Here is a 60,948-nt window from a genome sequence, read left to right on the forward strand (position 1 = left end):
AGTCTCACAAGCCAGCTCACACTTCCTTCTGCTGCCTGTGGTAGAGATGGTTACCAGACAGGGATGACATGGCTGCTTGGATGGGGGGATGGCTTACAAAGCATGGCAGCAGCAGCCAGCAGATCCCATCTGTCCCAGTTCTACCGTAAACGATGCTGATGCTGGATATAGCTTATTTGTCTTAACCTGTGGTTTGCTTCGCTGTGCCTATACTAATTGCTTTTGTTGAGGGCTGGAAGCTTTCAAACCTCCATTGTAAACAAGATCTTAGCTCAGAAGACAAAAGCTTGAATAGAACTTAATGTTCTCCTAATTCATGCCCTGATTTGTGCAATACAAGGCAACACCACATTCATCACACAGAAACATGCTTGATATGGTCTTTTCCCTTAGTAACATAACCCTTGCTTGGAAACATTTGGTTTGAGTAGATAAGATTATGGCTTACAGCTGGGGGATGGAGGAAGGCAGCCGGGCAGGTTATCACAGGCAGTCTAGCCACTGTAACCTCGATGTGGAGCGGGGTGAATTATTCCACAGGCAGCTTTATGTGACAGGGAGTGCGGTGCCGGCTCTGCAGTGCCCTGCTGGGCAGAGACAGGAGGGTTGCCCACCCCCGCCAGGGCTTCGGCTGGCCTGTGCCATATCCCTCACAGAAGGGCTCTCTCAGCTTCTGGTATTTAAAATGTAGGCACGTTGCAGCCGCCAAGTCCTCATCCGCCTGCTTATCCGGGTGCGTGCGTTGAGACAATGGCAACTCAACCACTGTCTCCTGTCACTCGGTGCTGTTCAATCGCGGCCGCCCCTGCAAGGCTGCGGGGGCCGAGCCGCAGCCCCGGCGCTCGGAGAGCCCCCGGCAGCGCTGCTGCGGTTCCCGTTGTCGTTTTGCAGGCCGATCCTGGAAGCCCGGCTCCGCCTGGGCCACCTTCGGCGCGACCTCGCATCCAGGCCGCGGCTCGCGATCCCCGCCCGGCGCTTCCCCGCCGAGCTCCATCTCCCGGCAAAGAAGCGGCCGCGGACCCGGCTCCCGCAGCCGCCCCTCGCCGAGGATGATGCCCCGCGCCCGGCCGCCGCCCTCCCGCCATTGCCGCGGCGGGGGCGGGGGCGGGCCGCGGCGGGCCCGGGCGCTGTGGGCGGGCAGGGGCGGAGGGAAGCGCGGGCCGGGCGGGCTGAGAGGAGCCGCGAGGGCGGTTAAAGCGGCCGCTCGCCCGCAGCCGCCCGCTCGGCTCCCGCGCGTCGCCCATCGCGGCGGCTCGCACGCCAATGAGGGCCCGGACTCCGGCCCTCGCCGCCTCAGGAGCCGCCCGCAGCCTCCCGTCCCGACCCCCCGCCCGCCCCTCGGCCGGGGCGGGCGGCCCGGACCCATGCGGCGGCTCCAGGAGAGGTTTAGGAGGTGAGATCAATTTCCCCCCCCCCGCCAACCCCTTTCATTCGCGGCGGCGCCCCGCTTCTCCTGGCTTGCTCTGATGGATGGGACCCTCCGTCCGCCTCCACTTTCCCCTCCGCTCGGAGTCCGGGACGGTCGCGGCGGTGCTCAGGGTCGTGTTTGGGTTAGGGTGGGAGTATCTGAGATTTTCTTGTCCCCCCGCCCGATTTCGCTGCTGAGGCGCCGGCCGCCACCCGCACAGCTCCCGGGGGCCCGCGGTACCGCCGGTGCCGGGCGGGGAGAGGAGAGCCGTCCCGCCGGGGTGTGCGGGGAGAGGGAGCGTTCTGCATGTCTTTATTATTTTTCCCTTCTTCTGCGTTAAATGGGTGAAGGTTCGCGCATCCGGCCGTGTGTCCCAGCCGAGCCTCCAGCGGAGCCCGACCTGTGGCTGCGGAGCCGCGCCGCTGTGTGCTGCCCGCCGGGCCGGGAGGCACCGCCGCCCGCCTTGTCTCCCTCCACGCCCTCGGATGCTCCGGTGCCTTTCCGGGCGGCCTGAAGATGCTGCTCGTATTCACAGCAGCATCGGCTGGGTGACGGTGCGATCGAGATTCTTGGATAAACGTGTATGTGTGGGCTTTAGGGACTTTAATTCTCAAAGTCTAGATGCAGGGCCATGACTGTTGAGTGACAGTCTGTCTCCCAGATAAGACTAGGTTTTAGGATGATTTCCCTCAGCAGGTACACTGCTGTAAGGCTGCCTGCTCTCCTTTGAGCAACTTGCTCATCAAAGCCTAAGTATGAAAAGGGAAGCAAAAATGAGGGAAAAATACAAAAGTGCTCAGACCTAGTTGCTGTAGCAGCACACTTCTAGGCAGCCAGGCTGGCTGATACCTTGCCCCTGAGCTCAGGTATGCTGCAGCACCTGGATCTGACTTCTGTTCACTCTTCACTTGAAATTTTGCCTTTCATACCTACCAGAGGGCTGAGGAGTCTCTCTGGAGATCAGTGCGATGCACAGACACATTTTTCCCCATGACCTAATCTTTGTGTGATACCACAATTGTTAATGGATTCTCAGAGTATTGCAGATTTTATCTTTAGCATCATGCTGTAAGTATGTGAACCTTTAGGCAGCATATCCCTGATTTCATGGATCTTTCACTGCTACTGTACTGCTCTGAATTACTTCTGTAACTCAGTTATCCAGCAGTAGCGAAGATTATGTGAAGGTAAAAAGCACAACTAGTTATTTTCTAATCCTGGAAGGAAGATTGCTTGGTCCAGAGGAAGATGGCTCTTTTTTTAACCAAACGGAGTGAAATTTGTCAAGAGGAAATATCTGCCAGTTTGGTCAAAGAAACAAGCTTTTCTTAAACCTATTTGTCTTCAAAATCTTACCTAAATAGTCATCATGAAACTTCAGCCCCGATCTGTTTTGACTTGCTTGTAATTTGGTTGTGTTTTTCCTCTCCAAAACAAAGAGCCTAAGTAACATAAAAAGAATGCTTTAGTATCTAAATATTTAGGTACTGGATGTAGTCGCTTGCATGAAATGTGTCATTCAGTATCTAAATATTTATATAAAGATATAAATATTTATATACTGAATGATACATTTCATGTGTGCAACTGCTGGCCTTGTGCAGTTATCCCCACCTTGTTGCAGTTTCTCACATGCTGTTATTTGTGGCTTATTAGATCTAAATGGCCTCTCCTGCTGCTGGAAAGCATAAGGGAAGAAAAAGATTCATGAAGGGGTAATGTGCTTTTAAGCTGGTAAAAGGAAGTATGAGGCCTTTTAAGGTGAATAAAGGAAATGTACTTCCTGAATAGACTAAAAAAATCCTGGTCTTTGGGGCTACCATCAGTGTTTGCTGTTTTTACTGTCACTTTACTTCATGATTAAAGGAATAATTCATTCAGCAGATGGGAATCAAGAATAAGGCAAGATTTGAGGAGTGCTTTTCCCTTCTGCAGTTTGGGATATGAGCTTGCTGTGATACCAGACAAATGCCATCAGATACTACAGTAGATTTTGGATTTGATCATTTCTTTTTCTAAGCTGGGTATGCCTGCAAAGATTAAGCATTAAGAACCCTCAGATTTTCCTCCTGCTTCCTCTCCCAAGCACTGTGGTCTCTTAATTCTGGAATTGCTGTGATACATGTAGCATCTACTCCTTGGAAATGAACAGGAATCAGATCAGGGGTCTCTCACAAAGAATGGATCACTCCACATGTTTAACATTTAAAATGTTTGAAGCGTTTCAAGATCAAAGTTCAAGTAGTGTAAAAGGGTATGAGTTTTCTGGTTTAAGTTGTCATGTATCTTTCTCAGTACCCCTTTTCCACTTCTGGTGGGAATGTGCTCATCAAAGGAGGTTGTTCATGTGCTGTGAAATTATGAAGCTTGGACTTCCTTGCCCTCAAGTAGATCTTGAGCTTTAAGAATGTGTTTAAATGGTGGAAATGAACTCATAACTCAGTTCAGAGCAGAAGCATTCTGTTCTCGTGACTGGCTGCAATGAGTTATGAGTCTGTTAATTTCAGAAATGTCACTTTCTGATATTGAAGCAATTAATATTTTATGTTAGACATCTTGGATTGTCAGTGTCTGAAATGGAGAAGTATTTATGCATTCTTGTGAGGTAATGCTGCAGATTCCCTCATTAAATGACTCCTATTTCTCTAGAGCTCTTATCAGATAATACTTTTAGAGAGTCAAAAGGCTTCACTTAAAGATGTTTCCTGTGAATTTCAGTTCAGTTCAGGGGAACCTTGTCAGATTGTCTTGCATTTGATAATAACCTAAATGTTTATGTTATAGAGAGCCTTTATTTAGGACTCAACAGCATCTGAAAGCTGTGTATCAAGTTACCACTTTTAGGAAGGTGAGTTTATGTTCCTGACTAATATCTTTCTCAGAAGAGGCAAACTTGACCTGGAGATAGGAGGGAAAACAACGTCCCTGTGTCGCAGTACTCATGTGGCAGAAAACAAAAAGCATCCATTGTTGGAGGTGGTGTGGGGTTTATTTATTTATTTATCTATAACAAAGAACAGAACAGTTTTTGCCTCTTGACTCTGAATAAGGCTGCAACCAAAGTCTCTTGCCTTCATACAACCATGTCATATGTGTATACAGCTACAGGAGTGTATGGCTGGCCTATTCAACAGGATGTGTCAAAGCAGACTTACCTGATTGTGAGGAGTTTCTTAGGTGTAGGATCACAAAGCCTCTGTGCTCAAACTTCAGGTCTGTTTCTGGAGACATTAAGCACCAACTGTCAAACTGCAAATGAAGCTTCAAGAGAAGCATTATCTGGAATTATTGCCCCCTGCAACCACTTGTTAAATGATCCTTCCTCTACAGTTGTTCCCCATAAGGTTCATAAAGAGTGTTATAAAAAGGCATAGGGAAAGAATTCAAATTCAATGGAAGTGTTGCCTGTGAGCAGTGACCTGAGCAAATGTGCTCCAGCATTTGCTGCCTGATGCTTGCAGCATGTTGCAGTCGATGCCTTTCAGCAAGGAGAAGTGCAGGAATGGCACAGGTACGGCAGAGTTAGGTACTGGGGGGTTGTGAGAACCTTTTCTTTAAGGTAAAGGTAAAGTCTAACTGTCACTCCTGCCAAAACACACTAGTGGTGGTGGTGTTCAGATAAACATGTAGGTGAAGAGAATGGGGAAAGATTTGCTAATGGTGGTGTTCTGCTCGAACTCTCTGGTGGTAGAAAAGCGAGTTTCAGCTGTTGTGGGAGCCTTTTTACCATTTTGGTGATTGGTTTAAATTCCATAATCAGAACTGAAGGATTTAAAAAATAAGAAGTTTGAAGTGTTTGGTAGGTGTGAAGTTTTCTGAAACCTGATGCTTGTCTGTTTTGTCAGCCTGTAGTTACCACACAGATGAATAAATATTTGCACCATTCCCGTGCTGGCACAAAGAAAGGGGGAAAACCCCCAACCCTTTGTGTAGATAACAGAAAGGATTGCTTTGTTAATGTCTTTCTGTTTGTTTTACTGGTAACAACACTGCCTTTAAATGAGTGAGAATAAGAAATCCTAATAATAAATGGACTTTTCCAAAGGGTTTGTTCATAATTCTGTCTAAAATCATAACATTTCCCCAGGCTCTGTTATGACTGCTTTAGAAAGATCCAGTAGCTTTTCTACTAAAATACAAATTAAAAGGGGAAAAATAACCTTGAAAGAAATCTTGTAATGGATAATAGAAGGTCCCATTAGCAGGCTGCCTTCAATTATTTATAGATTTTTAGATTATAATAATATCTTACACAGAAATTTAGAGCAACAGAAATGCTGCAGCTAATACTGAGGATAAGCTCATTCCTTTTGGTTCTTTAGTTTGGGAACTGTTTTTTTTAACTACTTGTGAGACTCCCAAGGTACCCCCATGGCCTTTGGAGAAATGTAATAAAGTTTGAGATGTAACCAGTGAAGGGTTTCTCAGGACTTTTGGATTGATGAGGTTGGGCAAGGGCAGCTGAATCCTGGTCACTTGCTGAGCCAACAGATGCTTTTATTTTTAAATGTTTTCCTAACTTGGAAGCAGAACTGAGGAAACTGAATGTTCCATCTGTAGAGATGCTGAGATGGTCTTCAGCAGCTGTTGAAGACCTGACCTGGAAGCACTGGGCAACAAAATTGTTTTCCAAATGCTCTGCGAGCCAGTGGATGGAACTACAATGTCATTGTCCTCTTGGAGATAAAAGCAAGGTGTCCCTTGTCACTGACAGATGATTTGCCATTTTTTAACACTATATTAACTCCCATGGAATTATTCAGTTGCCATCAATCATTTATAACACAGCATTGGGGAGTGAAATTCACAGTTTTCTTATCCTTTGTGTTGGTGAGAGTTGAAACTGGGTTTCTGAAATTGCCACGATTCTGAGAGAGATCATGACACTGTGTTCTGTTAAATTTTCATATATCAATTTAGAAATCACTTAATAAATCAGTCAAAAAACACAAGTGTCCTACCCCAGAAATCTGGAGCTGCTTACTCAGATATGTAAGATTCTGGTTGAATTCTGGTTGTAAGATCCTGGGGGATTTTGGTTGATTGGTTGGTTGTTTTTCCCTGGTTTCAGATCAGCCAATATTTTATGGATGCCATAAAAATAGGGCTGGTTTTGACTTAAACCAGGAGGGACATGGAGGAGGACCAAAGTTCATCTAACAAGCTCTTTATATAAATCTAGCTAACAAAGCTGCTCTCAGTTGTGAACATACAACGATGTCTGGCTGTGTTGTGATGCTGTTTCTGGTTTGTTGGATACCTGTCTTAATTGTCAGTGCATAGTTTTATAATAGTCTGGAGTAAACTGGAATTTATTAGTGAAAGAGAATCACTTTTGCATGATCCCAGGCTGTGCTGGGATAACTGTAGCTGTAGCATAGCTTCGATGTGACCATCTGGCTGCACACACACGTGTTCTGGTTTTATGCACAGATTTAAGTTGCACATCACAGAAACAATTCAAGTGTGTGTTTGTTCTTAAATAGTTAAATGCAACATTTCAATTGGCAAGTTCTTCCCAAACTTCCTCAAGTTTCATGGTGTTTCCTTCTGCTTGCATAGGTTGTGTCTGGTGTGATTGTTTGGTGGGTAACGTTTGGACATTAAAGGGTGGAACATCTATGGGAAACCTCTTGACAATTTTCTTCTTTGGAGTTGTCAGAGTCTCCTTTGATCCCTCTGTAGCCTGAATCTTAGTTACAGACAAAAGAGAGGATTAACCTCAAAGGAAACTCCAGCCATCTAAGGCTGCAAACACTCACACTGCTTGCTACAGGAATTGAAAAGGCAAGGTCCAAATGGGTTTATTCAGAAGTGTTACAGAACTGGGATATTGCGGTAGTTTTAAGAGCTATGATGATGTCCATATATGTAAGTTAAATAGGAAATAGTTCATTCTTCATCTGACCACACTGTTGGAAAAGAGAGGGATCTGACTTCTGTATGCAAAGTCTTGATGAAAGGTAACCATCAGCTGTGGCAGGCGGCCACGGGAATGGATTTAACACGTGTTTCTGTTAAGAGAGAACTTACAACTCAAATAGCAGTTACTTTTACAATGTCTGTACTTAATTTTAACACTGTTAGGTTGGAGATATCCCTTCATGATACTCCAAAGAGGTGGTTTATTAACTCTCCTAAAAATACCTTCTAATTATTCAACAGGTTCATGAACCACCCAGCTCCAGCAAACAGCCGCTACAAACCCACTTGCTATGAACATGCTGCTAACTGCTACACACATGCAGTAAGTACATTTCTGTTTTGTTTGGAGTTTGCTTCCTCTTTTTTTTATATACACCAGATGTTTCAGTACACTTTTGTGGGGTTTGGATGACTAAATGCTCACCTTTGCCTGACTGGATTCACGTTTACAACCTTTTTGGCTTTGTTATATGTGCTTCAGCTATAACAGTCCTGAAAGTGCAATGTTAATTAGATGGCTGGTTATCACTGTTCCTTCTTCTGCATCTCTAGGAGCTCCAAATGCTTCATGACATTCCTTTTCACCAAAGTGAATGACATATCTCAAACTAGGTTCATTATCCTCTGTCCCAGTCAAAGGATGATTACAGTAAAGTGAATACAGGCCTGTACTGGTTATTCTTGCAAGGCAGATTTCTCAGTGCTGTGCTGACATAATGTTGTGCAAATTGTATATGACAAGTGTAAGAAAGATTTACTGATGTTAGAAGTGGAAGGCTTTGTGAGACTATCACATGGGTATTTGCTGCAAGAGCTGAAATGGCTCAATTCTGATGCTTAGTGTCTATGAACTGATTCTCCCAAGAAGTCTGCTGTTTTGCAAGAGGCACATTAATGCTGGCAGCTCTGCTAAAAGTGCTATTCTGCCCTTATTTTCATAGTGTGAGGACCCATACTAGATTTGAATATCTGATGTATACAAAATAAAGGAAGCAATCCCCTTGTTTATTTATTTAAGTAATTGGGAAGTTTAATTTGCTGTCTGCCACTTTAAAAAGGACTTAAAAATGTGTGTGTTTGTTTTTGAAGATAACATTTGCCCTTTTTTAAAAGCAGCTTGTGCTTCTCCTCAATCCCTTGTTTAACTCCAAACATCTGAAGTATGTTTGACTTTGTCCTCAGTCTCTTACCTCCAGTGTGTCTGAGGGAGCTACAGGTAGGAATTCTTGACGTAGTGCATGGGGCTGTGCAGTGCTAGAAAGACCTGTTCTTAAGGATCCTTTCAATATACTTTATAAATAGCCAACCTGCAGCTCTGTGTTGCTGGTAGAAACAGGATCACCTTGGTTTGCCTATAGAAAAGCCAACAGCATACATGTTCTTAAGCCAAGGATCTGAAGTACAGCATTATGTAAATATGTGCTCATTTGTCTAGAGAATGAAGCAACATTCTATCAGTTAACACAAATACATAGTTTATCTCATAATCCTTGTACAAATCTTGTTTACTCTGGCCAAAAAGTTAGATTTCAAAACATCTGGCAGAAGTTGCAGTGCTCCTTAGCAATTTTAGCCTACATCTAGTTGAAAAACAGGCATGTAGGTTACAGCCAAGATGTCCTATCAGTATTTTCTGGTATGCTGCAGTTTCTGGTGAAGCTGCCTAATTACTTTCTGAACAGTGCTAAAACCTACCATGACCTGGTAACAGCTCGGGGTTATGCAATACTGACATCCCTTTGAAGGAGAATAGAGTGGAGCATGAAAAAGGCATTTGTTACTCCTTAAACACAAGTGTATGGAAGAGGTAAATTTGGATTAAAATTCAAAACCTTGAAATAGGAATCTAATCTGGGAAAGCACAGTGGATAATCCAGGAAAGGCTGAGGCGGGGGATGCTCACTTCTGTGTGTTACAGACTTTTAGGAAACGTTAGACAGTCAAGTGAGTCTGTGCCAGGAGATCAGTCTGAGTTTTCAATTAGACATTGATGCAACTTCTACAAAACAGAATTTAGCAGTGGTTCTCCATGTATTTTAGCCAAAGCTTTATTAATAATTCAGAAAGTAGTCAACTTGTATTTTCTGAGCATGGCTGTACTGCTCAGTAGGTGTCCTGTCTGGTTTTTGACTTGAAAATCTGCAGCAGTGGGTTTAGGCAGCTGCTTCAAAAAACATAACAAAACCAAACCAACCCACCAATGTTGCATGGGGATACAGAGGCTCATGCATAGCTTTTTCTTGTAGCTTCAGATTTCTAACTAGCAAGGCTTTGTTTTAAAATGTCTTGATGCTTTTAGCTTTAAACGAGGCCCTGACTTGTCTTTAGACACTGAGAGGCAGGAAAGGCAGAGAAGCAGCTGAATAAAGTCAGCAAAGACTGCTCTCTGTGTTTAAAGAACAGGAAGGAAACAGTGTGAGAAAAACAGGAGTTGTAAGAATCTGAGGTGTAAAGTAAGCTGAATCTAATCTTTCACTTCCTAATGTGCATGAGCTTTGTCAGACAAAAGATACACCCTGTTGTACCAAAGCCTCAGAATTTAGGCATGGTTTGCTTTATACTGCTCTGACACTTCCTTCAGATGGCTTAAAAGGGGGAACTATTCTTACAGTAAGTTCCAGTGTCTATTCCAGCCTTGGTTTGTGCAGTGCATGGAAAAAAAGAAGAAAGAGGTATAAATATTTCAAAAATGAGGCTTGGAGCATTTAGCAGGCAATTTGAGCATGGGAGAAGGAGTCATGAAAATTTCAACAGGGCTCTTACAATGCAAATGTCTCCATTCTCCCAGACTGCTGTTAGCAGCTTCCCTGCTCCACACTGCTTCTCTCCAGCAAACTGATGAGCAGGCAGCTTGAAATAGGCACAGTCCTTTGTGGATCCCCCAAGTGTCACGTGAGATTGTGGCTGCTGTGTTGATTCTTCCACTCTCTTCCTTTCTGAAGAGGAAGTGTAAAGGCCATCCTTATGCTGTTGGTGTTTCCCTTTTGCTGAAAGGCACGTGCTTTGCTGCAATGGCTTGTGCCTCAAAGATTATTATTGCTGACTGCATGATGTGCACAGCCATTTGTGCAGAGAAAACAGCTTAATTGGGCATGAATGTTATATATAAAGGCAACATTTTAAACAGATTGTCTGTACAAATACAGATAGAATACAGATAAGATACAGAGCAGTGTACCAGTGTCCTAAGCAACTCCACAGAGATGGAAGATACCAGATATTTTGCTTTGAGTTAGTAACCAGAGTGTAATTTCCCTGCAGTACATGATGGGGTTTACAGCTTACTGTTTCAGCATCTTTCTTTGTGCTTTGAGGCTTTTTGCAGTGGCTGCTCTTTGTAACAGTAGGAGTTGTGGTAGTTGGTTTCCCAAAATACTTCACTCAGGGGTTGTGCTCAAGTCTCTTCTTAAAGATACCTGCCTATAGCTGTAAATAAATACATTTTAATCCTTTGTCTTCCTCCTTGTTGCAAAGGGATTTGTACCTTCCTGCTCACATTTAATTCTCTAGGAAACTTAGTGAAACTGTTGCCTGCTCCTTTGTTCTGTCTCTGTAGCATCCCCATTTCTTATTTAGCAAGTGTTAGTGAAGGTGCTAAAATTAGTAAATTGGAGTATGATGGTTCAGGGTTTGGTCACAGTACATTGCTGGGTTTGATGGCAGTCATTCAGAAGATAAGCACTTCATGATGAAATAAGCAAAGCTGTTTGGGACTTGGAAGTAGTTGGGTTTTTTTACTAGTGATCTGGCAACTTGGAAGTGCTACATCATTGCTGTAAAATTAGACATCACAATCACACTCATTCTATTATTAGCTCTGATTCCTTGATTGCTTTTTTGGTAAGTACCCCTGCTTTTAAAGGACTGATTGATTGCTTCTCCAGGCTGAAGGTGAGGATGCAGTTCTTGTGCTAGAGATGGACTTTTTCCTAAATGAGCATGGGAAAATCTGCCTTGTAGTGTTGAGTGAAGTGTTCTGTTTCTTTTGTAAGGTGGATGTTAGATGTGAAGAGGTCCATTGTATTGTGTGTTATCTGTTATGGCATTAGTATCCAAAGAACTTTTATCCAGTTGGCTGGAACAGCAGGGGATCATTTCTGGATTTTGTCTTGAATCTGACTATTTTTGGTCTGAACAAGAGTCATAAAACATCTCTTGTTTATTCTAACTGTTCCCATGATGCATATCAGGCACAGAGGGGAAAGTGTTTCCAAATAGAACACTTAGAAAAAACCAATAAATCCTTCTCCTGGGAGTACAGTGCTGTTCCCTGGGAGAAATGCAATTGTTCTTCAGCACCAGGACAAGGCAGAAAAGAGATTAAATCAGGTCTTCACCCATGTCATCATTTCTAGCTGTATTTTTCATTCTGAAGGTGCAAAGAAACAGGTAATAAGAAAACTCCTTGTTTTAACCCTACAACTTTATATACAGTAAGTACTGGGGGAAGTGATTGTCATCACAGTCTGGCCCCTTTGAGTGTTCACATCATAGCTTAACTTGTGAAATACTGGTCTTTGTAGACTGGTAAAAAGCTGAGATATCTGGCAAAGTTTTTTCTGTGCAATGCCTAATTCTAGCTCCCAAAGAGGTCTTCCTTCCTATCAAATGCTCTCAACTCAGACAGAATCCCTGAGCAGCTCATGGCCAGGTTTTCAATAGGGAATAGGTAGGGGGTTGTTATTTTCTCTCGTGTTTGTGTTCATGGTACTTGTGAGTGTGTATCTCTGAAACCTTTTAGTTCTCTGTCAAGTTTAGTCAAAAGTGAGATTTGCACTAGGCATCAGGAAGGAAACTGAGTGTGGTTATAGTGTGACTGCACAGCTTAAAAAAAGATGGCCAAAAAATATGTCTGGAGCTGAGCATCTACCCTCCTGTCTCCTGCAAAAGCTGAAATGAAACAACTGCCACATCTGTTCAGTTTCTTGCTGTCTCGGGCTTCAGCCACACTCTGAACTGCATGCCCTGTGTGGGGAACAGGAGCCACTAACCTCCTGAGGACTGGAACACTCTAACCTTTCTTCAGTCTGGGGTATGCATATGGAAATTTATGGTTTGAGATAAATGAGAAACCAGCCTGGCAGAGTATTTTTGGCTTTCAAGTGCATGAGATCAGCTTCCATAGCCTCATTACAAAACTCAGAGTGCTTTCACCTCTGGTCCAAATGCTGTGTTGTAAGAATGCCACACTTTACATTTCTTTGGCTGTTCTGGTGTAAATGCACTAAATTTTGCAAAAAGGAAGAAAAAAAATCACAATGAAGTAAAGAAGTAAAAGCCACATTTGTTTTGGGCTGGTTTTTACTTTTTAATTGTCTGGATTAGCCATCTACTTTTCAGATTCATCTTCTGCACTGGAGCTGTGATCAGAGCCTCAGTTGCTTCTACTCTTAAGCAGATGAAGGACAAAGACAGTGCAGGCTAGACCAGAACTTTGCACTCTGAGCCATCAAACCTGTAATGCAAAGCAGAGTTGCTGGATTTGTTTAAATATTACTTGTTCCTAAGCTTTATTGTTTAGCAGGTCAGACTTGGGTTGAAGCTTGTTTGTAATTCAAGTGAGTGAATTAACATTTTAAGACACATAGTAGGTCCTGGAAGGGAACTTTAGCAGTGTTTTATCTTTGAAGGCTGACAAAGATGTGCCTTTGTAGTGGAAAGTAATGGGTAGAAATGTCCAAGCCAGCAGCTTCTGTTCTTTGAATACTTGATGGAAATGCCTTTTACTTTTTCCTTCTTTTTCCCTAGTTTGTTTTTTTTTCTGAATGAGGCAAAGATATATGATGTAATTTGTTCTGGAAAGGAGTGTGGTTTTAAGTGTTATATGAAGCTTGAAGCCCACTTCTTGGATGCTCCATGTGAGCCATCACGCTGGTTCCACCACCAGGTCCCAACAGTGGTTCTGGAAGCTCTGAATGAAAGCTGCTTGAGAGGGAGGTGGCAAGGAAAACAGCCTTGGATATGCTGCATTGAAAGAGCATCATTTTTGTGCATTAAAGATCTATTCATAAAAGAAGTTTGCAGCTAATGAATTTACAATTTAATTAAGCCTTTGTTTAGTTTTCTTGACTGCATTATTTCTACATGCTTTGGGATTATGGTTTGCTTTGGTCTGTCCTGTGCTCTGCCTCTGTGGACAAAGGGTACATAGATCCAGGGCTAGAGACAGGCCAAAGTAAACTATAATCCCAAAGCATGTGGAAATAATGCAGTCAAGAAAATTAAGCAAAGGCTTAATTAAACAGAATTAATTGTGCTGCTTTAAAACATGAAGCAGGAGTGAAGATAAAAACACTACTCAGACTTAGCAAGTTCTTTTGTTTGTCTGCTTTGTGTCATGGCTAGGGGAGTTAGTCATGTAACTTCATACCACATGAGGGGAAGTTTCTCACAAATGGCTATAACCTGCAGCCCAGGTGCTGACACTTGTGTGGCAACATGCAAATAAATGAAAACCTCTCTGGCGAGGAGCAATGAGTGTCATGTGTAGGGTCTTTCAGGGCTGCTGCAGTGGATCTGCCCTGCTGTTGCTGTGTGCTGGTACTGTGCTGGCTGCCTGTAAAGACTTAACAACTGGCCTTTTGTTTCCTCAGTTCCTCATTGTTCCTGCCATTGTGGGCAGTGCCCTTCTCCACCGGCTCTCTGATGACCGCTGGGAGAAGATCACGGCGTGGATGTACGGCGTGGGGCTCTGCGCCCTCTTCATCGTCTCCACAGTCTTTCATATCATTTCTTGGAAGAAGAGTCACTTGAGGTATGGCTACAAGACATACAGGATGTTTTCTTTTCACGTCCTGTGGTGGTTTTCCACTGTGTTTCTTGGTCAAACCCATGATTTTGTGGAAGGCTGGAGTGGTACCTTGTACTGAATCACACAAAAGCCACCCTTGGCTCTGTCGGAAGGAATTGTCAACCAGGCTCATGTACAAGTGGCTGCTGCTCTTTCACAGAGAAAAGATGTTCTGGGCCTTTGTGGCTCTTAATGGGAAAAACATAATCTAAGTGCATGGTAGATATAATCCCATTGCAGAGATGAGAACACTGGGACTGTGACATGCAATACACAGAACTAACAGGGAGCCTCTTTGGGAGTAAGGCAGCAATAGCAAAATTAAGACTTGATTTGACTAATTCTGGACCATAATTGGATTTAACCAGTCGCCATTGACTAGTAACAGTTTGTGGGTTAGGCAGAGTTGATGTGACAGCTTTCTGCCTCCTTGCCAGAGAGTGGGATGCACGGTGGGGTGCAGAGGGGGAAAGGAATGGAGGAGTGCTCATCTCCTACGAGTCTCATTTCTGAAGTTGAAGTCAGCTGGACAGTCTGCCAAATGGTTTTTGAGAGGTTATGGAGCTGATGGTATTTCCCCAAAGTAATTCCAAAGTGTGTCAGGAAACTGAGATGATAGAAAAATCTTTCACAATCTCTCTTGTTCTCTCTCTTACTAGGACAATGGAGCATTGCTTTCACATGTGTGACAGAATGATGATCTATGTCTTTATTGCGGCATCTTACGCACCATGGTAAGAAATCTGAAGCACAGTGTCAGACTGACAGCTTTCCAAAATCTATAGGTATCTTTTTAGGTGCAATCAGACACATTGTGCATTGCAAAATGCAACATGATGTAATCTCCTGGGATTTACCAAGCAGAAAGTAGTTTATTTATATTCCACCTACCCTAGTTTATGCTCTTTGCATCTCGCATTGGTGCAAACACACCTCCTGCCTTTCTATGAGTAGAATGTCCAAGTGTCTTTTCACCCATTGGACCAACATTTTGCTTCTGAATACCTATTTATTTGTATCAAGCCCTACTGCTCTTTTGACTTTCATCACTTTTGTGTCGACATCTTTGTACCTGCAGGTTAAATCTGCGTGAGCTTGGGCCTCTGGCATCTCACATGCGTTGGTTTATCTGGCTGATGGCTGCTGGAGGAACCATTTATGTATTTCTCTACCATGAAAAGTAAGAATTATTTGCCTTTAACTTGGAAATCAAAAGGTGGGGGCTTTCTTGGTCTCTGAGTGATCCTATCCAGCCTCTCACACATTGAAATCAGAGCTTTGAAACAGTGGAAATATGAGAATGATGCAAATGCACAACTTGTCAGAAGATAGTTGTATCCCTCCTGCCATGGACGGTCTTTGATTGTTGCCTTCTGTTACAGGGGTGGGAGGGAAGTATCCACTGTGTAAACTTGATATTTTGCTACAAGAATGTAGAGGAGTTGTTTTTGTTTTGGAGGTGAGCTGCTGAGGTTCCTGTCATTATAAGAAAATAGAAGTTGTCTCTGTTTTATTCTCACTAGTACGTGATGCAAACGTGTGGCCTGCAACTGTGCAATGCAGAGAGAAATACTACCTTCAGTTTTGGCATAAGCATTGGTTATCTGTCTGCACAGAAAGCTTTTTGAATAGCTTAGTGAACCCAAAGTAACATCACATTTACAACATTTGCTTGCCTGTGAAGGAAATGTTCATCCGCTTGTACACCTGGAATGACTCAAATCATTCCTTTTTAGGTATAAAATCGTTGAACTCTTCTTCTATCTAGCAATGGGATTTTCTCCTGCTCTGGTGGTGACATCCATGGTAAGGAATGTGCCTATTGACATTCTGAACACAACCTTTCCTTTTATAACTAGCTGAAGTTCCAGTGCAGCTCTCTCTCTTCTGAGAGGATGTTAATTTTAGTCCAGCATAATTGTAAACGTTCCCTGTAGAACCAAAGGCAGTTGGTTATATTTTGGGTCAACAGTTTGCACTGCAATGAGATGCTCCCTTGTTTTGTCAAATCTGGGTCACAGGGTCTAGATTAAAAGAGTTTATGTTCCAAACTTTGCCTCTGAAGACCTTCAGTTCTGAAAGGATATGGGACATGATCCAATTACTTCCATTTGAGTAAAAACAATAAAGATGTGAAGTAGCTGAAGCCTGTTGAGGAATGTTTATAGATTTTACTGTTTATGAACTTACTTAGTGCCCACTTACCACTCAAATTGGGAAAAGAAGCCTGTTCTGTATAGAAGTGGAACTGACTTCCAAGAAGACATTGTCCTTTCCTTGGTGTATGTAAGAGCTCTCTGAAAAGTCAAATCAATGGGTGCTGTGGTCTGAACCCAGACGGGGGAAGTGGATTGACTCTTGCCTCTTTCAAAATGACTTAGGGGCAACAAAGCTGGAAGACTTTGCCTCTTACTAGAGGCTTCTTTTTTATCAGTGGGAAAAGTGAGAAGTTGAGCAGTGGCTGAACTGTCTGAAGCTGATGCACCTTATCTGGGGCATTTAATCTCCCTTTTTGTCTAATAAAAGTTTCTTGGTGCGTGTGTAAAGCATCTTGCTCTGCCCACCTCAGAACTGAATTCTTTATTTCTGGCTACACATTTTAAATAACTTTGAGTTCACTCTCTGTGCTGTTAACATAAATCTGAACAAGGCTCATGCCTTCACTGCCACAGCAGAACCTTGCTGGATGCTCCATCCAACTTGTGAGAGCCCTTAGGCACGGTGTTGAGGGTTTCCTTTGCTCCGTGGTCGTCCACTCTGTAATGAGCAAAGCATCAAACTTGTCTTCATTCCTGAGTTCTCCAGCTATTCACTTCTGTAGTGCTACTGAGACTTTATGTAAATATATCCTCTTTTTCACAAAGAGTAATATAAATAAACCAATTTTCTCACTTGTCCATCTGTCCCACCCAAGCTGCTCGGAGCTGACAGCCAGCTTGCTTTTCTTGGGCAGAGAAGGGGGGAAAACATTTAGTGCATAAACCACCCTTTTCCTCCTTTACACCCCATCCCTAATCTCTCTTTGTGACTTGACAGAACAACACCGAGGGGCTTCAGGAGGTGGCCTGGGGAGGTCTGATCTATTGTCTGGGGGTGGTGTTCTTCAAGAGCGACGGCGTCATTCCCTTCGCACATGCCATCTGGCACCTCTTTGTGGCCACAGCAGCTGCTGTGCATTACTATGCCATTTGGAAGTACCTTTACAGAAGTCCTGCAGACATCATCCGTCACTTGTGAGAGAGAGAGAGAAACGACAAGGAGACATGTAACCTGCACTTGGCCTCTGTAACAGTATTATTGGAATTCTGGGGGGCAATTGGACAATTGCACAGAAGAACCTGCACTGACTTTGGTAGTTCTCTGAACACAGTTACTGTGAACTGATGGGGGAGGTGCCCATGGCGTGGCAAGTGCTGTAAATACCCAGGATACTGCACTGCAGTACAAAGAGTCCATTCCATGTGAGTAGAACTGGCTACCTGATGTTTACAAATCACTTTTTGTATCTAGGTTTAATTTTACGGTTTTTAACGACGTGGATTTTTCTAAATTAGTGATTCAAGTGGTGGTCAGTGCAATAGTGACAGTGAAACTCTCTTGCTTTCAGATGGCTTTCTATCACCTTTCCACTACTCAGTTATTGAACATGAATCACAGACAAATAATCGACTTTTACCACCCATTATCTTGGTATAATGTGACTTTTATAGACTCTCTGTGGGTTTTGTACACTTTACAAGTACATTTGTTGAACTGAAAACACACAACTGTCATCTATGCAGTTCCTCATGTTGCAAGGACAGTTACATTCCATGTTCTGTACTGACATGCAAACCTTGTACCTCTTCCAAAGGCTGTTACAGGTGTCATTGTAATAACCACTTTTACCAACTAAAATGTGATTCTGCTGAGCTTTGATGTGACAGTATTCTGCTCATCTATAATACCACTTAAACAGCACCTTAATTTGGCTTTATCCATGATGGAAATGATTTAAAAGGAAGAGTTAACACAAGTTTAGATTCCCAGTTTCTTCTCCATGCTGCCCAGGCAGCAGCTGTTGGGATGAAAGCTGACTTACCAGGGGTTGGCAGCTGATATCTCCCTCTCCAAACCAGTCACTTCTCCAGAATATATATACTCACATACTGGTGCTGTAATCTTAAGGCTTGAATTTTCAAAGGGATTTAAATTGGCCACCAGAACCTCTTCTGTGTTGGGGTCATTCTGTTGGGAGCTCCTGGCTAGAGCAGCAGGTGCAGAGCAGTCACTGCCTGCTTGGAGTCCATGGTTATGGGTTCTTCAGCCTTTCAGGAGGAGAGCTGGAGGAACTTGAGTCAGTGTCACTTGGCATTCTGGGACTTAAACTGGTCTTTAATTGTGTTACCATGTTTCAGTCCAGGAAAACCACAATCATGACTGTGGAACACGTGTGTTAAATGGCCAGGGGTAGAAGACTGATGATAATGCTGTTTGTCCCGTAACTGTATCCTGTCCCACTATCCAATGAATGTCTTATATTAAGATTGACTTTATCCTCTTTTGAATTCACTCAGTTTTTCATGTCAGTATTTAAAAACAAAACCAAAACGTGTTGCCTTCTTCAGATTTCATTCTGGATGTTGCCTGGCTGCAAACAACAAGTAGCAAGATCGGGATGTTTTTCAAAGGTAACTTTCATCCTGCACCTTGCTCTGCCAGGGGGTTGCATATTGTGAGTGTATCCATTTGTAGGCAGGATTTTAAAGAGGGACAAACTTTCAATTCAAGGCATTGAAGCATTTGCTGTGTGCCGTTAGCAGGTGACTGGAACAACACCACTACAGCAGGCTCAGGAACTGCCCAAAGGAGAGCAAAGGGAGCACGTGGGCAGGTGATTCCTCGTCCAACACACATCTGGATGCCTCAGTTTTTTAACATTGTGTCTATTTTAATATATCCACTCTTTGTGAGTTCATCTGCTCTGTTGAAATGCAGTACTGTTACAACCACTAAAACACACCTACAAGTTTTCTTTAGGTAAAAAGTGAAGCTATTGCTTGAGCATCCTTTGGTTTAATGTGAAGCTAATCTTCCCTGGCTTGGCTTTTTGGAGTGTTTGAAATGGTTTTTAAAAGATTTCAATTCGCCAAAACTATTTTGAATGACTGTATTCTAGTCAGTATGATCTTGAATGTACCAGACTAACAATAAACATTTTGTGCAATTTGGAAACTCTTGTGTTCTTGCTGGCTCTTTTGGGTTGGGTTTTCTTTCCTCCTCCAACACTTCCACAGGGAAAGACACTGTTGCCACTCTGGAGAGACGCAGAGTTGAACGCAATGACCCTCCTGCTTTCTCAGTCAGCTCTTACAACCAGCAGGAAGGATTCCATTCCAAATCATTCAGTTTGTGCTGAGGGGAGAAAGAGTATATTTGTGTCTAAATTTTGGTCAGTATTGGGAACTTGCTGCTTTCCCCTTTGCTGTTCTGCATCAGTTCTCTTACACCATTATGTACTGGGGTTGGGCTTTTGCAGTTGTGCAACACTCAAGTCCATCACTTTGCCCTCTCCCTACAGGGCTATTGTTGCATAAAATGTGAAGCTGAACTAAAACCACATTTCTGTCTGGAAAACAAGTATGTCAATTAGCCTCTTCTCCCCTTCTGCCTAATTGCAGCTCTGCAGGCTGTTTCCTCCCAGGAGTAACAGCAGTGCTTTTTCTGGTTGCGTTTGCTGTGGTAGCAGAGATGAGATGTCTTTGTCTTCCTGACAGAAATGTCTTTAAAAGCACTTGCTTCTGTATTTGCTGTGCCTGTAGGTTGTAGAAGTGCAACCAGCAGAGTCTAACTGGCACAGGGCTCACCAGTGTTGTGGTTTTGCAGATGGACCTTTCCAGAAGATGTCTGTGACGCAGCAGGTACTTTGAATACCAGACACTTTCAGTCTCATCACTTGTAGGTCATGTTTTTTGAACACTGTCTTGTGAGCCATTCAAAAATGATTTGGTTATCTGAAAGGATTAATTTCAGGATTTATTCTGGGGTGCATCACTTCTGTATTGTGGTGGGGTTTAAAATTCAACAGCAGCAAGGAATGAACAAAGAAAGTCTTCATTTGTCTTTGTGTTAGCAAAAGCAGGCTCTGCCAATTCTGTCTTCCCCACATCCCTCAATTACTGAGGGATCTCCCTCTGGCAGGGCACAAACTGCAGAGTGGGTTCTATGTGGCTGTCACAGCTGCTACCTGAACCCTTGCACACTGCTCTGGGAATTGTGTCAATCACAGGGGTGTCACAGCATCTTTAGAGCTGCTGCTTGTGAAATGCCTGAGTGTCAGGGCTGGAGTGAAGACGTTAAAGAGACTGAAGTTTTTCAGAGGGTGTTTTTTTCTTGTTAAAGCTCTCCAATGCCCCTCATGCTCAGGTCCCTGTCACTTGTTTGGGAAGCCACACAATTAAATATTTAAGTCTGGTGTATTTAGCCCTGGGATTTCTCTGGAGGCTTAAGGCTGTCATGCTCACATATGTGCTTGATAAAGTCTTTTCTCTGTGCTTTGCTATTTTTAAAGGAATGCAGGATGTGAGTCTCTGCTCACTAATTGCTTTCACTATCAATAGGTGTCCTGAGATTAAAGCTAAAAATAGTGAAGAGCAGGGACGAGGAGGCACATCCAGCCCTCCAGCACGTCTGGCTCTGCTGGAGACTGTTCTGCAGCAGCTACAGGCTGCTCATTCCCATTCTACTGTTTGAACGTGTTTCATTCATCAGTTGTGTAGAATAAATTCCCCAACTACTGCCATAGTGTGGCAAGGGAATGTACAAATGGCACCTGAAATGGTTGCTCTTGGTTTAATTTGGTGCTGGGAGCAGCAAGGCTGCTCAGCTGTGGCCCAAGGGGGTAACACTGTGCCTGGGGCTAAACACCCCCACACTGCTCAGCAGCCTGTTTTGGGCATGTCTTGAAAATTCAGCCCAGAGAAGTTTGTGCTGAAGCACTGTCAGAATATCTGTGTCAGGTACAATCCAAACTCAGGGGGTAGTTCAGGCTTTTGGAGGTCCAGGCACAGCAGTGGGGTCTTCAAAAATGAGCTTTCCAGTTCCTGTTTGGGTGGCATTTCGTAGTGGGCTGATGCTTTCTTATCAAGCTGGGTGCCTCACAGCTTGTTTATGCACCAGACACCCTCCTGTTCATGGTCAGCATGACCCCAGCACCGATGGCAACGCCTCTTGCCTTCACCAGGGCCCTTCTTACCAAGGATAAGCTGGGAACCCAAATCCTCTTGCAAAAGGCAGCAAAGCCAGTGCCAGTTTTATAACAGAAGTTACATCATTGGCTCTAATGAGGGTGTGCTCTCCAAAGGATATATTCAGATGCCTGTTGCTTAGCAGCATGAGCCCAGTTGCCAGTGGATTTGGGTGCCCAAATCCTTGAGGTGCCTTTGAAAATGTGCCTGAAATTTGCTGTTAGCAGGGACCTGTGGGTTTAGCTCCAGCAGCCATCTCCTCCCTTCCTGGGGTCACATTTTCTTCCAGGAGTGATCAGCCACCCTACAGGGCTTCAGAAGGTGGTCAGCCTGTGCCCAAGCCTCATCTCCAACAGGACTTTCAGAGCAGACTGTGGGGTGTTTGGATGGAGAGCTGTAATGATTTTGGATGTTGAAGCACTGAAACCCAACAGCACCTACTGAACTTTGGGAAGCTGAGGTAGGTTTGGCTACAAGCAGCATCAGAGGTGCTAAAGGACTGAACATCATTGCTGTGGGAACTCACCCATCTTCTCCAGTTAAAAACTCGTGTGCTTGGGAAGAGAAAGGTTAGTTCAGGCATGGAATATACATTCGATTCTTTTTTAAATAGGTGTTTTCATTTATGAACATGTTTGAATGAAAATGACTTTTGTCTTGCAGCTGATGGTGGTGCTGAGCAGCTGAACCAGCCTTCTGCTGCATCCCTGAAAATAAAGCTTGAAGGGACTCAGATATTTTTAGCCCATCCTCTGCCTGCAGGCGATAGGAACTCTGCCTGTCATTCCTGACAGGCCTGTCCAACCTGTTCTAAAAACCCTCTAACAATGGGGATTTCACAATCCTTCTGGGCACTTTATTTCAGTGTTTCACCCTTTGCCCTCTTAGACATTTTTCTGCTGTCCAAGCTGTAACTGAAGCCCGTTCCTCCTTGTCCTGTCTGCAGTGGGCTCAGGGAAGAGCCTTTTCAGGCAGCTTTTATATAGCTGGAGACTGACAGTTCTTCACTTGCTTCCCCCACCCCCCCTAGATTAAACAAACTCAATCTCTTCAGTCTTTCTTCACACTCACCTCATTTAACACAGCCAGCGGGGGCAGAGGGATCCAGAAAGACTTCAGGCACAACTTTCCTGGCTGATAATGTGACACAGGGACGTGACATGAGAAAGGAGCCTCAATGCAAAAGGAGGGAGAGGTGGAAGCAGGAGCTGTAATCAGGTATTTCAGGAGAGGAACCAAGAGAGAGCTGAGGGGGAACAGCTGTGGAGGAGAAATTGGCCCCTCCTGGGGCACATTATCATTGAAAAAGGTGGAAAGTGCCAGGAATAGGGAGGGATGGTGGGTGAGGAGAGGGCTGAAGTGTCACCCATTCAGCTTTCATGCAGCTGAGGGAGTGTGAAAGCATCAGGTGCCACAGAAATACGATGTGGCTTCTGGCTGTGTGGTTTGGGGAAAACAGGAGCTGGGAGCAAAGGGCTGAGGAGTGTCTGTGACCCTCAGGGAGGGTCTGTGTGCCCACAGCTGGGTCCTGCTCCCACCAAAGCTCTCTTTTCCCTGCTCTGCCATCCCATAGCACCCCAGAGAAGTTGCTTTGCCCTCTTCTTATTCTGGTAAGTGGTTTACTTGGTTGTCATGTGAGGAGGGGGTGATTGCTGAGTGGTTGGTGGGTTTTGTTGGGTGAGTATCTGTTCCCAGAGGCATGTTTCTGTCTGAAAGCTGCAGAGATGGAGAACTAAAGGGGGGACTGAAGTACAGGTGAGAGGAAGGAGGTTGCTGAGACAATTTGTTAGAAGAGAGATCCTCTGGCTCATTTTGTCAATTCCAGGTGAAGCTTGGCTATTGATTGCTATCTAAAATTGGGGAGAATTACCTCATTTTCTATTAAAAATCGGTCTACTAGTTGGCAGAATGATTAAGCATCATTCTTTTAAAGCCAAGTGTATTTTATGCTCCCAGATGGCAGCTGAAGCCTCTGGGGAAAAGCCGTGGGGCTGATGCTGCCTTTATCCCTCTCACCTGGTGACGTTTCGGAAGGGCTCACGGGATCTCTGACCCTGCTGCAGCATCACGGAGGGAGAAACACGCTCGGGAGGATCCACCAGATGAAGGCTCCACTGAAGATGAAACCGACCAGCGGTGGTTTGAAGCAGAGCAGCGCTCGGGACTCGCGCACGGCTCTTGCGTGACCCCTGGTGTCCGCGCTGCCCGCGGCTCGTCCCGCACAGCTCCGGGGCTCCGCCGCCGTCACTTTTAAGGTACGAGTACACGCAAAAATGAAGCTGTTTTTGCAGGGGGTTGGGCTGGATGAGCTCTAGAAGATCCTTCCCAGCCCCACCATTGCGGGGAGCCATATTGATAAAGTAACTGCTGCTAATTAGGTGCTATGAAACTGATCAGCCAATTAACAGTTGTGTGGCTGCAGATACACGAGGGTGCACACGTGTGTGTGATTAGAACAAACACACTTTGTGTCTCTGCAACCAGAGCTTTCTATGAATCGAATGCTTCATATAGTCAGAAATAGCTCTCAAAATACAAAGCTAGCTCTAGAAATGAGATTCTGCTAAAGGTGACCTATGAGCATGTGATTTTTGAAACTTTCTTCTATATATACCTCAAAAAATGCTTCTATTTTCATCTATTAGATCTATATAAAGCTGTGTCACACACAGGCAGGAGGCTGAGCAAGAGTGGATGTGTCTGTGTTGTTAAAACATTTTTTGTGTCCTGTCTGTGTGTCTGTCAGTAGGTCACACTGCCTCATCATGTGCAGGGAGCAGAAGAGCAAACACACGTGTATTTTATAACAAATATACTTTGAACTTAATATGGAACATACACACCAAAAGCAGATCTTGATATCAATGATATCTGCATCTCCACAGACACACATCTGTGGATACACATATTTTAATGAGGAAATCAGTCAGTGGTTAGACTGGGGTTTTTTTTTCCCTTACTATCTATATCTATATCTATATCTATATCTATATCTATCTCCATATAGTGTAACCACATATCTCTAAGCATGTAGCACACACTATCTGCTATGTGCTCTCTACAAAATACTAATTTCAATGAAGCTTAAAATGAATTAATTGTTTTGTATCTAGGAATAAAATTCACTCCCAATAAGCAGCAGTTTGGGATGGCTCAGTGCACGCTGTTGATTCATATGTGGTCACACCTCGTGGTGTATCAAGTGTCTATAATGGGTGTGGTGGGGATGATGTAATAGACATCACTCTATCATTTTAATACTTGTATATAAGTATTAAAAATATAGTAGTGGTAATAGTGTGTGTGTATATATATATGTATATGTATATGTGTGTGTGTATATATATATATGTATGTATATGTGTGTGTGTATATATATATATGTATGTATATGTGTATATGTGTGTGTGTATATATATATAAAAATAATATGTACTATATGAGCCAGCAGTGTGCCCTCATGGTCAAGAAGAATCAAGGGAGGTTCTCCTCCCCCTCTACCCTGCCCTGGTGAGGCCTCATCTGGAGTCCTGTGTCCAGTTCTGGGCTCCTCAGCTCAAGAGGGACAGGGAACTGCTGGAGAGAGGCCAGTGCAGGGCTACCAAGATGATCAAAGAATGGGAGCATCTTCCTTCTGAGGAAAGGCTGTGGGACCTGGGGCTGAGGAGACTGCAGGGGGATCTCATTAATATTGACAAATATCTATTGGGGCAGCACTTTTTTCTCTTGTATCCAGTGACAGGACAAGGGGTGATGGGATGAAGCTGGGACACAAACAGTTCCATTTAAACATAAGAAAATACTATGTGAGTGTTGAGGGGAGGGAGCCCTGGCCCAGGCTGCCCAGGGAGGGTGTGGAGGCTCCTTGGGAGGTCTTCAAACCCCACGTGGACACCTTCATGTGTGACCTGAGCTAGGTGGGACCTGCTTTTGGCAGGGGGTTTGGTCTAGATGATCTCTAAAGGTCCTTTCCAACCCCCACCATTCTATGATCCTGTAATACAAGTACTAAAATCTGTGTATTATGTATAATAGGCCTCAGTGGTTGCCCCTCATCCCTCGGCAAGGCCCTGAGCCCAAACCCTGACACAGCAAAACAAGCACAAGGCTGAGAGAAGAAAAATTTAAAAGTTTATTAAACATTAACAGACAAAAAAAAAAGAAAAAACAAAAGAAAAGAAAGATTTGGGCTGAACAGCATACAGGCTGCAATCCATCAGCACAGGTCTGGGATCTTACCCCTTAAACTCCTAGTGAAACAGACGCTGTCTGTGGTGTTGCCAGAGATACGATGGTTGATCACACACAAGGGTTAATACACTTTTTTTTAATCCTTTTTCTTTCTTCACATTAAAAAAAAAAGAGTCAATAAAATAAAAATAAGCTGCACATCTCTATTGTAAATCACATGCAAAAATAGCTTTTTCAGAAGCACTAACTGGGGTTATTACAAACCCACAGAGGCGAGAGATTCGGGCTCGGCGCCGGGAATGTCTTGCTTTTGTGGATTCAAGTCAGAAGGTGATTTCCATGGTGCTGGGCTGAGTCACTTTAGCACCATTCTATATAGAAAACAAAATCATCTTCCCCTCCCTTCCCCTCTCTCCCCCAGCCTCCTCTGCCACGGGCTTTCCCACGGAGAGCCCCGGGGTGCTCGTCCTCCCCAACACCCCTCCAGTGCAATCCATTGCCAGAGGGCATTCTTTTGTAAAAAGAAATCATTCTCTTCTAAGTTTCAGCAAAAAACAAAAGAGAAGACAAGCATTTCACCAATGCTTATAGCTCAGGAGAGCTCAGTGACATTATTAGACACATTATTAATTATTCTGCAAATATATATATTTCTATTCTTATAAAATTACAGTTTCAGACACCTTCAAACTCCTTCATGAGCAACAGAAGCCATCAGAGGTGTGATGAGCCTGGCTAAGCTGGCCTTGGGATCTGAAAAATGAGCTCAGCTCTCATTGCTTTGCTTTTTAGTCCATTTTGGGGAGCCAGCCTGGCTCCCAGCCCTCCCACCTGGCGGGATGGGCCCAGGAGGCTGCTGAGCAGCTTTGGGGCCCCTGGGCAAGGCAGCTGCTGGGAACCCCTGTGCTCCTCCTGTGTGGCTGTGACTTCATAAATCTCTGATATTCAGCCTACAAAAACTCTACCATCTATCTCCCACCCTTTCCCTGCCCAAAAGAAACCAAGGAACGATCTGTACTTTTATTTCCAAGCTTCCTTTTGCATTTCAAGGGAACTGTTGTGCTCACAGGGCTCAGAGCTCACAGCCCACATCCTGCTGTCCCCAATATCTGTCCTCAGGCCCATTATAACCTGTTGCAAGTTGCTGTGTTGCTGCTAAAAGCGTGTCCTGGGCAGTGTCTGGCTGAGCTCTGCCACAGCCAGGGCAAAAAGAAAGTCTCTCTCATGGTGGCTCCAGCAGCTTGTGCCAAACACCATCCCTCTCTTTTCTCTACCCACATCCAGTGGCTTCTACTGACCTTTAGAATATAATTTCCTAGGCTTGAAACTCTGCTGCAGCACATGGAAATTCAATTTGCTGAAGAAATGGTCCACAGGCAAGTTGAGGGAGGCTGACAAGTTGGGTCTGTTTGAGGAACAATGCCACTGATGGCAGGGTCTTTTTAATGCTGAACAAAATGCTGAGTCCTTTGTAAGGATCTCCTGAAGCATGAATAATGATTCAATGGAATGGACAACCTCGGTATTTGAAAGTGATGTCAAAACACTTAGGCAAAAAAAAAAAACCTGTGAGCAAGACATGTAGCACCATATTTTCCTCACGTTGCTAACTGGATGCAGGGTGTACCACTGCACACACAGAGATAGCTGTCGAAAAAAATGCATCTGGAAACAGCTTCTAGCAGCAGCTGAGAAATGAGTGTTTTGTTGTGATGGAATTACTCTTCTGCCTTTACAAAACACTGTACTGTCCAATTGAGGGCTGAATTAAAACCCATGTTGTGCTGTGTCCCTATGGAACAATTTCTTTACATGTTTCTGATGGAAGATAAGTCTTTTCTTTTTCAGTAACATGGAAAATTCCTGGAGAGCTGTGTTACTGCCATAGAAACATCCCTTACAGCACAGACTGGGCCTGTGTGTGCCAGTGGTAGGCTTCAAATAGGAAAGATTTAAAAAAGAAAAGAAAAACAACCAGCCAACAAACCCCTAAGCATTTCCTCTCTGTACAATAATGGAGAATATATATCTTTGCTATATAGTTTAAACATGGAATAGCTTTTTTTCCTCTTTCTGTTATATATATGTCTTTCAAAATACATTGTCAGTATTTGTACTTGAAAAATACTGTACAAAACAAACATCCTATAATTATTCTGTATAAACTTTATACACTTTATAACATCTATCCTTTTGGTCTATAGTAAACACTTAGATTGATTGGATTAACCACAGTATGTGACAACACCATCCCCTTCTGAAATACACCAGTGTCTCTTACATTCATTTGTTTCAGAAGTCCACTTTAGATTCGAACATACGTGTTCAGAAGCAAAGAGAGAGTTTAAAACGACAGAAAGTTCAGAACCATCAGTTCATGTCACACTCAAAACAACAATCACTAGGGGGGGAAAAAAAAGGGGGCTTTGCAAACCAGTGACTTCTTCTAAGTGAATAAAAGTGATTCCTTTTTATAAACAGCAAGATATCGTCCACAGAAAATATGTTACAAAACATGGAGGGGGGGAAAAACCCAACTGAATTTAGGTACTTGTTTAGTTTGTAATCACAAAATGGAACCTGAAGAAAGGTGTTGCTAACTGAAAACAGAAGAGCCCCTCTGATTTCCACACTGGGTCCTATTTGACGTGATTAACTCCGTTCTCCTTTCATTTAATTATCCTGCTTCTTACACACGCGCTCCCTAGAGCCAGGGGGACACCTAGCATGCTCACCTTCAGGGGTCTTTTACTCCTTAGCTGGTTTTGTTTGTTTGTTAAAGACATGACAACTCCTGTTGGGTGGGGGAACCATCCTAGGTCCAGTGGGACATCCGGGCAGCATGCGTGAGCGAGCGACAGGATTATTGCTTCAGGTACAGGCAGTGCAAGATACACACGCTGTGGCCTATCCACAGACTCCTACTACCTGGGGGCAGTGGGGAGGGAAGAAACCTTACTAGCCAGAGAGAAGCCATGATGGGATCTATCATGAGTACAGCTAACTCAGTCTAACAGCACTTTAAATCTGAAGACAAGTATCACCAAAACTTAAAATACAACGAAAGCAAATCTATAAATTAATATCTCTGCAGTGTAGTACTGAATTATTCCTTGTGCACTCGAGTAGCATGTTAACTGTTCTGATTAGCCATACTGAGACAACAGCTTGTCACTCTCCAGCACACTGACAGCTGCTTGCTTGGACTTTTTTTTTCCTGTTTTTTTCTTTTTTCCTTTTTTTTTTCCTTTTTTTTCCTTTATTTTTATCATAACTGACACCAGGAATCTTTCCAAGTCAATCAGGAGGATGGAGCTGGTCAGGAGAACATAAAAACCCTACTTCTGAAGCAGCACTGGAGGAAAATATATATATATATATATCTCATAATAAAAAGCTGACTAATGGAGGTTCTCAAGAGTCCAGGTAAAAATGTGGCACCCTTTGAAGAGGGCTTTGTAAAAATGGGACGTGCTGAGACATGCACACACACACACTCACACACACACACACAGACACACACACACAGAGAGAGGAGCACACAGCCATAGATGTGTGAAAACACACACACACACACACGCAAACGAAACGAAAACACAACATTAAGTCAGTTTTGTTTCTGCTTCTGGTAAAGTGCTGAAGACAGAAAGGTTGGTTTGGGTGTGGTGCTATCAAACAGGAAACACATTGTCCATCTAGAGTCAAACTGCCAACCCCCAACAGAACAAAGAGAAAAAAGGGAACCCCCACCCCCCCCCAAAACCTCCCTCCCAACCCCCTCCCACCCCTCGCTGCCCCCTGGAATTTACAGGGGGCCGTGTCGAGCTTCGTACTTGGCGAGGACGTTCTTGCACTTGCCCAGCTCCTTGCGCAGGTCGGCCACCTCCTGGCGCAGCGCCGAGTTCTCCTTCTCCAGGAAGGAGGCGCGGATGGCGATCTGGTTCTCCTTCAGCCGCCGCGCGTCCCGCGAGCGCTTCGCAGCCATGTTGTTCTTTCTGCGCCTTGCCCAGTATTTGTCGTCCTGCTCATTAAACACAGAAGGAGACAAAGGAGATATTAGATTTTGGCAAACTGAGGGGCCATCGGGAAGAGTTGAACTCGCCACGCTTTGCCCTGGCGGCACCGGGCACTGCTGGGGCAGAAGGCGCGTGTGCACATAGCACAACCCACCCCAGGGGCACAGAGGCCTGCCCACGGCTGTGTCAAAGTGTTTACACTGACTCCCCTGTCCTCCTGACTGTGAACATGTGAGGAGTGGCTGAGGGAGCTGCAGATATTCAGCCTGGAGAAGAAGAGGCTGAGACGAGACATGATCATTCTCTACAACTCCCTGAGAGGAGGTTGTAGTGAGGTGGGGTTCAGTCTCTTCTCCCCAGTAATGAATGACAGGATAAGAGGAAACAGCCTCAAGTTGCCCCAGGATAGGTTTAGGTTGGAAATGAGGAAGAACTGTTTCCCTGAGAGGGTTGTCAGCCTCTGTGCCAGGCTGCCCAGGGAGCTGGGAGAGTGCCCAGCCCTGGAGATATTGCAAAGCCATGGAGCTGAGGTGCTGAGGGCCGTGGTTTAGTGCTGGGCTTGGCAGGGTGCAATGAATGGTTGAACCTTAAAGATATTTTCCAACCAAACTGATTCTATGATTCTTCCAAGGCAAACTGAAGCAGTCTTCCAGCAGCACACCCCACCTCACATCTGCACTGCCCTCCTTAGCACAGCCGCCTTCACACTGGTGACTCACTCACTACCGGTTACTAATTACCTCTTGTATGTCCCTGCTCATCTTTGCCAGCCAACACCTAGTTCACTCTGTTGCTATCACCTATTTAATTTACAGCTTTTTTTCCTGCTCACAGCCCTTTCTCCACAGAGCTCCAAAGCCCTCCTATTTGCACCCTGCAAGTCACTGGAAGAGGATTCCTTGGCACAGCAATGCTGGCAGCTTTGGCACCATCGCATAGGGATTAGTACAATAGGCTTTGGCTGTGGAAAAAAACAAAGCATTTGCCAGAAATAGGTCCTCTAACCTCTGAAGTTTCATAAGCTAACACATTCCCAAAGTGTCATCCCTAGGAGATCACCCTACTGCATTGCTGCATCAATGGCTCTGAAGTCATGACTTAATTTCACCTCACTTTTCCACTCTCCCAGTGAACTGGCCTTCAGTGAAGTGGCACCTTGAGCGCTGCTTTGAAATGGAAGGAAGTTCTAGAGATTTGGAACAGCTCAGTAAATACAAAGTGGGCAGAATCTCATGAAAAGTGAAATTCAGTCCCCTGCAGAAGAAGAGTGATGCAGCCATTCAGTCCTCAAACTGCCCAGTCAACTCGTATCCCCTCCATTTTTACCGGCTCACATTTGCCAGCCTGGCTCTCTTGTTTCACTGAGCACAGCACTTCATCCAATCCATGGCACAGGAACCACCTACTCCTTCCTTGCACTGAGCAAACTCCCCACCACTTCCCCAGGCACTGCCAGGACCAACACCACTGCTCTGCATCTCCTCCTGCTGCTGGTAAAAGGCAAAGCAAAACCAGTGCTGCAGGTACTCCAGAACTGCCGTACTTTAGCTTAACAAGGTGTGCAGCAATGTTGATTTGGAGCCAGTGTATCTCTCAATTGCTCTTCACATGGGGACCCCCAAAAATCTTCTTAAACACAAGCACACGGCATAAAACTGTGACCCAAATCCTGTTTATAATTTCCCATCTCATGCCACTCCATAAAGATCAGCTTTAAGCAATTTGTTAGTGTGCCACCTAGGCTTCATCCCTCTTTATTTTAACAAATTGCTATGGCAAATCCCTTAATCCAGGCCTGAAAGAGGTAAGGCTGGCATTTCAAAATCACATGCAACCCAGAGACGATTGCTTGGTCTAATCTGCTTACCCTCCCCCAGAACCCAAGGGCAGTGACACATGCCAGGGCAGAAGCAGCACTTGGGTCAAGCACTCTGTAAGGAGTCAAGGGCAACTGATGGGATTATCTCTGAGAAATGAGAGACCCTGAACTTCTAGTTCAGCCTTAGGCTGAAAACTTATCTGCCCCACTGCTGCGTGTGACACTGATATTTTCCACCTCTGGCATGGAGCAGTCCAACAGCATCTTTGGCAAAAGTTTGCTTTGATGGGTAAGGACACCTGAGAGAAAGCAAAACATGATGAATGGCACTGAGGAGCAAACTCCAGTCTCCTCCCACCCACGCAGCCATTTCAGTACCAAACATCTCCCTTGAGTAGACCTCTTAGCACACTGCAGTGCCAACACTTTGCCCAGGGAAGTGATGGCAGGAGAGAAACCTGTCTGAAGAGAAGCTGAGGATGCTACAGACAAAGAAGCAGCAACATACCACCTGAAAATTATGACTTCTGTGCTTTTAACTCACACAACAGCATCCCTAGGGATAAAAACAGCGAGCAGCAGCAGCTTCTCTCCCTACTGCCATCAATCTGGTGTAAACACATGGCATCCCAGTCTCTTCACATGCACAGCCAGGGACTCAGGCTGTGTTGTGGGGGGCCGTGGCAACAGGAAAATGAAACTGACTACCTCTGATAAAAAAGATCCTCTTGGAAGTCACATACTGGGGAAAGAATTTTGCAAATAATGACCATTTTCACAGTTGTTTGATAAGCTGAGTCAGCTGATCAGTTAGTTCTGCTCTCTTTGTGCTCTTTGCTCCTCATATCTCAGAAGCAGCGAGAGACATAATAGACAAGGGTGGTCCTTCTTTTAAAAATGGAATTATTAATTGTAAATGTTTTATTAAAACAAACTTCTCAGAAGAATAATTTTGTTCTGTTTCCTACAACTAGTTTAGATTCTTTCAGCTAGAACACTGTAGTGTTCCCACTCATTATTAAACACAGAGCTAAAGCAACTTCCAAACAAGACACAATATACTTCATCTGTCACCATCAGGGATCTCCACGGACTCTGTAAGAGACAGATTCTTCCTTCAGAATTCACAATCTATGCTGATGAGACAGATAGAGGATAGAGGAAAAGGAAACGTGATCAGACAGACCGTTTCATAAGTGGGAAATATGGGACAAAGTAAGCTTGTCTAAGGTCAGGCAGGAAGTTTGTGGCACACAAAGGAAATGAATACTGGTCTCATGAATCTCAACTGTTGCTTAACTAACAAGGGACATCCTCCCTTTAGTCTTATTCAGAGCTGTTAACAGTTTTATTCTACAACAAAGCCATCCTCAGTTTAGCACATTTACCTTACAGGAGAAAAAAGTCATGCTCCAAATCTCTATCTCACAGAGTAACTGTCAGAGAGTATGAACTACCTCGTCACCAGTTCCAATTTACCTTCAGGTCATCTGGAATGAAGACTTTGCGAGCTTTCTTAATCATGGGCTGTGGTTTCAGCTCCTCTTCGGAGAATTTGCGTTTACGAGGGTCAAACATCTCCTGGCCAGGAATACTGGAAAGAGCAAGATCTGCAGGGTCAGGTTCGTAACCAACAGGAACTTGGATAGTCTCAGGATCAATGGGACTTGGTGTGTTTCGGTTTGCTGGCAAGATCTGACCTACAGAAATAAAGGATAAATTCAACTATGTTAGAAGAAAATATGTAAATAGTGTCACTGAACATAGACTGTAGATCTCTAAATACCTTCCATGCCATAATTCCTTAAGCTCTGTAAATTTGTATCTACTTGTTAAATATCAGGTTGTCCACTTTGTAGGGTACATATTCAGATCCAGACATGCTCAGGATGTGATTTTCAGAACTGGTTCCTAAATCCAGTTGCTAATCCTGGATGCCCATGTCAGATCACGGAATCACAGAATGCTTTGGGTTAGAAAGGGCCTTAGAGGTCATCTACTTCGAAGCCCTTGCCACAGGCAGGGACACCTTCCACTAGACCAGGTTGTTCAAAGCCCCATCTAGCCTGGCCCTGAACACTTCCAGGGATGGGGCTTATCTGCACCAGTGATCTAAAGATCCTTGAATCCAACACTGAGTCACACTGGTCTGTTGCAGGCAGATGACATATTGCTCCAACCTGTGACAATTCAGTATCATCACATCCTGAGGAACAAATCCTAAGTACCATCATTTAGCTCCGATTTATCCCCCACACTGAAATCCTTCCCAGTTTGCTCACACACAGATTTCTTCAGATATATCTTTAAGGACACATTTAGCTCACAAACAAGACACAGCACTTGCAATAGGACAACCCCTCATCAAAATGTAGTTTCAAGCTGTGCTGAAGCTCTCCACTAAAGAGATTGCTATTTTCTACAAAATCCTACCAGTGATATTCCAAAAGTGAAGGAAACTAGCAACATGAAAGGCCACAATGACTACTTAAAGATGCTCTGCCAAAAGAAAAGAACACTTATTTATGCCACAGTGCCCTTTTATGGTAGATACAATCCCATTATAAAAGAGCCTCTCCCCAGAAAAGGATATCCCACCCGTTTTTGGTTTTTAATCTTAAATATAGCCTTTGAGATCCTACAGCACCAATTCAGGCACCATCCCCGCTACAAACCCCATTTAAAAACTCAACCAAAGGTTCCCAAAATAGGATCCTAAAGTCAGCTGCCTGAACACAGCCTGTCCCCAGGGGCAGGATTTTCGGTTTTCACATGCCTTGGAAGCAGGAGCCTCATAGACTTCAGAGGGAGGACTTCTGATTGAAGCAGATATTCTTTTATAACTGTTGGCTATTAGCTCATTGGGTTTGACTTTAGAGATACAACAGCTTTCACAACGACCCAAACATCCTGTGACTGCATAATATTTCCTTCTTTGTGCCCAAACCGTCAAGATTTAGGGTGTAAAATGGCAAACACGAAGTGCAACTTCTAATTCCAAACCAAGGCCACCGTTAACAATGTAGGTTTTATTTTAGCCTAGAAGATCGCGGCAACAACACTGGAACCGCGGAGAAAACGCACCGGGGGAATTGCATTGTGCAGAGCGGGGCCAGGGAACCGCGAGCTCGGCGGTTTAAAAACAGCCCCGATAAAAATCAGCTTCCAGGAAAGGCGAGGAAGGGCCCGGGAGAAAAGGAGGATCAAAGCTGTTAAAATATAGCTTTGTCTGTAGGGAAAGCATCCCGCCACGGCCTCGCACTCTCCCCCGCGCCCGGCCGCGCCGCGCCAGCAGGGGGCGCTGTCTCCCCGCGCCGTCCGTCACCGGCGAGAGCGGCCGCCGCCTCCGCTGGCCCTACAGACATCCCCGCTCGCCCCGCGGCCACCTCCACTGGCCCTACAGACACCTCCGCTCGCCCCGCGGCCGCCCCCGCCGTTTATAACCTCCCTGTGCGGGGAATATTGGTCGGCGGGGTTCGGCCCCGCGCCTCGCGTCAGGCTGATCCCCTCTCGGGTACGTCGGATGGCACAAAGAGGCTTTAAACACGGGAAAAGGCTCCTTGGCCGTGGCAGAGCACACCCGTGCTCCTCTCATGCACACAAAGATACAGACACACGCACGTACAAATCACACAGGTAAGAATGAAGCACGAGCCTGGCCCTCAGTGCTGGGACATTACCTCTGGAGAGCGCGCAGGGTGTTGCCTAAAGGCAAGTGGGTTGTGAAATCTGCCCCAGCTTCCTAATTGACCTAAACAAAATAGCCTGTATTTAAATATTGCTGAAGTTCTAGATACCCAGTATCAGTTTAGACGTTATCATTTATCTATCAGGTGCTATGTTACATAATGATGTGTAATCATTGGCCTCAAGAAATCTTACCGATATCCTTCTGAAAAAGGAAAGGTAAAAACATTCCTTGTAAACACAGGAGGAAATTGAGGCACTGCATCTTACCAATGCAACAGCACAGAGAGTGATGCATCTCCAAGGTGATCTGGGAGAGGAATGTACAGGGATCAAGATCCTGCCTTGCTTCCCAGGTGCACACATTTCACTTCACCTGGTCCAAGAAGCTCTTGCTGCCAACGACCTTGTCCTTCAGCAAACATCAGATGTCCCACATGCCACCACAAAGCTCATTCAAGGGGAATGCTATGCAGTAATGCAAAGCCTGAACAAATCATGCACACAGCTTGACACCACCACGGAGGAGTCTGAAGGCTGCTGCCCTGGAAGATAATCCCAGACACACACCTCTTTCAGTCACGCTCCCGTAACTCATCAGGAACTCTGCTGAGCACAAACAGAGTTCATAAGGGTGTCTAAAAACCCAGGCAGAAAACCCATTATTTCCTTGTCCAGCATTTTATATTAGGCAACTCCTGGCACTTGGTAGCTTTTTATTTATTCTATCAAGTTTTGCCAATAATACAAGCCAGGAACCTGTCTTCGTTAGCTCACTGGCTAATGGCCATCACGTCTATGTGGTGCTGGAACTCATCACAACCCAAGACGACGGCGTGGGCTGTGCTGGGCTTGGCACTGCTGTTACTGCAGGAGTACAGTACGTGGCCTCACGTTACATTGCTCTCTGAGCTCCTCTCCCTGTGTGTGCACAGCACTTGAGCTGTGCATCCTTCTGCCAAATTTGTGCAGGGTGTTATTTTTGTGCACTAAATTCCTCGCAATCAGAGGCAGGTCAAATAAGCACAGCAATCTGAACGTCATGTGCCCAGCAGCCAACTAATCCTCACATCAGCAAGCTCCACAGCTGTCACAACATCCAGAGAAAGAGCTGGTCAGAGGCTGAGATGCGCAAAGAATCAGCCGAGGAGAAAACCTACATCGGCCAGGTGAAGGTAAAGCACCTCACTGCTCAGCATCAGGAGCCAGATGCCTTTGTTGCCAGTTCCTGTATTATTTAAACACTCTGCACTCACAACAGGGGCCAATTTTTCACAACAGTGAAGTGGCTGGACTGTTTAATGTGCTTAGCTTTGTTCTCAATGGAGGCTGATGATTGCCAAATGTTTTGGAAAGAACTTAGCCCCTCTATTTAAGTTGCTGAAACGAGAGCCCTTGAGCATTAAGCTCTTTTGGAAATCCAGCTGCAGAACTCCACAGTGGTGGTGGATGCAAGCTGGGAACAATGGTTAATGGAAACTTCCCCTCATACCGCCCTAGTGATGTGTCTCAACCATGGCCTGGAGAGACCACAACTATGTCAACACTGGCCTTTTGTCTGGAGACTTTCCCACTTGCAGAGCTCCCCTCAAGCAATGAGTATGCCAGAACAGACACAGCTCCAGGTGTCTCCTGGCAAAGGAAGCTACAGGTTTTGACAACCCCGGTAGTTACAGCTGCCCCAACATCTTGCCTTTGCTGATGCTCTTGGTGTTGCTCTGGCAGAAATTAGCAATAGCAGAAAATTTTCCAGAAAGAAGGACTTGAAAGAAAGTTGGCTGTTCTAACCCTTTGAGTCCTTCTCCTCCCAGCAGAGTCTGCCAGCAAGGAAGTCCAACGTAATGGCAATATTTTCAGCGTATTTCTTTGTTCAGAGAGAAATGGGCTGCAGCACTTCACTTGTGTCATCTAGGTCAGAGAATGACTGGTAAGAAAACCATCAGCTTTTAATTGCTTGCAGTAATTAAAATTCACAATTCAAAAGTACAGTAACATTTTTGTATACCTACAGAACCAAAAAGCTGATCTGGTATCGTGGGGAGCTCAATTACCATATCCTGATTCTTAATTTCCCCCTTTTGAAACATCCCACCTACCAGCTGTGCCCAGGAGAGTTAAGACGGAAATAACCTCTCCAACTGCACTGCTGTTGACAGGCTTCTTATTTATATTGCAAGAGATCCCCAGTAAATTATGTGGAACTCAATTCTGAATCATTCAGCTTCCATAGAAATGCCCCTGATTTTCAGACAACCTCCCTTCTCGCAGCCTTTCCACACTTTTCATCAGCTCAGCAGCTGGCTGGAGAACAGTGACGAGACAAAGAAAAGAAAAAAGAGTGGAAATGTTCTAATAAAAATATTTTTTCCCTATTTTTTTTACACATACGTTGGGAGGCAGGAAAAGAGGAGTTTCTTATTCAATTTATTACCAGCCCTGAGATAAAATGTGTTTGCTAATTGTTTTTCTTTATATAAACTAAAGGCACTTTGGGTATGTCAGTCAGACAGTATAGTAGAGCAGTTAAATTGACAGATAATCCTCACTCCGAGCTGCTCCAGAGAACGCCACTGCTCTGCTGATACGCTTTCCAAATCATCTATCTGCTTGGCAGCTGGCCAGCTCTTTGGGATGGTTCTCTTACTCCAAATCACAGCCTGTCCCAGACTAATCTGTCATCTATTTCTGCATTAACTCCTTCAGCCTCCAGGAAAAGTTCTCTCAACGCAGACCGCAAGGCAGTGTGCAGGAATGGAAGCTGCCAAAAATCCCCACGAGCAGTGATGTAAAGGAGTATTGTGGAGGCCAACATTTATCTAAGGACAGTATCTTGTCAGGTTATAATTCCTCACTTAAAATAGTATAAGCAACATTTTATCTTCCTATCTAATCTTCCTACTACTAGTATTTAGTATTTATTAGTCTTCCAGAACCAGAAACCAAAATGATTGCATGGATAGTAAGACCATAATCTGGACTTCCAGCCCTCACATAGCAGGACAAAACCAACTACTCTCTGCCTGGGGGCAAAGAAGACGCTTCACCCCGGGTGTATTTATACAAGCAGTTATTAGAGGAGCTTTATTTTCTTCTGAAGCAACAGGAGATCAGTGTATTTTGACCAGTGCTCCAACCTGGCACAGGCATTCCTCTATTTCTTATCTTACACAACCTTGATTCTGCCCAACATGGGGTGAGTGCAAACACTTCCTGCGGAAAGAAGGATCTTAATCCAATGCAACCACAACATATTCACTGCTCTTAACACACACTAAAAGACTGGCACAGAAAAGTTCTTAAAACGTGCCCTTTTTAAAGATATCAGCATTGTTTACAAACCTTGTGAATGTAATTACGAAGGAATTGCCATTTCCCCTCTCAGCATTGTGTGCCTCCCGCTCTGGGCCTCTACAGTATTATTACAGGCAGGACTGGTAGTCTTATTAAGATTGTCAGACACTTCCCATTAGAGGAGGCTGTCTCCAGTTCCTTAGACCTTTGCCAGATTTCAACCATTCTGTTTGGATTTGTATGTGCCAATTATGTTTCTGCCAAAATGGTTCTACAGTTTCCCGAAAGAGTTTCAGCAAAAATACTGTTTTCAACCTGTTAAAAATGTCTGGCAAACTTTTCACTGAACTGTGCTAATGGCCTGTGCACTGGAGGAGGGAAGCTCCTGAAACAGTGTTATTTCCCTTTCATTTGCTGCCTTATAATCTACTGCATGCTTGCTAAGGCTGGGTGAGAAAGGAGGAAGAAGGGGGATTCAAAGCTGAGAAGAGAGCAAGGAGGTAAGGAAGGCAAGGATGAGGGAGATTGGTAGACAAAGAGAAGTAGGGAAGAGCCTGGAAGAGAAAGGCTGCTTTAGCAAAGGCTTGGGTGAATGTTTTCAGTAGAAGAGCACCACTGAGGGGACAAGGGCAGGAGAGTGCCTATGCTGATGGTACAAACACAGCTCCAGTCTCATAGATTGTATTTGACCAGCAACAGTGCAGTGGCAAAGCACCCTGTCCCCCTTCAGCTCCTTACAGGCAAAATAAGTTGTCATCAGCTATTCAGTCCAAGTGGCAGGACTCTGTGGGGTGCTGTCAGGTCCATTCCTACGCATTGCCAATGTGCCTGTTGTAGGGGTGGCACAGGAGAAAATCCAGGTTACGTTTTCCACTACTTTTTAGAATTAAATGTCAGAGTTGTTTTAAGCAGCACTCATAGTTGCAACAATCTTTAAAGTTTTGATGCTCTCTCTCATTCAGGCGTCACTTGTTTCACTCATTTTGATGTATCCAAATGGACCCAAGGTACCAAAGTACCAAGGTACTTTATGGGCTCCTCCCAAAAAGGGAAGCAAACACCTCCCTGGACAAGCTCACAGAACAAAATGACTTGCTCAGAATTCTGCTGAAACTTTGTGGCAAAATCCAGTCTCTCTAGACAAAATCCTTCTGTCCTTCCTGTCAGATTTTCACTTCTCCTCCTGCTGTTCCCTGCATCCTCTGACATCTGCAGTAAATGAGGTCAAGATCCAAGATCTTACAGACAACCGCTTCCTTCCTGACACAGCCCTGATTCAACCCAGAGCTGGTCTGACCTCTGCATCTGAAAAGGGAAAAGGGAAAAAGGAGGCTATCATGTAATTACAAGCCTGCTTCTCCAAGCTGATGAGGGGGAAGGTTGCTAGCTGAAGCAACTCACGTGGCCTTCGGTAAAGTGTCTGCAGGCCTTTGAGGGCTTGACTTTGCAGCTCCTGCATGTGGTTAGCAGAACAGGCATGTAACATGCTAAGTCTGCTGTGCCAGTAACATTCTGCCCTTCAAAAGCAATAAACAAAGAAATGTGAGGCCCCATCAGGTAAAGTTTTCCACAGTGTCTGCTGAAGACGCTGGTTTTCTGTAACATCCCTATTCTGAAAACCTTATCCTGTCTTTAGCCTGTGTGAAGGTAGCACTTAGCTCAGTGAGGCCTCATTTCCAAAAGCTACTAGGAAATCAAACTTTTTTTCAGCCCCTGCAAAATGCCTGAAAGTACTTGTTGCTGTTTTAAATACCCTTTTAAATACCTCTCTAATTTTTTGTAGGGTGCTGCTTTCCTTACAAAGACAGGCCAAGACAGCATTCAGTAGGGACAGGGCCTGAAGAGATGCTGCAAGGAAGAACATTCAGATAGGTATTTAATTTAGATTTACACTTGGCTTAGAAGCACGTTTCAAGATGCTGATAGTCTCTGGTGCATTGGAGCTTCGTGACAACCTTTGGCATGTCTGTGTATATTTCAGTTATCTGGCAATTCACATACAGTAAAGTTCCCCAGAAAGTACAATTCTTATTTCTTTCCTTAAAGTGAAGGTTCCAGAGAAGCATTACGATTGTTAACCTGTTCTGAAGGAGACACAAGGTCCACTTTTCTTTCTTTGGACAATTACATATCCAGCTTTAACAAACTAATCTCAAACAGTAGATCTTAGATAGAGCTCCCGCTTTAGATAACATCCATAAATATGCCATTACATAGAATAAAAAGACAACACTTGTCCTCAAGATGCATTCATGGCACTGCCAGTGTGCTCTGAAGACTCCAGACCAAGTAAGTTCTTCATACATTGTTCTATTTATTTGGCTAATGAACATCCAGGACAGCAAGCTCTCAGGTAGTAAACAGGTCTTGCAAAAAGCCACCATGTAATCCTGACAGCATATGCCTCGCATGACTCACCTATCTACTACCCAGTTCTGGTACCCAAACCCATCTTGTTTGGGTGTGTTTTCAAAACACAGCCAGGTGAGATTTCAAATGGCATGGAAAAGCCACGTGAAAAGGGTACATTTCCTCTAACTCCCAATCAGCAGCTAATGGCAAGCCCTGGGAGACAGACAACAGATGCTGTCAGCTGCTCTCTGAATATACCCCTTAAGAAAAAAGGGTCACTGGGCAGAGTTAGAGGAACTTGCAAATCTCATCTTCTCTTTTGATCTCTCACAAATCTGAACTATCTGGTGCAGTAACTTTCTATTTTTACTCTTTTACAGTTTTTGTTCACTACAGTACACTCTTTATGTATAAGAGCTAAATTGATGCCGAGGGTGATTTGTCTAAAATATTGTAGAAAATAATTTGTATTAAATCATCACATTTTAAGAAGCAGAGATGCCATAATGGGGACACGTTGTTCCCATAAACTTCTAAGTAAGGCTTGGTACATTTTCTCTCTGCCTTAAATGATGACCCTCTAACAACATGTTCTGGAAAATAAAACCACAAAAAAGCAAAACAGTGAAACCCAAAAACTTAATTTGGGTTTGTTACAGCCCAGTAACTGCAGAGATCTAATTTGCTTCTAGTTTTCTTCCCAAGGAGCACACACAAAGCAAGCATCAGGTTGTGTGGTTGTATCTTTTTCTCTATTGATGTATTTGTCTTCATTTATGCATCTGTATGGGGTAGTCTGAAAAATGGGTCAGAGGAGGAAGGAAACACGTAACCACAGCTCAGGGAAAATTCCAGGAGAACAGACTGTTGGATATGGATGTTACCCATGTGCCTGTAGCTACTTCTTTACAGCTGCTGCATAATACAAGTTTGCAGAATATCAGACACAGACAAAACCAGGGAACTTCAAAAAGCAAGTCCAAACAAAAGAGATGACAAGACTGAACACTGGACAAGACACTCATAAATTCATTTCAAAAGGTGAGGCACCTAGCATCAGAAAACAGCAAGGAGCTCTATGCTAAAGAATCTCAAAAACCAAACTAATGCCTGCAGATATTTCCACACCTAAGAACAGCAGCCACATTCTTACATAGAAAGATAAACTGGGGAAAACATCTGGAAAAAAAGCTGATTCCACAGAAGCAAATTGAGTCATTCTGGGTTCCTTCAACAGTGGTGGCCATGCTGTTCTCTATATGGGGTACCTGTGAGGCAGCACAGACATTAGAGGATTTTACTGCTGAAAGCTTTTCAGGAGATTTGGGGTGAGGACAGGACAGGACACAACCTTTCATATTATCTCTGTCTTATTCACCAGGTCACCTGTAGGCAAAGACAGTGCAGGCTTCATCACTCCTACACAACTCCCACTATGTGATCCAGGATCTGGCCACACAGAAAAAGGTGTTTCTGCATCCAAATGAAAGGAGAAACACTGGAGAGTGGGAAAGGACTGTAAGCTGAGGGCAGCAACAATTCAGAGGCTTGGAAAATTATGTGGGCTTTACCTTTTACACTCCTGTTAACTCTGATTCTCATGAAGTAGGTGGTGTTGCTACAGCAACTGTCATATCACATCATTTCTGCTGTCTCTGTCACAGAGATCATCTTATTTTATCTTCAGCTCAGATATGCAGCTTTTCTTCTTCTATTCTAAACCCCTCTATATTTTGGATATAAAAAATTACACAAAATAGAGCTGTGCCATGTATTTTTTTTTTTAATGTAGCAAAGCTTATGGAACATTTTTATTTGTTCTGCTTTTAAGAGTGCAGAAGGACTAAAGAAAATGACACTGACCAGATTTATGGTGCTCCAGAGTTTCAGAAATAAATTAAGAGCTGGTCTCATGATAGAGATGTTTTGTGCCACCTGTAATGTGTTCCCCTACAGGAGCTAATCCGGTGTTCTGGTGCACTTCACCAGAAGTAATTCATCTATTTGCAGGTGAAAAGATCCTGCTTCCTCGTGCCCAGGCCATTAATGTACATGCGTTCCACATCATTCACACCCTGCTCAGATGCTGCTGTGCATCCACTGCACACAACAAGCTGTTCAAATCGTGTACCTCACCTGTTTGACCTGCAGCCTGGAAGAAGAATCTACTGAAAGAGAAGTCTCAACCCATCTTTCCCTGTTTCAGAAGATTTGTGCTAGCTGCTAGGGATGAGGTGGCCACCCAGTTTTGCAGCTCCCTTGCTCAGTAACCCAAGAATGTGGCTCTACCTCCCTTTCCTCCATTTTGCTGCTTGGATAAGGTCTCTGAGGCCTCAATGCACAAAGAAAACTCAACAAAATCTAGATGATGGAAAGGTTTAATTAGGTTTTTGTTATTAACATGCATTGCAACTTGTGCACTCACACATCTTCCTTTAAAAAAATAAAAACCCAATGTGGAACAGTAATAAATATTCAGTTACACCCTCAGGCTACTTGGGAAACAAACAAGCCCTATCTGCAGCCAAAGGTTATTGCATTGACCACTAATCCACTAGCCCTGCTCGGATCACCAGACCAAGCTCTGCCACAGCCACAGCCTAAGTGGGGACATTAAAAACCCACCTATATGAGTTCCTGTGTGACCTACTCTAGGAGGTCTTGCTCTGGCAGGGAAGTTGGACTAGATGATCTTTCGAGGTCCCTTCCAACCCCTAAGATTCTGTGATTTATATCTGTTTCCTCTATAAGCTTTTCCAGTTACTTTCAAGCCAGTTGATGGAGTCATCAAATTATACTTCACTTTTATGAAGAGAGGTTCTGGGCAGATGGAAATCTGCCTGCATGGATCTAACCTGTGGGCAAGAACTGCATCTTGTGTACCTGGTTAAAGGTTATATATGCAATTAAGATACCAAACAGCTTTGCAGTTCTTTCAATTACTTTGCATGGTTCTTTTCAGTGCCCCAGTATCTGACAGTTATTCTTTATCTCAGTTTCCTAGAGAAATGAGTTTTGTGCAGCCCTGCTGTGCACATGTCTCTCTAGCCTCCTACCAACAATTTTTGAAACAGTTGTCCAATTTCAAACAAATTTGGCAGAGAGTTATCCACATGCATTAACAATGTAAATAAAACAATGTAAATGAAAGCAGCTCTTAACTCCCTAGCTGAAAGAAGACTGCAGGAACCTCATTACAGACAACCCATGGAACAGATTCCTCAGGCAGGTAGTGGGAATGAATAAAGAAAAGCATTCACCAAGTTTTTATTTATTACAGCAGTCAGGAAAGCCACTTAATCTTCTTGTTCTTTACTGGAATTGAGAATATCTTTTCTCCTTATCTCACCCACCCATTTACTATTTCCAGTAATCACGAGCAAAATTATTTGTTTGACAATTCCACTGTCACTTGCCAATCTCTCTGAATTCCACGCAGACACATCTGGTACTGATAGCCAGTAAAAGAGTCATGCACGTGTCTTGTCTTAAAAATCAATGTAGAAGACAGTCAGATGTGGACAACCCAGCTGTCTGGTTTCATCTGAGCCTTTATTTAGTCTTATAATATGTAGTGGAAACCAGAGCTCTCCTAGAAAGAGCATTTTTGTATTATCCACAGCACTTATTATGGAAGCAATTTAAGCCTTCCAACAAAGACACAGTAAGAGTGTTTGGGAAATCTGCTCTAGCAAATGAAACTTTAATTATTGGGTCTGGAGTGTGGAGGGGTTTGGTTGGAAGGGGCATTTTTTTTCTTTGGTAAAGACTTTGTTAAAATGCAGAACAAAAGGCTATGTGAGAGACACTGGGTAGGACTCATAGCTAAGAATCAGAATCCTCTAGATTTGTGCTGGAAACTGCATGTCCCTGCCCACTTGAGGGATACACAGACCAGCTGTCTCTTCTAAGCCTCTTCCTTCTTACTCTCACTGCTGTGACTTCAGAATTATGAACATCTACGATTACTGAAGCCTAGGGAAGAAGGGGTTAAATTTAGCAAAGAGGAAAACAAGCAAGAGAAACATCTTTCCTCTTTCTGCTCAACTGGATAATTGGTTAGCAGGAACCTGCTTGATGAGTTTCAGCAGCTCCTAGAGATCAGCCAAGGCTGTTTCAGAGAGCGGCTGAAGCTGTGACTGCACAAAGCTGACCAGGAGGGTTCCCCTTGCTACGGCTGGTTTGTAGGCAAGGAAGCAGTTTGTATCCCAAAGATCCATCCAAACCCAGTAAGAGCAGGGAACTAAACTATTTTAGGCAGAATATTCTACAGATGTCATACATAGAAAACTGTCTTATGGTCAGAATAAAGAGGTGATTTAAGAACTGTTTAAGTGACTGAAGAAAGGCTCAATGAGCGTAACAGTGAGATTCAAATGGATGAATAACAAGTAATGTTCTAGTAATTTCAGGGACTAAGAAGATTCCAGTCCTGAAGACTCACGTGACAAACCAAAGGGCTTCACTGGATCTTGATACCATTTAGCTATCATACAAACATTTTCCTCAAGTAATTACTGATTGAGTTCAGTTGACTAAAAAGAAAGTACACAAGGGTTGATTTTCACACAGGGATTATCTGGTCCTGTATCAGATGAGTGTGCAAGCATGTGAGTTTGAAAGTGAAAAAAAAAACAAACCCATTTTAAAAACACAACCCCTGCTAAAATCTTGCTGTAAGTTCAAATCAGCCACAACTGTATCATCAGCAAAGCAGCACTTACAGGAATCGGTGCAAAACATCAGAAAAGACATGCTTAGCATTGTCCACATTATCAACTTCATTTCTATTTATTCACCTTGATGTTTCAATTAACTACATGGACATTTATACAAACTGAGTTTGTATAAATGAAGAACCAAACTTTCCCTTCCTGAATCTCTTGCCAGTCGACATCAGCCAAGAGTCTGGCCACGGGGCTCTCTCACCCTCTCTGAGGATGTAGCAAAGACTTAGAGAAGACAATTGTAAATTTATACCCTAAAGAACAATGTACAGATTTCAGGAAAAGTACTTCAGCTTTAGCCAGAACTGATCTGCTCAGACACAGCTGAAAGCATCTGATAAAGTTACTGTAAAACCAGACTTCAAGGCTAAGTATTGTCCATATAAATCTAACCACCACTCCTCCACACACACCCTTCAAGAGAGATGTCCCTTCATGAAGTAACAGGGACTGCTCCTCAAGTGCTTTGAGCCCCCTCCCCAAGCACTATGCCTTTTTGTACTATTTTTCACACAAGGGTGCCCTCAGAGATGTTGGGGTTTCAAACCCAGAGCCAACTTTCCAAAACATGCCGTATTTTGAAAGAGCCCATTTTTGTTTCACAGAAAAATAAACGAGTTTGCATCATAAAGGCTTTATCCCCCCAAACCCAAAGCCTCCCATACAGTTAAAAATCAAATCCAGCTTTATTTTCCTGCGTGAGTCAGGCTGCACGCAAAGAGCTTCAGAGGAAGGCAAATTTGTGGTGGAGAATAGAACTAAAGGAAGAAATCCAGAGAGGGATACTTGTTCTCCTAACAGCACGCTCCTATTTTCCCAAGACATTTGCTAATATTTTCATTTTAAAACTAGAGGAAAGCCACCCCCTTCCCCCCTAAAAGAAGTTTTAAATATGATAAAGACACACAAGGACACACTTTATTATTTCAACAATTATTGCTATTTTCAGAGCTCCAGCACAGCTACTTCCTTCCATAACTGGACTTCAATCAAACCCTAGTGAAGCTTTTGATCTTGGAAAGAGTAACAACATAGCTCTGTTATCGGCCCATGGGGGGGGGCAAAGGGTAGGACATCTAGAATTTTTCAATAAAAGAAAGTTAATTACTTTGACTTATATTTATCAAAGGTCATGGCTACAAGTTCTGAGTGCACATACATAACGGTGCACACTGGAAATCTTGTATAGATTGGCCAGAGTTAAGTGTTGGGATTATACTATCTGTGTGCATTAAAAAAAAAAGGAGGAAAAAAAAAGCAGCAAAACAATGCTAGATTACTATCCAAATATACCCCAGTGGATGTCCTGCCAAGCAGCAAATATGTGGCTGTAAGATCCAAACTGAAATAAAAGCTTGGCCAGGAGCCCAGAGCTTCACTGTATTTTGCTCAGCTCGCCATAGTCTGGCAGAACAGAGTGAACACATTCTCAGCCACGTGATAAAGGGAGTCCGTCAGGCCAAGCTGATTTCCTTGTGTTGGTTAAATGTGATCTTCAGACTGTACACACCAGCGGCTTTGGGAAAACGTGAGCCAGTGGGAAACAACAAGCCATAGGCTATAAACTGAAAGGCAGCAGAAAAATTACTTCAGGAGTTTGCTTAAAAGCTAGTGTTGCTCAGTGCTATATTTTAATGAGGTGTTAGCTCATAGGGCTGAGCACACTCTGCAAGGGTGCTGAGCGCTGTACATTCATTCACATGGGTTTCTACAGCAGTTACACCCCATCAGCTCCTTCAAGGATGCAGACTCTGAAAAGATCTAGTTCTGGAACGGCACAGTATAAACTCTTCACTGTGGAGGGTTATGAGAGCTTCCCATCAGGGGCTCAGAAATGCAAAAGGCTGAATGACTTAAAATTCAACACTCAAGGGAGCTGAGTGTTAGGCCTCTCAGAATGTGGCCCAGTACAGGAAGGGTACAAAGCTGATGGTGATGCAAATCCCCTATGGTTGAGATTCTGCAGACACTACTGAAACAGCCACCAAGTAACACTACTGAACACAGGGAAACACTCATGTAGTGAGACAGAATTTGTCCAAAGGATTCAACCTGAAAACCAAGCAGGACCTAATGAGATAAAAGCTACCCCAACAACAGGTATTGTATTTTGATAGTAGCGACAATCATGTTTTAAAATAGCTAACTTAGGGAGACACAAACAGCAGCCCTGGCCAGCATCAGAGGTGCACGTGACTCGTGAGAGCATGTCACCTGTGGAAGCAGAAAGAAAAGCTTCCAGATGTAAGGTACATCCCTGATACAGATAAGAGCAATTCAGATGAAAGTGTCTTGAGAATACATAAGAAAAGTGAGATTTGTTTACTTTCTAGCAGTAATAAATGATAACTCAGGCACAAGCAGCAGCTGGTGAAATCAGAGACACACACAAGTTGACAATTATACCTCCAGTTCTTTCCTTCTATTTAGCTAATGATTTCTTTTCATGTGCTCGGAACAGCCGCCAGACAGAGACTGCCACAATTTTCAGCAATGACTTCACCATGTCGCACGGAGAAAAATGAATGGATAAGAGAGTCTGGAAACGCTGTGCCTTAAACCTGGTGATGAGTCCTGTCCAACAAAAACCTCAGTCTTTCTGAGAGCAGCCATGTGATTATGGACGCATGAACGTCCAGTCTCAGAGTCTGGACAACCATGCTCTGATTTTTTTGAGTGTCAAGACACCAAGAGCAAAGGTGTTTCAAGTAGATACTCAAAATGAAGCTGGCCAACATTTGCAACTGAAGGCTTGTGGTTTGACCTTCTCAAAAGGTAAATATGCAGGTTAACTTTAAATATGCTACACTCTTTCCTACTTCTTTAAGTATACAATTGAGTGATGCAGGTGTTCACAAGGTCAACCTCCTGCTCCATTTTACTCAATTTTTGTTGCTCTCACGAAATATCTCACTCACCAGACTACTACCACTTCAGAAAATACTTCACCTAATGAGTCAGTCCCATTGGTTTTTTTGCCCATGTAAATTAGAGTAAGGCATTGTAACAACATATGGCTAAGGAATATGACAATCTGACTTATTAACCCTATCTATTAAGCTTTTCTCTTCCACGAGAAACAGTCTTTGCTACAGGCAGGGGAATTAATTTCTCATTTTCCAATGTATATGTAGTGATACAGAATGCAGGCTCCCAGACAGCTGGTAACAAAAGCCTCACTATGGCCAGACTCTTGGGACTAACCTGCTTGGGCAGCCACAGTCCCTGGAGAAGCCTGGAAATCAAACAACAGTACTCTAAGGTATTTGTATTTTACTCCCCAAAGTCTGTGTATTCTTTACTAGTCTTCAGAGCAGTGATCACCCAGCTCAACAGGGCTCTGATTTTGGTCACCCTTCTATAACTGCCTAGTCAGTCCGTCAGTTATTGTTCCACACTCACTCTACAGTAAGCAAAGAGAATTGAGCTACTCCACAGGGCTAGGCCAGTATATAAAATGGATGCACTAGATTATCTCAGGATGCCTCTAACACACAGAAAAACAACCATTGAACAAATATATACTGCTGTGAACATTTTACTTTGAGATGGCTATGCTGCTGTGGTGTACTTCAAACAACAGTGAGCTTACAGATATTTCAGATCCAGATCTGATGTTTTACTCTTCCAAAGTGAAGATCAAGGCAATGCCTTAGACACAGGAGTTTTTTAACAGAAAAAGAAAGAGAAAAAAAATTAACAACTGCAACACTCCCCAGTAAACTTTCTCCAACTTAATCCTGAGAAAGCAGGAAGAAACTCTTGAATGTCTTTTCATGCCACTGCCAGATCCGACGGCTTTTGACCCTCTGATAAGGGTTACCTTAACACAAAGGCTATCAAAGTGTCTCAATATCATGCTGGAAACAGACCATAGGAACATAGAGAGGTTCTAACAAATGTGTAAATGTAAAACAAGTCTATCTGTCGAGGGGCAGAGGGAAGGGGACAGGCAGGGAGTGGGAGAGTCCACCCAGCAGCGCTGCATTACCCTGTGAGCGTGTTGTGTCATTACAGCTTTATCCCGACACACCCATATTTTACAGCACACAATGTACTGTACAATTCACAATGCCAAGAAACTCAACATATCTAATCTGGCAGAAAAACAAAGTCATATCAGGTTAATCCAATTCTTAAATTGCACAACTTTGAAAAGCCAATAGGAAAACAAATCTTCCCCCAGCTTGGGCTCCCCCCATTCCTCCTCCCAACACACATACCCTGCCACGACCTACTTTTCCTCTTCGATCCCTCAACGTTTTTAGCCTACTCTCACTCTCCTCTGTCTCTCATTCACTTCTACCCTACCTCCACCCCAGACCCCGGTGGCAGAGTGGAAAGTTACGCTGATTAGAGCGAGCTGTAAAAGGCAGCTTTGTGTGCAGCACTCGGGCCGAAACACGTCGGGAAGAATGAATGGCAAGACACATACACAAGGTCACTTGGACATCTGCCCACCTGTGATACTGCAATAATTGTGATAAGATAACAGGCCTCAAATTTTAAGTTGGCTGACTGCAAAGTAGTTTCAAGCAGGGCAGTGGAGTCGGGGTGCTTCTCCTGCAGAAGAGGAACAGGATAGAGCAAAGTTGCATAAAAAGCCAGAAAATACGAAATAACTGTGCTCAACTTTGGAGAGGATGAAGATCACAAGACTCCAGGGGCTGAGGATTTCAAAGGAAGAATAACTGTGGAAAAAGGGTTGCGACGTGCTCCCCCAACACACTAAACCAATTAAACCTGGCTTCTTGCAGATTCATTTCTCAAACTCAATTGATATCTCCCGCTAGCTAAAAGGGTGTCAGCTTTCCCACTAGCATTTCACACAGATCAGGTGTTTTAAAGGTCTGATGTAGAACATGTACATTTACAAGTCCTCCTGCTCAGGAACATTCTCACCCTAACCACTCAGCATGACATTTAGGAATGGAGTTATTCTTTCAGAATGACAACTTGCTGACCACATTTGGTTAAAAATCAGTCAATATACTCAAAAATCATGAAGCAGGAACGAGGCAAGAAGCTGCAGACACCTAACATGACTGGATATGGTTTGTTTTCATAGCAAACCAGGTGAAAAAATAACACCCCAAGGCTCATTTATTAGAGCTGCAGGAGTTACAGATAAAATAACCAAACGCTCCGTGCAGCAATGAGGGGCTGCAGCTGCAGGGATTACGGACGTCAGTGACATCTCTATTTCCACTATGCAGTACAAAGGAAAAAGGAACAGTGGTGTGTCTGATTGCTGCAGGGTTCTTCAAATTAAGTCGGTTTAACCCTCTCTGTTTTGATGACGAACAGGATTTGGTCTGTAGTGCTTAGTTCCTACTTAACCAAGCATTAGAAGCTAAGCACACAGCTGTTTTTTAAGCAGCCTTCGTGCTGGAGTAGGGCTCCTTTCTGAATGTTGAAATGGTGACTTTGTGAAAATTACTAAATTGTTTTAAATCACCTCCTCTGTTTCAATGCAGCCCTCTCACTCCATGCTCCAGTTTTGTGTTCTGCAGCCTTGAGTAATGTACTCTTCTACAAGAAGGTTTAGTGCTATTATTTCAGTAATTTCACTGTGCTAAAAACATTGATTGCTCTGTCAAACAGAGTTCTGCTGGAGTACTTTGTGTTTAAAAGTTTCAAATTACTGTTCCTTCAGGTTTGGTTTGGGTGGTTTTTTTCCAAATGCAGTCTAGTTTCCTTCCTTGTCTCCTTAGGATCTCAAGTTATAAGCAGTTACTAGTGGGACAGCTTTTCATTTGTTTTTTCACCTGTATCATGACTGCCAAGTTACCAGGTCACCTCAAATACAACAACGGCCACATACAATAATAATGTAGGGAGCCCTGCAGGCATTTTTTTAAACAATTAAGATCCAATCATTTCCACACAAAGTAACGGATCTTGCTATGGACAGAGAACTCTGCTCATTCATTTGTTTATTAAATTCAAGAGTACCAACTAGTTCTGTAATGAATTACTTACTCTTTGACCTATTGTCCACAGCCATGTTCCAGAACAAAGAATTTATAGCAAGCTGAGCTCCCTAAGGCTAATTGGAAGAAAACAGTTTGGGGGGGCGTTTAAACCATTCTCCATCCTCAACAAATCTTTCTCAAACTATGTATTTTTGCCTCTCTGCTTAGACACCTACATATCTAAGGATGACATTTTGTTAGAGATAAGTTATTGCTGTAGTTCACTCTAGCTTCTGCTTGTAGTAAAAGCCTGCTGATATACCCATCTGTGGGTTCCTGTCCAGTTTTGTTTCAGTAGTACTCTAGGCTTGTGTTCCACTTGACAAGGACATGAGTTTTCCAGGACTCTAATGCAGCTTGGATTTTTTATTTCATCCTACAAACATACACCAAAACACATGGAAAGAGCTTCAAAATCCTCAAAGCCTGTTTTCATTAAACGGCAAGTAATACGAACAAGAGAATACTACCAGTAAGATGAAGAACTAAAACTGCTTCAAAGTTGAGCAGAGAACCCTGAAGCAAGAGCATGCCACATCAGAGAAGTTAAACAATGGTGCTGGATGGCATACAATGAAAATCTGGGCCAAATTTAGCCCTGGTAAGATTTTTTCAGAGAATGGGATAGGGCAGCATAACTGTACAACAGCTTCCAGTGTGTCAGAAATGTGAGAGGTTGAACAGTAACTTGTATTCACTTAAAACATGATGGATAGCACTTCAGTCATGCAAAGCTGAAGTGCTATGAAGAGCTATATCAGAAAAGAGAAAGAAAAACACAAAGAACCAAACCCAAAAAACCCACATGCTGCCTTACCTACCAGTGTTAGCTTTCCCCACAGCAGCTCTGAAGCTTGTAGGCCCAAAGTCAGTTTTGTGATAGACAGAACCTTTAATGCCATTTGTTCATTAAAAGAAATGCAGGCAATACAAGTTGAAGTCTGTTTGTCACCCATGCATTTTGACACAGTTGTGCATTCTACATCCATTCCTCTATATTAAACTCATTATGTGTAACTTTATTAAATGAAGGAGATTTGAGGTTTAGGTGAACGTGGATTATTTTTCACAACTCTCGTTCTCTACTTCACACAGAGGAGGTCAAACTGCAGCTTTTTGTGACTATTCAGACAAAAGATTGAAAATGCATTTTATTATGAAAGTAAGGCTCCAAAAAAAAAAATGAAACTTATGATCATGTTTGAGAGATAAAAACATTCAATAGCTCCATAGCATACTGCCAGACAACCAAACTTCTGATTTCATAATGTTCTAAAGTGCTCTTTACTGATGACTACGTACTTTCATCCTGAGAAAACTCCACTGGTGCACTGAGAGCTGTTGCTCCCCTCAAAAAAAGAAATAAATCCAGAAAGATGAATGACAAGAGAGGGAATGGTGACATTTTGCTGCTCCACCTAGGAGTTCATGGAGAGCAGTCAACAAGCTGCTTGCCTGCTGAGCAATACTGAAATCAGAAAGACCACATGAGGAGTAAAGTACTCATTGCTGAGATTAATTGGGCAAAATCTGGCCACTGCTAGCTCCCACAATTGCCAGTCTACAGTCACATAAATATGTAGAGATTGAACAACTTAATGTGCTGCCTAGTAGCTTCATCTAATAAAATCATATCCATGCTGTCTTTGCACACATCTCGTGATGACATCTTCTCTCTTAATTATAACATTGCTTTATGAAAGAATTTGGGGTGTACTTGCTTCTTAAAAATCAAATCACTGGAGAATCATTCCATCAAACCCTCTCCAGTACACTTTGAGATGGGAAGCAAGGCTCTGAGACACTGGACTTTTTCTAGATAACTGCAACAAGCTCAGCACTCAGACATCTTTGAAAAGTCCTTCTAAGAGGACAAAGTAAAGTCCTATTTGTTGCCTCCATGTATCCTCTTCCTACCACCACATATCCCTTTCTTCCCCAAGCAGCTCCACCCGTGTGGAAAGCACAACTCATGACGAGAACTGAAGAGTCAGGCCAGCTATATTTTAAAAGCATGGCGTAAACCCCAAGACATTTCATGCTGTTTAGTGTTTGAACTCAGAATTAACTTCAAGTTCTTTCACGCAGTCAAGCAATTATTTAACCGATAATCAACATTTAACAGTGAATATTAAAATTAGATGGCTTGAAGGAGACACGGTGTTCTTGCTTCCAGCACTAACAAGGCTTGTACGCTCAGCACTTTTCCCCCCCCCGTTGTCATGTGACAAGGCTATTTTTACTTTTTGCCTGAGTATATTTTGCATCATCCTTTGATCCAGAAAGCAGTTTTTGTGAGGCTTGTCTGCATATTGCCTCTCCCTTTCCGTGGCAGTCCGGAGCAAAGCTTTTCCATTTCACTGCAGTTTCGGCATTGGCTGGTGATGGCAGGAGCACACACAGCCGTGCGTGCGTGCCTGCTGCTCTAGCAAAAGCCATGCTGAGCAGGCTGCACAGGGGACTGCCACGTGCCTAAAGCACATGGTCATGCAGGCAACAGCCATCCAGAGCCTCACGTGAGAGTCAATGTGAAGATCAGCTCTAGTACCAGCCTGCCTGACGGTTTTAGCTGGTCATTCCCATGTCGTCACGTGGGAGACTAAAGGTCAGGAAATTCCCAGCTCCTCTTGGTGCTGGAGGTAGAGTCCTTCGACTCTAAGAGAGGGGGTTCAAGCTGCTCATGCAATACCTAGTAACTGCTTGTAAACAATGATTAAAGCTTAGGAGAGGATTCCATATACAAGCTGGCTGCTGGGAATGCTGCGCTTCACACTACAAAGGCTGTGCTGGAAGAGGAGGTCACGTTAAGAAACACATGGGAAGGAAGACTGCAATAAAGGGAGTGTCGCACACACACCCTTTTGCGGGCTGCCCCCTTCACCAAGTCATCCCCAGTATGCAGTTGAGAGGCTGGATGGAGCAAGAACAGACCTCTCCCAGTTGGCTGCTGTGCCTATCACAAACAAGAGTTAAAATAAAATGCTGGAAAGCAACCAATCACACCTAGTGTCAGTCATCACCCTTCAGTACCTGTATGTAAGAAGAAGTAATGGATACTGTACTCTAGATGAAATATCCCAGCTAAATAAATAAAACATGGCATTTAATAAAATCTTTGTGTTCATGAGGGGGTGGGAGGAGTAAGTACACTTCAAATGGAAACAGTTTTCAGCTTTTTAACTCACGTATCCCTAAATCTTTTTTTAACTGAAAGTGAAGGCTTGCAGATACTGCACACAGGTGTATTTCTGCAGCAGATTACAAAGCTTATTTTTCCCTTTCCTTAAATAATCTTTGGTAGATCATTTGCAAGCAGTCTAAGGCACTCAGCCATCCAGGCAACACAGACTGAAAACCACTCTCATAGGAATGCAGAGAATGAGGTTCTTTCAAAGCCTCTGCCAGTCCTGTCCCTAAGGAGCAGGGCAGTACTGATCCATGGGCTATCACTCTGTCAGCAGCATCCCCATGATGCAGCCCTACAGCCAAGGCTTTGGTGGTAAACAGAAAACTCCGATCTAAACCACAAAACCCCAAAACTGTTCTAATTAGGGTCTTCCATCAAGCTTAGCTGATGCTTCTGAACTCCACTTCATTCAAACCCCTTCCAGTAGATGCCTCCTTCACCCAATTAAGGACTATAAATAGGGAAGAGAGTCAGGTATAAGCAACCAACAACTAGTTACCTGCAAAATACAAACCTCCCTTAACATGTAAAGAGCTACAAATACTCCAGATTTCCTTAAAGGACTCCACATGTATATGGAGATCTATGTTCCATCCACCAAAAACACGGCAAAAGATAATGCAAAGTGTGCAACAGATGAACAACCACGAAAATGTATTTGTGGTAGCAGGTTACTTCAAGAGCTAGCTTTATAAAACCTGTTTTTCCAAGGGAGACTACAGATTCCAACCAACTAACCAGCATCCAACACCAGGAGAGAAAAGAAGTCTCAGTGCTTCAACACATCATGGTGACTGGTGATCTGCAATGCTCAAATAAATCAAGATAATACATTTTTGTTAATAAAAAGAGTACTGTGAAAAAGATATATTTCAGATTCCAGTCTTGAAACAGCCATTAGCCTCTGTCTTTCCTCTTCAAAAGAAAACTACTGCTTGCCATACGCACGTTCCCCAAACAGAAATTTACAGGACAGTAGGCACTTGCTTTAGTCTTTGCTATAGTTCAGAGAACAAACTGGTAAGTCTAAACATTTTTCCACTGACCAGACAATCTGAGCTGAAAACACAGAATTCAGGTCAATTTGTCAGGAACTTTTTTTCCTTGTTGCAGTTATTTTTTAACCTTTAAGAACAACAACAAAAAGACCAGTGAAGATTTTGTAATGTCATGCTTAAAGTCAGGGTCAGCTCAGCTTTACTGAGCCTGATGACAGGAGAATGCCAATGCAGATTTCTAGATCTCTGGTATAAAATGTATATTTGTGCAACAGCGTTAGCTTCTAAAGGTAGCTAAGGCTTGTATTTCACCATGTGCATAAATTTCATTCTTCTTATGCCCCTCTCCTGCAGCCCCTCTGTCAGGCACCCCACGCCCGTGCTGCAGGGACGCTGGCTGCCCCACGTGTGCAGCCTCCTCCACCCCCAGCACACGCAGGTACGGGAGCTCTGTCCCGCCGCACGTGACGCCAAATCCTGGGGAGACCTTTGAAGCAGGGACATAAGCAGCACAGGGTTCGACCCCTGCTGTCAGAGTCCACACGCTCAAAATAGGTTTGCATGAAACTCAGAGGACATAACAAGGAAATATTTTCAGGGAGAATTACTATCACCTCAAAAAAAATCAGTTTTCCTAAAAATAAGAGCCCGTGGATTAATTTTTATTGAAGTTGTGTATTTCACACTATTGCTCTTGGGTTTATTACAGTCACACCAATCACAACAGCTGTGCATATTGGAACAGCAGCTCACATCATTTTAAAAAAGCCTTCCTTTGTGTACAGTTTTTAAAATGTATTTTAAAAGTCTTAAGGTATGTTAACCAAAAAGCTCCGTTATACTGATTTTAACGCTTACCTCAGGACTAACTTCTATGCTTCAAAGCAGCACACTTGCTTGGCACTTTTATGACACCCTGAAAAGATCTGGTTTTATTTCACTAAAAATTTGGGGGTTAAAATATATACTATCTTACTCTAAAAGTTGCTCAAATGTTGAACTCTAAGGTGATCTTTTTCTTCAAGACAGGTTTCCAAGTAACATGAAAATTTCAACAATCTGATGATAAACCAAGCTCCTGTCCAGTTCTAGTACTTATCTGTAAGGAGGAGGCAAGAGAAAACACTACTTGAAGAAAAAGAATGAGCTCCCTTTTAAAAAACTCATTTAACCAGAAAATTCTATTATTCTTAAGGCTAGATGGCATGGGGAAATGAATACCTCCAGCTTTAGAGGTTTTACCCAACCCCAAGCAGGCATGACTTCTTTTACAAGAGTAAAATAAGTGGACAGAGTTTCTAGTGGGAGAAGTTTCTAACACCGAGCTGCAAACAGCTCAGGAAAAACTCCCCCCCTGCCAAAAACAAAAAAAAAATCAATGAGTTGAAAAGTCCCACAGCCAGGTGATTACAAATAAATTCTGACAGGTGATCATTAAAAGCCTGGCTGACAACCAGGCTCCTCCAAAAAAACTCCAACAACCAGGACAGATTATCTGCTTTTAATTTGGTGTGTATGTGACAGAAAATGCTGTAGCATATACACACTATTTTTAAAAACTGGCTCAGAAAAGCACAAGGGGTTTTTTTCATATCCTGCTCTTGCCAGCTCCAAACAGATTTTCACTTTGGAAACTCTTTTAAGTTATTAGTTAACTATGAAATATCTTGAAACTGAATGACAAAACAAAGCCAAATCCACATAAAGTGAGTAAATCAAATCCATGACTTAACACATAGTTCTGACTTGGGGCCAAAGAATCTGTTGACAGGTTTGGGGTGCTTTGGGGGGCATTTTATTTCCTTTTAATGACAAAGGAATGCTGCACACTTGTAGCACTTCTCTATTTCACCCTGCTCCACAACTCTTGTTCTCCTATTTATTTATTTTGCCTCCTTATCAGATGATTCTGACAATGACTTCGCACGCTGAGCATGGCAAACGATCAAGCAGAAGGGAGGAGTGGTTTCCTGCTCCCAAGAGCACCCTTTGCTCTAGCAAGCCTTGTGTGAGCAGAAGAGCACAATAAATAAGTCACCCTTAGGTTTTTTTCTTTTAAAAAAAAGAAAAAAGAAGTAAAGGCAAAGCTCCATGTTTTCCAAATGTCAATGTTGACACTGTTCCACTGACCATGATCTCAGCCATGCTGGTGTCAAGCCAGAGCAGTTATTCTGGACTCATACTAGTGTTTCTAATGGGATGATTTAAAGCACTAATAAACTAATAGAAGACTTCCACTGACATCAAACAGGTTTGAATCACACATTACAAATGGACTCCACGATGGTTTCTTTGCCTACAGCTTAAGGTGACTACAGATGCAAGTTATCAGGTCAGAGTCACACTCAGTTTACGTTAATTTAAGCAAGATTATAACATGTGCCTCATCACTGTGGCAAATTTTACTTTAATCAACAGATAATACTATTATGGCCCAAATTCCAAACAGGAAGCGCTGGCTTTAAGTTTTAACCTCCAAATAATTGCCCACTCTTGTCTTCTCACATCAAATATTGGCCACGGGAATATTCTCTTTCCCAGTCCTCCTCTCTGTTCATTTAAACCACGGCATCTACATTTCACTGCTCTGTTGGGGTCTTTTTACCTGCTAATAGTTAAGCTAGCAACAAAGAAAAGAAGACAGGGAAGTTTCCTTGGAAATCCCACAGTCTCCTTATATAGTTTAAACAAAAATCCGAGTGGAGTAACTTCACAATCTCCAGAGCTATTATTTTTCATTTTTGGAGTGTCAGTGACTTGGAATCACATTGTCTCTTTCTAAGCTGCCTGTCACCCATACAGGGATAAGTAACAATTTACACCGGGAAGGAGGGTTCATGCCAAAATCCATAGGAGGTTCTTAGGGCTGATTTACCTGGTCTGACCGGGCTCTGCATGCAGTTCTGCGACACCATGCCTGGATGGACTGAAGTAGAAGCCCTGCTGCTGAGGTCCATGACAGAAGGTGATGCTGAGGTAGCTTGCTGGAGACCTGACTGGTGCGGGCTGTGCTCGTGCTGGTTTGGGCTGGGTGGAATGCCATTTTCTGAGAGGAATTCTTCCAGGTCCATGTATTCCAACTGGAAAGTGTCTCCATCGTATGGCAGTGTCTTGTCCCATAATGTTGGGCCCAAGAAAGCTGACTGAGGGACCGTGGTACTGGTGCTGTCATCATCTAACTTCTTCTCTTTGTCTTTTTCTTTACCGAATGCTTAAACAAAACACATAATAAAGATATAAGAGCCAAGCAGCTACTATGACTTCAGTTATTTCTCCTGCACTCACAGCCGTAAGAAACGGACACTGCAGTGATGTCTTTGGTACAAAATGCCAAAGTCACGCCAAATGAGCACCTTTGCTGGACCTAACCCTGTTTTTCAGATTTCCCTCTATTTTTAGTCAACAATTCCAACACATGCATGGCTTTAAAAGCCAGCTTCAATAAGTATTCAACAGACTCAGAGTATTTACGTGGAAGCAAATTGGAAGGTGTTACATATTCTGCTGAAACAGCCTTAACCTAACATCTCCGTAGCTCATTATCCTCCCATACTTCATTAAAGTCAGTCTCGCCAGTCTTTACACAAGAAAAATAGTCCTCAAATTCAGTACTTCTTAACGTTGTAAGCTTGGAACTTAGAACAACAATAAAGTCTGACAGAACACGTATTTCGATGTGCAAAATAGCTAACAAAAAATTAAAAGGTATAAGCAAAGCAAAATAAAGTTCAGATGACACATCCTACTCCCTCCTACAACACCCAGGGATTTCAACACGCTTTTTTGAAGGGAAACACCTGACTTCTCCATCAGATTTGCAAGAATCTGAACCAGTAAAGCTTCCTGTCAACTATCACGCCTTCTAAACATTTTAATTACACACAAGCCCAGTGAAATCCTGCAAATCGCTTTGCAGTGAAACTCGGAACGCCGAGGACACAAAAAGCTTTGGCTCTGCAAGATCTCTCACTGATACGGGGGGTTTTGCCTTTTTAGAAAGACAAAGCGCAATCGTGGCCGCACTGCCTCAGCTTTCCAGAGGAGTTGAAAGTTTCTGCTGCGAAGACGCCCGTCAGTTCTGCGGGGCGAGGGCGGGAGGGAGCCGCGGCCGGGCCGCCCCGAGGGGAGGCTGCGGCGGGACCCGGGCTCGGGGCGGAGGGGGCCAGGGCCGCCGCCCTGCGCTGTCCCCTTCGACCCAACGTTTCGCCCGAGGTCAATCGCGCTCTTCGGCTTATTTTTTTCCAGGCGGCCGGAGCCGTTCCCGCTCCGCAGCGGCGATGGAAAAACCGAGTGCTTTCCGTTAGGTCAGGCCGACTGCGCCCATCGCTCACCGCCTAATACCCTCACCCAATCATCCCATTACTTAATCGCCTTGGGGAGGGTGGGGAAGGGGTCGGAGGTAGGGGAAAAAAAAAGGGAAAGCGAGGCAGCGGTCCCCGAGGTGCCGGCAGGAGAGGGGCCGCCATTTCGGGGCGCCCGCCCTCCCCGGACCGGGCTGTGGGGGGTCCGCGGGGGACAGGGGCGGCCCCGTAGGGCTGAGGGAACGAAGGCTGCCCGGGGAAGCCTCACCGTCTTCGTGAGCGAGCGGCAGCTTGAGCGGGTTTTCCAGCAGGGATTTCAGCACCCCGTAGGTGGGAGGTAGGAAGGTGGGGTTCAGCGGGAGCGGCCGCGACATGATGGGCTTTCCCTCGGGGCAGCTGCGCGGCAGCGGCTCCTCTCCTTTCCTCTCCCGGTGCCGCTACGGAGTGCGGTGAAGCGGGCGCAGAGGGCCGGGCCGAGCCCCGCTGTGGAGGGGCGCCTGGAGGCCGCCGGAGCAGAGGAGCGGGAAAGGCCCCTCGGGCGCGCAGCTCCGCCGCTCCCGCCGCCCGCTCTGCGCCGCGCGCCCCGGCCGCGCGCCCATGTGCAGGCGCTGCCGCCGCTGACGTCAGGCGCCGCGCGGCCCCGCCCCGCCCCGCCCCCGCCCCGCCCCTGCGCCTCGCTCCGCGGCCGCGACCCGCGCCGGGGCTGGGGGCGGCGGGGCCGGGGCTGCCGGCGCCCGCCCGCGGGGAGCCGCGGCTGCGAGCCGTCTCCTCGGTAACCCTGAGGAATGTTAATGAGTGTGAATGTTTGACCTCGCTCGGTGCATCCGAGCGCGAGGGCAGCGGGGGCCGCGGCGGCACTCCTCCGGGGAGCGGGGCGTGAGGGGCGGCGGGCAGCGCGCCCGAAGGAGACGAGGCGGGTGGTACTTTTATCCGTTTGGAAGGGAAGCGGCTCTTGGGTTTGCGAGCGTTTCGTTCGGGAACACACGCACCTGCCGCGTGTCTCATTTCCATCGCAGATTGCTTCTCTCGCCAGGTACCAAGATAACGCAGGGTGC

At 44.1% G+C, this 60,948-nt stretch overlaps 2 protein-coding genes across 2 annotated transcripts; one reads left to right on the plus strand and one right to left on the minus strand.

Moving 5' to 3' along the window:
• The first annotated feature begins 1,173 nt into the window (after positions 1-1,173).
• MMD (monocyte to macrophage differentiation associated) lies at positions 1,174-19,337 on the plus strand. Its single transcript, XM_062010945.1, has 7 exons — positions 1,174-1,393; positions 7,574-7,655; positions 13,927-14,087; positions 14,783-14,857; positions 15,202-15,303; positions 15,860-15,929; positions 17,160-19,337. Exons 1-7 carry the CDS (start codon positions 1,365-1,367, stop codon positions 17,358-17,360), a joined length of 720 nt encoding a protein of 239 aa, XP_061866929.1. The 5' UTR covers positions 1,174-1,364; the 3' UTR covers positions 17,361-19,337.
• Positions 19,338-29,330: 9,993 nt separating this feature from the next.
• HLF (HLF transcription factor, PAR bZIP family member) lies at positions 29,331-60,473 on the minus strand. The gene is made up of 4 exons (XM_062010725.1): positions 60,162-60,473; positions 58,468-58,803; positions 32,855-33,075; positions 29,331-29,561 (listed from the first exon to the last, which is right to left on the minus strand). Exons 1-4 carry the CDS (start codon positions 60,265-60,267, stop codon positions 29,346-29,348), a joined length of 879 nt encoding a protein of 292 aa, XP_061866709.1. The 5' UTR covers positions 60,268-60,473; the 3' UTR covers positions 29,331-29,345.
• Between the last annotated feature and the right edge of the window lie 475 nt (positions 60,474-60,948).

Source organism: Colius striatus, chromosome 18, assembly GCF_028858725.1.
Source record: "Colius striatus isolate bColStr4 chromosome 18, bColStr4.1.hap1, whole genome shotgun sequence".
Classification (NCBI taxonomy): Eukaryota; Metazoa; Chordata; class Aves; order Coliiformes; family Coliidae; genus Colius; species Colius striatus.

Coding starts and splice junctions, on each gene's coding strand:
- MMD (XM_062010945.1), top strand. CDS start 1,365: ATGCGGCGGCTCCAGGAGAGGTTTAGGAG. Junction 1,394..7,573: donor CTCCAGGAGAGGTTTAGGAG/GTGAGATCAATT, acceptor ATTATTCAACAG/GTTCATGAACCACCCAGCTC. Junction 15,304..15,859: donor GTATTTCTCTACCATGAAAA/GTAAGAATTATT, acceptor ATTCCTTTTTAG/GTATAAAATCGTTGAACTCT.
- HLF (XM_062010725.1), bottom strand. CDS start 60,267: ATGTCGCGGCCGCTCCCGCTGAACCCCACCTTCCTACCTCCCACCTAC. Junction 33,076..58,467: donor GCAGAGCCCGGTCAGACCAG/GTAAATCAGCCC, acceptor TTATTTCTGTAG/GTCAGATCTTGCCAGCAAAC. Junction 29,562..32,854: donor TCATTCCAGATGACCTGAAG/GTAAATTGGAAC, acceptor TTTAATGAGCAG/GACGACAAATACTGGGCAAG.